At 33.2% G+C, this 72,089-nt stretch overlaps 1 protein-coding gene across 1 annotated transcript; it reads right to left on the bottom strand.

The window, feature by feature from the left end:
* Positions 1-38,139: 38,139 nt before the first annotated feature.
* LOC137398441 (uncharacterized) lies at positions 38,140-71,192 on the bottom strand. The gene is made up of 10 exons (XM_068084550.1): positions 71,155-71,192; positions 69,685-69,803; positions 67,437-67,499; positions 65,071-65,283; positions 52,929-53,306; positions 45,930-46,307; positions 45,410-45,457; positions 44,095-44,454; positions 43,473-43,850; positions 38,140-38,261 (listed from the first exon to the last, which is right to left on the bottom strand). Exons 1-10 carry the CDS (start codon positions 71,190-71,192, stop codon positions 38,140-38,142), a joined length of 2,097 nt encoding a protein of 698 aa, XP_067940651.1.
* Positions 71,193-72,089: the final 897 nt, after the last annotated feature.

Raw genomic sequence — 72,089 nt, 5'->3', positions numbered from 1 at the left:
TTTTATTACCCGAGCAACGCCGGACTTTGATCTAGTAATAAATGAAAACAAAGATATGTATGACAGTTAGTGAGAGTCAAAGACAGCAAACAGTTAATGTTAAAGAGTTATGTTTTCTATAACTTCTATTTATCATTTCTAATGAAAACTGATTATTTGAATATTGAATTGTTAACCTAGATATATTGTTAATAGAGAACTGCATTCAACACCACAGTTGGGAAGCATCACCTTTCAAACCAATATAACCAGAACCACTAATTGATGATTTCACTAGACCATGGCTAGGCCACTGAGGTAGACTTCATTCTCTAACACAGTTATATGTTACAAGTACCTAAAAAAATACTGCATAATACAGCTTTTTCAAGTCCATTATAAATTTAAGTTTTTCGTTTTTAAATCCAATCGGGATTAGCTTTTGCATTTGTCCAAATCAAATCCAATCAAACTTGAAATCGAACCAAGACTAATGAGATTGATTCCTAATAAGCCAATTACTAGCTCTAGTTATAATAGTTACAATGAATATTCACCGAAAGATAGACACCGGGTTTTATCACTGTAAAAAGAACATTAAAAAGGTTTAATCGCTTCGTCTATTAGACAAACTCAAAAACGTGATAAAAGTGTTTTCATTCAGCCTCACTGTTTATGTTTTCTACTTGAACTAACTTGCTCTGTTTCTCTACTAGTTATTATACAATGCAAAGGTCAAAGTCGCAAGCGTTTTGAGAAACAAACAACGCTAATGGGTTCTGAACATTGGAATTCCACTTTGACAGTTCTTCTCATTAAAACCTTCTGACTGAGTCAACTTGTTTTCAAATGATTTATTACATTCTTATGACAATTGCATGAGTTATCACTAAACATTCATACAACTTAACCTCTACTTACAACTACAGTCAAACCTCTACTTATGAGTACAGTCAAACCTCTACTCACAACTCTTTCAACACACTTGTTAAAGTTTGAGCAAGATTTTGCTTTGACATAAGGAAGTAATTTTCAACATGGGAAGCCTCAACTTTTTTCAGAACATTACAGTTCTGCATATAGAAATTAAAACACAAAAATTATGAATAAAATGCAACAACAATAGACAATATATAGTCATTTTTTAGCTATATATACTGTAAGATAAAGTAAGGTAGAGCAAGTCACACTAAATATTGATATCACTGGCCCTACTATTCCTTCTACACATTACTTAGTTTACACTTCCAAACTTTGATGTATTTTTGCATAGTATATTCTAATATATTATACTAAATATAGCCTAGTATGATCTATTTATTTAATGCTGCATGAAATTAATTAAAGTATACCTTGAATTTCTTCAGATCGTGAATGAATTAAAACAACCATAACACATTCTTATAATACTATGTTCCAATATCTTTAGTTCAAGGTATGACAACTCTAACGAATGAAGCAAATGGCTGAACAATTTATCTTAATGTCCATATTTGACAAAACTCAGCTGGAATTTGAAACAACTCACTTTCTATGGGGCGTGGCTCAACTTCTGGTGGTGGGTTAACCTCGGGTAATGCAACAGCCATAGCCTGGGAGGCTGACCTTCAAGTAGAGACAGCAGAAGTTATAATGTTGTTATATGATTGCTACTCACTGCTGTAGCAGTGAGTAGCAATCATATATGCAATCATTATGCAGATATTTCTACAGGTACTTACTGAGCAGATTCTCTTTTATACTTTGCTAGAAAAAACGTATGCATGTACATATGTGCTGTATATTAGTTTGCATACAGTACATACAGTACATACAGTATATATGTGTGAGCTGTATGCACATGCAGTACTTAATATATATGTACATGCATTGTACTATATATATTTATATACACAGTACTATGCAGTATACATATATATATAGAAAAAACATATATATGTACATATGTTTTCTATATATACATATTTATTTACATACATGTATATAATGTATTATGTAATACATTGTATTATATACGTAATGTATATATACATACATGTATATTTATGGCCTACACACATATATATATATATATATATATATATATATATATATATATATATATATATATATATATACTAGCTGTGCCACCCGGCGTTGCCCGTGTAATAGAAGAGTATTTGGACAGAAAATTGATTTGTATTTAACATATAATAACATTTGCCATTCTAAATGTCAAACTACATATTGTGAGAAAGGTTTTTTGTCTTATAAACGTTGAAAAGTAGTGAGAGTTTTGCTATTCGGGCCATTAGGCGATTTAATAATGTTAGCGAACAGTTTCTCGTGACGTTATGCTATGACCCGCGTCATACGTAAAGCAGTTAGGTATAGCTCTGATATAATGCCTTTTATTGGTTGGTCAGAAACTTCAACTTCCATAGTCCAGTGGGCTAGATGTAAGACCTGAGAACGGCTTTGTGCAAGTTCAAATCCTCATCGGTAGGTAATATTTATTTCAAGATTTTAAGATCTACATGTATGGCCGGATTTCCGACGAACGACACACGGACTTTGAGAAATATACATGTATATATATATATATACATATAGTCAAACATGGATAACTCGCCCACGGATAGCTCGAACACATGGTTAATTCTAACATTTTCTTTGGTCCGTTCCCACGTAATGATAAATTGCTATATATAACTCGAACTCAACACTGTTAACTCGAACGGTTTTTTGCCCAACGGCTACCGAAACGGTTGTTATCGCTTTAGAAAATCACTTTATTCCAAGCCATAGAGGTAAACCTCATATTTTCGTAATTCATAGGCATCGTTATTACCACTATCAGCAAAATATTTAGTCAACGACTTTTCTAAAGGTTTGGTGAAATTTGATTTATACCAAACATCCGCTTAGCTATCGCCATTCGGAAGCAAGGAAAGTGGTATTCGTTAAGAGCAACACTCCGAGGCAGTTCAATTAGAAGTTTTACGAGGTTTTACGAGGTTTTACGGTACATTGTATATCATTCATGCTTTTTGAATGGATACTCATTGAACATACATGTATTCTGTGTTTAGGTCAAACGATGAATAGTTTTCCGACGGTGATTTCGTGTTGAATCAACGTCGAAATGTTGAATGTTGAAAACATCTTAAAAATTGTTGCTATTAAACGTATATGTTGTCTTAGCTAAAAAAACTATTCATCGTTTGACTTAAACACAGAATACATGTACGTTCAATAAGTATCCATTCAAAAAGCGTGAATGATACACAATGTACCGTAAAACCTCCTAAAACTTCTAATTGACCTGCCTCGGAGTGTTGCTCTTAATGAATACCACTTTCCTTGTTTCCGAAGGGCGATAGCTAAGCGGATGTTTGGTATAAATCAAATTTCACCCAAATCTTTAGAAAAGTCATTGACAAAAAAATTTTGCCGATAGTGGTACTAACGACGCCTATAAATTACAAAAAGATGAGGTTCACCTCTATGGCTTGGAATAAAGTGATTTTTTAAAGCAATAACAACCGTTTCGGTAGCCGTTGGGCAAAAAAAAGTTCGAGTTAACAGTGTTGAGTTTGAGTTATCTATAGCAATTTATCATTACATGGGAACGGACCAAAGAAACCGTTCGAATTAACCATGTGTTCGAGCTATCCGTGGGCGAGTTATCCATGTTTGACTGTATATATATATATATATATATATAAAGTTTATTAAAATTTACAGGTTAAAATCATTACTACTATTAGTTTCATGCAATCGTGTTGCAATCTTCAGGTAGACGATTCTAGCTGAAGATTGCAACACGATTGCATGAAACTAATAGTAGTAATGATTTTAACCTGTAGTTTTTAATACACTTCATACACAGCTCTAATTGACTCGATTATTGAGCGCTTTACAGTGTAAACCACATATACTATATATATATATATATATATATATATATATATATATATATATATATACATATATATATATATATACATTGATATATGTTTATATTTATATATACACATATATATATGTTTATATATAACTATATATATATACATATATATATATATATATATATATATATATATATATATACATATATATATATATAAATATATATGTTTATATATAGTCAAATTGTAGTGAATAGGAGGCCACTTTGGAAAATATATCCACGATATAGGGCTTTTGGATAATAGGAGGCTTCTGATTGGAGGCTTCGCTAAAAACATGCTAAAACAACTCTACTCGTCATGCTGATCGCATACATATCTATTTTGCATTTTGCAAAAACTTTGCCGGAGAATGCAACATTTTGGAAAATTTTGCAGGTTGGGAGGCTCTGTAGTATGAATTGGAGGGCCTCCCATTAGCGCACAAATTGAATTTTTTTATATAAAATTTGGAGTTTTCTTCTCTTTTGCACAAGCAATTATCTTCTCTTTAATTTCATGGACTCCTTTTAGGTTTTTGATGTCTAGCATTAGATAGTCTTAGTGTCAAGGTCTTCATTACTTCTTTTTATATGAATTTAGCTAAATTCCATATGATATTTAATTTTAAGGATTTTAGTTGCAATGATCCTTGATTGTAAGATAAAATGTTTTAATAATAGGTTGCAAAAGCCAACTAATTCGGTTTTCAGGACTTTGGTCAACTAATGCTAAAAAAAGACTTATTTGCAAATATTTTTGTGCTTTGATCAAATGTTTGTCATATTGTTTATCCACATGAAAATTTTGTTTCACCCTTTATAGCTTGTTCGTGTTAAGCAACACAACAACTAGCATTTTGTTAGTTTTAAACAAGTAGCAATAATGATTGGATTGGTATCGAGATCATCATAGTTTTCACATAGAAACAAATACACTTTGTGATCATATATTAAAGCATCGCATATATTCAAGCATGCTGCAAATATGCCGGTTACATTCACAGAGCTAAAATGTTCAAAACATAAATTTCAAACATGAACTGTGACCACTTTCGTTACTAAAACATGTTCATCAAATCCAATCATTGTTACTAGCAGACAAAACTGGAAAAGATAGCATGTGGTGGCCTTTGAATTATAAAAAAATTTACGATAGGAGCATTCGATGAAACCAAGGAGTAACTTTGAACACACTGTGAAGATTACATAGATACTCATCTCGCATTTATCAACATTGGTCAACACTTTCATTTCAAAATATCATTCTTAGTCGAAAGAAAAACATGAATTCATAAGCGGCCCCTTTAGGGAGTGGAGTTTAGAGATGTTATAAGCTTAATATAGGCGTGTCAAACAAATAGTTTAATTGAGTGCAACGATGACAAAGACAATATTATTACAAACAATGAGTTTGTATGAACCTAAAGGTCTTTTGTGAAAATGGAGCCAACCATCAAAAGCAGCCCAAACAGTTGTTGAAATACCAAAATATTGAAAATTGAAAGATTTACAAAGCATAGCATCAAACCTTCTGTCAACAAAAGTGGATTATCTGATTTATTTCTGTCAAATAAAGTTTTAGAGCTTCAAAACACTGCTGCTACAATAATTGTCCTGCGATTTGTGTGAGCAGTCCCTTGCATGTTGAGTATAGTGCAATATGTTATGGTTAGTGTAACCAATGGCTAGGCACAATTTTTTACAATAATATTCTAGCAAGACATCTCTAAAGTAATTGGCAAGGGAACTTTGCTGATTGCAGACACGCCCAGTTGCAGAAAGAACTTCAAGCTTGGATGTCTTTCCTGTCACTGGAGGCCTTTTTGGAAATTGAACAACAACCTGTCATTTGAAGGTCAGGCATTCTAGACCACTATGCTTCAACGGGTAGAGTTGCTGCTCTTCCTGCAAAGAAACCATTTAGTAACCCGCTTGTATAGTTGAAAATTAGGAGAATTTTGAACACTACCCATTTTACAGACTTCCCCAAAATATCAAGGAGGTTTTCTAACATTAATTACTAAAAAGTGTGTTCCATCACGTTGTTTCAAAATACTTAGGAAATTGACCCGAACTTTAAAAGGAAGCTCTTGCAGCGGGTTACTTTGGCAGCACTACTACATGTAGGTGTGGCACAGAGAATGTCTTCCTACTGAAACTGCATAATTACATTTCTCCTAAAGATATTGCAATTCTCAGTATGCTGATGCTCCGCCTAACAATAAAACTTTAATCAATAAGCCTTTCTTTGAAAAAGTTTGTTTAATGTTGTGGTTAACACAAATCATTTCGCTCCGTAAAATTAAAAACAATGATTATCATCAGTGATTTATTTCAAGCTAATGCTTGTTTGTCCAAATCTTAGTTAAGAATGGTATCATTGAAATATAATATGTAATAAATAGTTGGATTAAGAAAAGCTCTATTTTACAAACCAACAATTACAGCGGTACTGTTACTTTCCCTTCTAAGCAAAATGCACAAAAATCAACAACATTGTACACATTCAGCCTGTACTATTATGAGAACAGTATATGTCCATCTAAAGCCACAGTTGAAAATCAGAAAAAAAATTGTGTCACATAGGATTTAAACTTGCAAGATTCAACGCGTTAGACTGACACAATAACAATTGTGCTAATTGACCTTCTTGCAATAGTTTGCAATAATTGAATGTTTAATTATTGCAACTGACAATATTTTACCGTACTCTAGACTGCCATGGTATTTTTGGTACAAACCAAGTTTAGTCCAACTCTTGAGCTGATTAAATTATTAATTGTCTAACAATCAATGTTTTTTCATGCACAGATTGACTATTTAATTGTATAAAAATCCCTTATTATTCAGTTGGCCTTTAACACTCTAAGGTTGGTGTGTTTAGATATGCCTATTGCTGCCATCCATGTACCAATTAAGCATCGGCTTACTGTCAGTCATTTTACTGAAAGATCGTGATTTTACTTCATGGTATGTTCGCGGGTTTTTTAAACTTCAAACTCTAAAACATTTTTGTATCATTTTATTTTGCAAACGTGTTACCAGAGCTATGCACCAAATCGACATGTTTATGCTTTGTGCATTACTAAACCTATGTAAAGCTGCGATCGCAATGAAACTAAAATGATCATCTCCAATGTTACTTACACTTACAAAACTATTATTTCCGTCAGAACTTAGCAGATTACCGTCAGAGTTAGTGCTGCGTCTTTCATTATCTTTCTAATTACTAAGCCAGATTTTGAATTGGCTGCAATTTCATCAACATACGTAATTCTTTGTTTTTTACGTCGCGAGGTACTTGCGAAGGCCATAATAACGCTAAATAGTTCAAATTTTGAAAAAAAGATGAGCGTTTCCGAGTTGAAATTTTCCAAACAAAGACTTAAAACAGACTTGCGAATTGATGCAACTTTCATAGAAAAATATTTAGACAACACTGTCAATACTATAAAAGTACTAAAGGTCGTTGGTTATGTTATCAACAAGTAATAAAATTAAGTTACTATGCGACTGCTTGAAAATTTGCTATAGTGTGCATATGACAGTTGGCCATACACTTTGCATAAATGCGCATATGGCAGCAAAAGGGATATCTTGCTATGAACAGTTTCTCTAGTTACATGTTTTCCATGCGCTTCTGCCTTGCCAGTATTTAGGTATTTTATATAATAAAGACATTTAGCTTTAGCTGCTACTTACCACACTCCTAACTGGCAATAGTTTGAAACACCAGAATAGGGTTGTAGTCTATAGCACTAAGCTATCGTACAATACTGTTTTGAATGCATCTTGGGGTGTATCATCTAAGTACTTTTACTATCGCAAAATTCTGCTTGCGACCTGAAACACGGAGGTAAAAAGAACTGACTGAAACACGACCACACAGTGGGATGCCAATTTAAAAGCCAAGCAAAACTTCATTGAGACAGCTGATCTAAAAAAGAAACAACATTTACTTGCAACAGGCTGAAACAACATATACATACAACAGGCAGTGCAGCTCGGCACAACATACGCGTATAGCCAAGATCAATGTTCTATGGCTCTTACAAATATGTTTGTACAAAACACATTTTTATTGAGTAGCTGATTAATTAGCCTGTCATATGTGTACCTATTTGAAAGAAAAGAACCATCTGCCTGCATTGAACCAATAGAAAACATGTTAACAACCCTCACCGACCTGGGATTTTACGTTTTTTGGGAGCACATATTTTTGTTCTCGCAATTTTGTTTTTTACTACAAGTGTAGTAAAAAAACCTTGGTAACTTTAAAGGTCTGACACGGCTGGTTACTTAACCAGCCGTTTCAGACCTTTAAAGTTACCAAGGTTTCAGAAATGGGTAATCAATAGACTTTTGAAAATGGATTACTGATTGCTTCCTATGTTATTAGCGGAAAAAGCTGAGAACACGACCCGAGCTCCCACTGCAACACACTTTTAGCTTTTTCTTTGCATAATTAGATGTAAAAAGTTCTGTTGATTGATATGTTTATAAAAATCTCATAGGCGGTGTGGTTCAAAAATAGGGGCCATTCTAACCTGAGGGCACACTTCATTCATTGGTGAAAGTTAGGTCTTTAACAAAAGCCATTACATTTATGAGAATAGCGATTTGTATACCAAAATATGTTGTATTCTAATAAAAAGTGTATTACGTTGATCTATATAGATTGATATGGTAATGATGCTACCACTACCAGGCACACTGGCTTTTTAGCTATAACTAAAAAACAATTTGTATTAACCGTTTTAGGCAACACTCTAAATTCTTGAGTTGTCTGCTCCTGTAATAATATTATGTTTTCTAAACTATGATACAATTAAAAGTGCTCTTGTGAATCCTGGTCATCAATTGTTTTAGCACTTTTTTATAACATCAAATGGCAATTCAAATTTCCTCTCTTCCAACAAGATCAATAATTTTTTCAATCCGTCTTAGCATGTTCAACTTATTGAAGAGTGAAGTAATAAATTGTTCAAAAATCATGAACTTGTGGTATGACTCTTACTCTATTTCTTACATCTATCGCAAAAAATTATCGTCGACTCTTACGGACCTCAATTGCAATTTAAGAAAGCTTAAGATGAAGAGCTAAATATATAAAATAAGTACATTGAGTCAGTGCAAATTTACCAATTTTTGATGAACTGAAATAGAAATAACATAAGTTGAGTCAGTGCTTTTATTGAATAACAACAGGTTTTATGTAAACTAAAATCATTTATTGTAGGCAGGTGACACTGGAGCCAAACATAAACAGACGAGATCTTCACGCACGCTTTTCGAGCAATGTGGATTTTATTTGTATTATTAATACTGATTACACTAAAACTATTTAGTTCTTCTCAAAGGGCTAGTAATCAAATTTTGAAATCTCACATTGCAGATGCCTAGGAACCGACTTAGCGTTGGAAGGCATTTGACACCACAACTATCGTTTTCCCTATATATTCTAAGTATATTAAAAATCTAAAAAGCTTACATCACTTCTATCATTTGAATTATTTTTATTCTGTTCAGACAAAAAGTCACTAACGATTGCAAAATCAAATAATATTTTATTTTACTGTTTTGAGAATTGAGCTGATGTTGACTGGTTTTTCCAACTTTTATTCTTTTCCAAGGAGGCGTGATTTGTTTAGCTTTTAACACAAAGCAATGCTTTTCAGATAATCGTTTCATATTGCTAATCATGAACTGATATCTTGTTGATGATATTCAAATGTTACCAGTGTTCATATTATTTGTTTAACATTACTAGGCAACAGTTTTATAAATGTCTACCAAAAGCGACATGAAGTTTGTTTCCCCACGCAACCGGTAAACGACATTTTGGTCGTTTCCCTGCCAAAGGGTTAACACTAAAATAGTACGTCCATCAAGTCCAGCAAAATTAAGCAAAGTTCAAACTAACAAATTTTGTAAGCAAACAATTTTTTAACAAATATTCTTCAAGATATCATTTCTTACAGAAATAATTTTTTCAGTTGTCTAAGCTAGGATCATTAAAAATAAGTAAGCTTTTTTATAACTCGCATGTTTTTTAGACCATTTTTAATTACTCTTTCTAGGTTTAATGTTTTCTTCCAAAATATGCATGATACAACTAAAACACAATTAACATTAAAATAGTATGCCCTAAGCTCAAAAGAACAACATAAGCCTTCAATTGCTGTGCAGACGGCTTTTCTCCAAAAAATTGTAATCTATGTGAAAAAGGTTCAATGCTTGGACAAAAAATATGAAGTTGCCCTCTCGAGCACTTTAAACAAATTTCCAAAAATCTGACATTCTTAAAGTCCTTTAAATAGCTCAGAAGTTTCTAGTGGAACAGATTTTCAGCCTTGATTTACACGATTATGGCCTGTGCTTCTATAATAAAGCTACTCTGCCATTGGCACGCAAGTGCCACTGCGCCTGTTTGTTACAGTTCGTCTTTGTAACACTATTCAAGAAAACTGAAATAATTACTAGCTCAGCTAAAATTTCAACTTTAATGCTCATATCAACCAATTAAACAATTGAAAAAATTTCCGGTTAAAAGGCAGTAGACATGAATTTGGAGACAAAAAAGAAGGTGAAGTAAATTAAAGCAACAAAAGACTGATTGATACTTGTTGTTGCTAACTAACAAGGTGAAAGCAGTGTCTGTCTGAGTTTTCATTTATCCATCGTCGGGATAAAGTTAGGACCAATATATCTTTTGATGAGACTAGAGCTCATAACATTCAGCTGAGTATATCAATACTCCAATGCTTGCACCAATAGGTAGCTTTCAAATTTTTGTGAATTTATGAGAGGCTAGTCATTTTTTCTATTTTTTGACACAACTGACATCTTCTAATGGCAAACTAGTTTAACTCTTTTGCTACTGCATAAAATTCTGACCGAACGATTAACCTACCCAAATTAATTCAAACGGTTTTTCGAAAAAAAAGCGATATACCGCTAGTATTTAAGCAATAACTCAAGAATGAAAACAGATATTATTCTACTGTAAAATGTATCATATTTAAAAAAATGTTCTCTACAAGGTAAGCTTAGAATTGTTTGGTGAATCTCACTCTCACAATTTTTCTGACGCTTTATTTGCGATAACGATCTGGTTTTGCCGTTTTGAAAAAAATGATTGGAAATTGAATAGTTGAACCAAAATAATGTATATTGGTTGCATGTGACTAGCAACAAGGTGGTTTCGTGCGAGACCAGATTTTATTAGTCTAGCTAATGTGTAGGTTTCGTAATGAAAAGCAAAGTGAAACCCTATTGAAACGTCAATACACTGGCTTACTGTCTGTACTTAAATTACTGCGAAATGTTAGAATGGTTGAACTGCAAACGAATTATATTGGTTGCACCTGCTTGGAAACAAAGTTGTTTCATTGGAGGCATAATTTGATGTGTCTAGCTAATGTGTGGGCTTCCTAATAAAAAGAAATGTGAAACCCTATTGATAAGCTGATACATAGGCTTGCGGTGGCAAAATAGTTAACAATGTACTAAAATCTGTAATAGCGAACCCTATACATACTCTTATTGCTCCAGTTCGGCAAAAATGTAAACTATATTTTTAAGGCCAGCTATAAAATTCTCGTCATTGAATTTGAGAATTTGCACCAACTTGAGACTTTACTTCATGTGAAAGTATTTATGTTGCATCAAACAAAAGCTTTACATAAATTATTAATGTTAGATGGAGTTCCCGTTATAAGAGGTATGCATTATAAGAGCATTTACTGGACAGATATTCCAACCAGATAAAGTCCAAACTATGCCCATACACTTGAAGTTCATTCTTTGAATTACTATACTGGGATTGAAATTGAAATATGACATAACAGTCAATCAAGAGAACTTCAATTTATTTATCATACAGGAAACAAATACATTATGTTTAGAGAAAAATGCAAGTGTTTTGACAAAAAAGTTTTGAGCCATGTATATATATTGTTTGAAAAAAAACTGCTTTTTATTTTGCAATTTCACTTTTCACAAAGAACCAATGTCCCTGTGTATCACGAAAAATGAAGGATAACTGCAAAAGATAGCTATGACAAGCAGAACGGGATTTTGAGCAAAAATTGGATTTCTCACAAATAGATTGTAAGTAATACTAATATGCGAGTCAATCTATTAACCAACATGAATGCCATTGAAAGTTAAAAAAGGTATAGCATGGGGCAAATTATTAACTCTTTCGCTACCATAAGCTGATGTTACGGCTTCCGAGGTAAAATAAGTACAGACCATAAGCCAATGTATCGGCTTATCAATAGGGTTTCACTTTTCTTTTCATTACGGAGCACACACATTAGCTAGACACATCAAACTCTGTCTCTACCAAAACAATTTGGTTGCCAATAACACGCAACCAATAGAATAATTTTTGGCCTATCAGTTTCATTTCTACTTATTATCAAAACAGGAAAACCAGATCATTATCGTCATGGCAAAAAGAAACACACAGCGTTCATTCAATGCAAAGAAAGCGTCAGAACATTTGTGAGATTGGGACTCACTAAACAGTTTCATAGTTACTTTGTAGAATTTTTTTGAAAAAGATGCATTTTACAGTGAAGCGGTAGGTTTTGATTTTAGGGATATTACTTAAATACTAGCTGTATATCAGTTTTTTGAAAATTTGTTTGAATTAATTTCGTTTGGTCAGAAATTAATGCGATAGCAAGAGTGTTAAATGTATTTGCCAAAAATAACATAATTGAATTTTTAAGACTAGAAGTGATTTTTTATCTCTATAATTGTAAAATACATCTAAAAAAAATTGTTTTTTTCACTAAGGCTCATTCTACGTTTCTCAATATTTTGGTCTATAAACACCGTGATTTACCTTCACTAAGTTCTTGTGTCCACTCTCTTCTGACCAGAAACATCCCAAAGATGTATGTAAGCTGTTGGAACCTTAAATCGCCAGTTTTGTAGATAACTTGGCTAGCATCAAGGTGGATGCAGGACATGTTATGGCAACACTCTGCAATGATTCATAACAAAATAGAAATAACAAGTTTTTTTTAATAGAACCTTTTCCGATTTTTATTAAACGTTTACATCATACGTTTACAGCTAATCATTTGCAAGTTCATTGATTGCTGCAGAAAAAATAAAAACTGAGCAAGTAGAACTGTATTTGGTATTCTAGCCCTGACATTCAATCACAGCTTTTAGATTCCTCACCGATGTAGTCTTTAAGCATTAGAAGAGCATGACTTAAACAATGTGAACAAAATTTCAAAAGCGATCACCAAGTCATGAAATTGATTGTCAGTTGTCTGACCTTGATTTGGACTTGGCTTCTAAATATTATTTTAAGGTAAAGTTTAGAGCTCGTCACCATGGGTGTTAACTGCAAGTTTCTGTTCCTGTCCCAGACGCTATGCTAACCTACAGTTTGTACAAGTGCTATCGCCGGTGAACAGGTAACAGGAATGCAAGAACACGACAACTATAAACATGCAAGGGCGAATAGGAGCTGTGTACATAATTGAAATTAGGCAGTTATTCACAGGGCATAGTCCAATTTGTAAAACATAATAACCAGAACCTGACGTTCAACCAAATTACTGTTAACCTTTTCCACACCGTTCCCGTAAATCTCATGGGCTGATAGCGCAGCCTCAGCGCACCAAACCCGTAATTGCCCATCAGATCTGAGTCTTCTATAGGTATTTTTTAAATTCCTTTATTTATTTTAAAAACGGCACTAAAATTTTTCATTAATATTTTAAAGAGTTTTAAAAGATATCATACTACTGTTTTGAGGCTATAATTACTCCCTTCTACGCATGTGCAAAAAGAACACTTTGTTAGAAGTTGAACGGTCTTTATGGAAAGCTGATCATCATGAACGGATGTGATATTTGAAGCGCTGCTAAAAAGATTAGTTTACAGGAAGATAACGACTGGTTTGAAAGTGAAGCAGGGAATTTTAGACCGGAAAAATGTAAGGAAGACGATAAAAGTAAAAAAGAAAATCAACAGAATGAATTGGATTGCGAAAGTGAGACTGAAACGGCCGGTGTTGAAACGGCTAATAATGACGGATATCAAAGAGGAGCTGATTTAAAACCAAAATAATTACATTTTGCTGACAGTCTGGCAGGAGTATAAGTTTGAATTCTTAAACAGGTAGGTGTTTTTTATTATTCAAAGCTTTTTAAACATCGGCCATTATAAATATTATTTTGAACGGAACAAATAAATATGGCCTTCAAAAACATTGCGGATGCTTCGGAGCCTGTTGATGATAAAGATTTGGCGAGTTGTTTGTTTAGTTTTGCATTTAGGTATTCTCAAAAAGCCTACTATGCTGCCTTACTGGTCCACTGTGACATTCCTTTATTATCTACGCTGATTTTTAATCAATTTAAAAATTGAAAGAAAATTAGAAGCAAGCTTACACTTTATTGACAATTTTGAAGACCCTACTGGCAATAAATTGTTCAAGTTAGAAAATGTTTTTGCCATGACATGCAACTGGTTCTATCCTGTTTTTCTCTCTGATAAATTTGTATCTGTAGATGAAAGCTTGCTGGCATGGGAAGGATGGCTCAACTTCAGACAGTATATTCCATCTAACAGATCTAAATTTGGAATTAAGTTATTTGCTTTCCGTTGCTGTCTCTGGCTATGTGCACCAGTTGTCTGTATACATCGTCGATGAGCAAGCTGAATGCACTGGCAGTGAAGTCACATGTAGAATATATTTGTGCAAGTCATTTTTGATCTTTACCATGCTAACTAAATTTATTTACAAATGGTATTTTATTGTTTCTGCAAATGCTCCACTGCTTTGTATTGCTAGTTTTTGTACATAAATTTGCTAATCTATTGTATTAGTTGCGCATTGGTGTGCTGTATTTGATGCACACTGCCATCTTCAGAGCAGCAGTCTAATCAAAGAGTTCAGTTCTCATATTGTTTTGCAATCTAGCAATCCATGATTTGCTGCTTCTGCTCATAATAAATGTTGCTTCCTGTCTTTTGCTGCTTCACCAAATGTGTGAATATAGGCTCACCACTTAATTCTTCTTGCACACAACCAGTTAATCTTTTGCTGCAGCACGCATGAACCGGTGCAATGACTTTATATGCAAAATTTTTACATAGATCTAGTCTCAAGAAATGCATAAAAACTCAGAGCAAAAAATCGTAGCTGCATATATATATATATGTCAAGCTGCAAAGTTTTTGCAAGCTGTGTGGAGGAAAAAATCTCATTCTGCAGGAAAATGTCTCAGCTTCCAGATGCATATTTATTCGCAGTTTTGTGCCAATTTGCACAAAAGTTGGAGCAACCTTGTCGGGTGACTGTCTTGCGCTGCTTATGGACAAGGCGTCTCGAGCATTTCTAGTGGCGCTCCTGCTATACATTGGAGCTCATAACTCCACTTTCAATGCTCTTGGACGACTAATTTTTTTTGAAAATTGTTGTGAACATATAAATCCATGCAGGAATTATTTATACAACATTGCAAATTGCTTTTAGCAAATAGAAAAAATAATTGAAAATGACCAACAAAAATAAAAAGACTCGTCGCTTCAACGAATTGAGACTTTTGCAGGAAAGCAAATGCAAGCTAGCTACATAAAAAAATAATCAGCTTGTAGAGAAATTTCTCAGCATTCCTATGCATGTTAATTTATGTATCTACCTCAATTTTGATGAAAGTTGATGCGGTTTTTACGCAGTGGTATCGAAGGCTCAAATCGCCATAGTGACTGCTCTGGTGCGCTGGGGAATTTCCAGCCATAAGCCCGCGGTCGCTAAAGGGTTAGTAAGAACTCTGCACCAGCTTCATGAAGCTAAAAGGTCATACATAATAGTTACATATATATGGAAAAAGAGACAAACCAAAAAGCAGCAACACTTATTCAATACTAAGAATGATTAACAACGCTGAGAATATTAACCAGCATAATGCACAGTAGCACTGACATACATTTGCTGCTTGAATTGTATGTTTCCAAAAGAAAAGCGGGTTCATTTTTTTTAAAAGATTACTCCCTAACAAGCAAAATGATAACAAGCCACGGAACTACGAGTTAGCAACCTAGGCAGCTAAGTTGTACATGTAATCCAGATGAGTCTATTACGGTTTTTAGCAAGGCAAATAATTAACCAATATTTGAGTATTCACCAAACTAAATTTTCTTCAATGAGCCATTTTTAGCGGCACAGAAAAATCTAATTTTTGATGATCATTTGCACCGACTTGAGGCAGGTGGTAAGAGTGAAACAAACTAGATTTGTTCGACTTAGTCATAAGCGTATAAAAGTATTAGGCACAATTAGCCACATGAATACTTGTTACAGAAATATCTATCATACTAAGATAGAGTTTAAAATCATTTCTATGAAAAGCCTGTTGCAGTTGCTTCATTTTGTCCTGGGAACATTTAAAATCCTTTAATAAAAACTGTGAAACTTATATAAAATATATAATATAAAATTAAGACTGGTAGCAAATTTATGTTAGTGATGACATATTTTTATTGTAGTTTTACATTAGCACCATCTGTTCTAAACAGTGTGGTAACTACATGATGTATTTAACAAAAAAATGTCAACTCCTTTACTACTAAAGGAATTTCTTTACTGCGACATAAGTAATCAGTGACACCTAACTTCTAAAATGAGTCTGTATAAATGGTTATAACTTTAAACCACATGATTTATTAACAGTATTTTTATAGCAAGTTAATCAGTATAATAATATGTTAGTTGATGCCGCGAAAACTATCAAAAATGCGTTGCAGAATGAGAGGGAACACTTTTCGTTCATTTTGAAATTACCGTGAGGTGAGCATAAAACTCGAGTCAGATGATTCATGAATATTATTAGTTTACAATATATTATTACTGATAAAAATAATTACTCTCATCAGCACTATTACTCAATAAAATTACCCAGTCCATAGAACTAAAACTAGTAAAAATTTGTGGCTGTTATGCTTCCGACATGACTGTCATTTCTAGGAAAAAAATTTCATAAAACAAGTATTCGCAAAGCGAAACTACGCTTGGGTTGTAAACATATTTTTATTGGTTCAACATATACAAACAATTGCTTCTTTCATTCAGGTATATATACAATAAAGTAATTTGTCAATTACTCACTAATAATTAACAATTTGGGTCATGATCTCAGAAACCATGGTTAAATCTGTGGTTTGAGATTGTGAGTTATCTACACTACTAGCAAAAGGAGTAAGTTCTCTGTTATTTTGCAAAAAAATTTTTTGATTTTAGCTTAATTACAGCAGGTTTTATGGTTAATAAACTGAATGCATGTTCACCATTAATGCGAAAACATAGTTCCGAGAAAACAAGTGTTGAAGTTTGAGAAACAAAAACTAATGCACAATTGTGTTTACATTTCAAAATGTCATAGCAACCAATATCAATCAAGATGTTGTGATATTTATCTAGATTTCTGAATTTATATCCAGAAAATTATGCTGAAGTTAAAAATCTAAACAGATTGTAGCTGGTTGTCATAGAAATAGCTGTATATTTAAAAGAAAATGTATTACTTCTTCAGTTAGTGCAGCTTTATAGTCGGATAACTCAACTTCATGGTTTGCGACTTGACCATGGTTTCTGAGATTGCGACCCATTCATACAAAAGCTTGACAAAGCCACATCATGCAGCACTTGGTTATGCGAAAACACTTTGACTATCTTTACTGTACTACTAGGTTCACAGTAGCTCAGGAGTTGAACAATTTGATTCGCACTGAAACAGCTTGGTCAAAAGAAAACAGAAGCAATCAGTGTAAAATCTGCTTTGTATTACTTTTACGTCATGCTTTGCTGTATTTGAGAATCATATTGCATACGCGTATAATTCAGAAAAAATCAGGACCAGAGGTTTCCAAGTTTTTAATAATAATCGAGCTAATTATTATTATAGCTAATTTAATTCTTAAATGATTAAAAAAATATCTGAGACAATTTATGTGTAAATTATTGGTGAGCTTGCAACAAAACTTACATTACAGTTATTTAGTCTCAAACCACTTACCATATCTTACTCTGCTGTGTTGTAAGTGCAAAATATGTGGAAAAGTGATCACAAGATCTTAAAAGATCAAAAGCAAACAGTTAATCGCAGCCATCGCAAAAACGTCATAGGTTGGAATCCCTTTACGAAACGGCTCAAGTGGGATGTAAGTTGCGCAATGATGGCTTCTGTTTAAACTTTTGTGCAACCTCATTCGTCGAAATATTTTTAAAAATTTACCTCATGTATTCAATAAATCATGTCTATTGTCCTTAGGTGACTATTTCCTGATCATTGTAATGCTGCCACTTCGAGCACTGATATCTCAAAACCTAGTCTAAAAAATTATTTTATTTTTTAACTTTAGTTCGAAGGAATGTATACCATCCTCTGATGACATGAGGAGCCTGTTGGTCACCTGCGATAGTCAAAAGATTCTGCAGAAATTGCTCATGCTTTTTGACAGGAATTATGGGTCACATGATCAGATTACGACAAAAAAACTACACCAAGCTGACAAAAATTGTAAAGTAGCGAGCATTTATAATTGAGCGTGTATATTTGATGAGAGCTTCCCGGTAGAACCCGAAGTGTTTGTCATAAACTAGTGCTACGAGATGCTTTATACCGAGGCTATGATTGGCTTTTAATTTCACGTGATAACACTGCATGTCAGAACAATAACTACATTGAGTTGAGTACGTAATCAAAATAAAGGAATTCTAACCTACGATGTTTTCCTGATGGCTGCGATTAACTGTTCATTTTTTAACTTTTAAGAGCTTGTAATCACTTTTCTACACATTTTGCACCTACAACCCAGCAGAGTAAGACATGGTGAATTTTTTGATACCAAATAACTGTAATGTAAATTTTGTTGCGAGTCGACCTTTAAATGCAACTGCATTTTGACAGCATGTTTATAAGCAGGCTTGATGTAAGAAACAGAGTAAGAGTCATACCACAAGTTCATGATTTTTGAACAAATTATTACTTCACTCTTCAATATGTTGAAAATGCTAAGATGGGTTAAAAGATTATTGATCTTGCTGGAAAATAGGAAATTTGAATTGCCACTTGATGTTATAAAAAATTGCTAAAACTATTTGATGACCAGGATTCACAATATCACTTTTAATTGTATCATAGTTTGGAAAACACAATAAACTATTATTATTAAATAGGAAAATTTAATTGCCACTTGATGTTGCAAAAAAATGCTAAAAACATTTGATGACCAGGATTCACAAAAGCACTTTTAATTGTATCATAGTTTGGAAAACATAATATTATTACATGAACAGAAAACTCCAGAATTTAGGTGAGCAAAAGTGTTGCCTAAAACGGTTAATACAAGTTGTTTTTTAGTTATAGCTAAAAAGCCAGTGAGACTGGTAGTGATATGGTAGCATCATTACCATATCATTCTATATAGAATAACGTAATACACTATTTATTAGAATACAACATATTTTGGTATACAAATCGCTATTCTCATAAATGTAATGGCTTTTGTTAAAGACCTAACTTTCACCAATGAATGAAGTGTGCCCTCAGGTTAGCATGGCCCCTATTTATGAACCACGCAGCCTATGAGATTTTTTATATACACATTAATCAACAGAAAATTTTACATCTAATGATGCGAACAAAAAGCTAAAAGTGTGTTGCAGTGTGAGCTCGGCCGTGTTCTCGGCCTCTTTTGCTAATAAAATAGGAAGCAATCAGTAATCCATTAATCAATTGGTCAATTAATCAGCTACTCACTAAAAAAAAGTTTTTTGTACAGAAAATTTTGTAAAAGCCATAGAACATTGATCTTGGCTAAACACGTACGTTGTGCCGAGCTGCACTGCACAGCCTGTTGTATGCACTCAGTTAATGGACTACGTACAAACCTGCTTGTGTTTTAAAACGTTTCAATTCTGAGAACCAAATTCTAAGAGTTTCAAATTAAACTCATTAAAAAATTCAGTCAAACTTTGCAAAAATGGTTAATATTTTTATATTAACATTGAAATATTAATATTAAAAAATAATATTTTAATAAACTTTATACTAAATTTATACATAGTTGAAATACTGTACATAAATATAAAAAACTGATAATTTGTACATACAACTCCATACATTAATATTTTGCATCCTAACTATTGTTTTAGTTATTTTTTTGATTGCCAGTGCTATGGTATTTTGGTTTAGCCAACTGCCCAATGTAATCAATGACTGCAGTCTCCAGAGCCAACTATAATCATCAGAAGATCAAGACTAAAAAACAAGGGCTCATCAACTCACCCTTTAGCTTTTTTAAAAACTTGTAGACCGATATGATTGTTTCTATGAGGAAATGATCGAGGGACTATAGTTCGGTGTGGAGAGCTCATCTTCATTCTCCAGATCAAACAACTTCTACAAAAGTAAAATGTTAGTAACGTAACATTAAGTAAGAAAGTTGATGACCACTTTATGCATTGGGCCTCTGACCACCTTTTATTTGGTATTTGCAGACATGTTGAAAGTGGGCTACCGTTAAACCTATATTTGAATGCTAACTCTATTTTAATGGTACTGCTATTTGAGACCACTTAAGGCAATTGTTTGAAAAATTGAGGGCCATTTTTTTATTGAAGGATGGGAGTAGGACTGAAAGATAGAGTGTTGTTGCATCAAAATAGATGCGTTATGGTATTTTTTTGAGGTATTATTATCGCGTTTATCAAAAGTTAAAAAAAAAGTTTGGGGTATTGATCGAGTCTAAAATAAATTAAAATTATACCGCAAAAATGTTCACTTTATGCAAAGAAATTCAAAGCAACAGACAAATGGCAACAAGTGTTGAAACTAATGTGTTGAAAGGTCTATGCGAGGTCATTGAGTAAAAAGCTTATTAAGTGAACTAGTTAAGGATGACCTACCAGCCCTTGAAAATCAGGTTGGGTACGCATCCAATGACGGGCATTTGAGATCTGTTCATCATTGTAATATCTCTCAGGAAAGAGGACTTTAATGACTACGTAGGCCTAAACAGATAACAAACTGTTGATCCACGACCAGTTGATATGTTGGTGGACATGCCGATAAATTGGATATAGGCATACTTAAAGTGCTTGCCAAATGGAAAGCAATACACGAGCTGTTATGGATGAGCAGCTTTCAATGCAAGCAGCTGGACAAATGGCTTTGTACTAGCCTTTGTTATGAAATATTACCCAAGCCTGTGTCAGTAGACAGCTCGCACCTCTGGTAGTTAAAGTGCTAAAATTTTCAAATAAATTAAGTAATTCCATGTCAATAAGATAATACCATAGTCGTTAAATATAAATATAAACTTGTAAAAATTCATGAATTGATGATATGTCGTGTTTTATCGCTTTGATCCTTGCCGATCTTATCAATGTGTGTCAGTAAACCTGGGCAATATTTTCAGCGATCCGAAGAATAGTATAATGATATTTGATCAAACACCAGTAAAAAACCTACCACCGATGTCATCAAACAGAAAAAAACGGTATTTCACCATTGTTCGGGCTGAAACTATAAACTTTTGTACAATTTTAAAAACTCGTAAAAAAAATCTACAGATCATATCCATCCAGCACACGCTCATCATCATTTCATGACTCAAAATATACTGGAAAAATATAGTTAGTAAAATATTTTCCACCTACAACACAACAAAGTAAGACATGGTTAATCTTTCCATACTAAATAACTGTAATGTAAATTTTGATGCAAGTAAACCTTTAACTCTTTCACTACCACATTAAAATCTTACCGAATGAATATTCAGCCCAAATTAATGAAACAATTTTTTGAAAAGCTGATATACTGCTGGTAATTATGCAATATCTCGAGAATAAAAGCAGATATAATTTTACTGTAAAATGCATCCTACTCAAAACAAAGTTTTCTACAAGATAATTACAAGGTGATTTTTACTCTTGTACAATATCCAACGTTTTATTTGTGTTGAACGAACGCAGTGTGTTTTTCCTTGCCATGACGATAACGATCTGGTTTCGCCGTTTTGAAAAAATAATTAGAAATGGAATAGTGGAAACAAAGATTTTTTAGGTGCAAGTGATTGGCAACACAATTGTTTCACTGGAGACAAATTTTGATTGGTCTAGCTAATGTGTAGGCTTTGTAATGAAAAGAAAAGTGAAACTCTATTGATAAGCCGATATATCGTTTTACGGTCAGTACATTTATCACCGCGATTTGTTGACAATATTTAGCTAAAAGATTTACATTGATAGCAAGTGATTGGCAACAAGGTTGTTTCACTGGGGACAAAATTTGATTGGTCTAGCTATTATATAGGCTTCGAATTAAAAGAAAAGTGAAACCATATTGAAACGCCGATATATAGGCTTACGGCCTGTACTTGAATTACCACTAAAGCCGATATATCGGCTTACGGTAGCGAAAGAGTTAAAGACAGGGTTTATTTTCATTGGAGGGTGAGTGAATGTCTCAATAGCTTAACCCTTTTACAGGTGGTGAGACATTAATGTCGTTTTGCGATATCGATCCTAGTGGGTGGTGCGACATTAATGTCGATATCGCACGCACTACGTATTAAAACTTACTACTGGTCTGTCTTCATTTTTCTAATCATTTAAATACGTTATAAAGTAAAAGAACACATGTGGCGACTTGAACAACTAAATTTTAGCCATGTATCTTTTCATTTGAACTTGTTTTGGGGCGATCGTTATCAAACGTGGTTCAATGTTTTTTTATTCAGTAAGATACTAAGCCTTTTCCACCGAATCGAATTTTATGCTTTTATGTGAACAAAAGAACTCGCGTGTCTTGGTCTGTGTTCGTTATTCTATCAAATTAAATAGTTTTAAAGTAAAAGAACACATGTGAGGACTTGAATAACTACATTTTAGACATGTATATTTTCATTTCAACTCGTTTTGGGCGATCGTTATTAATATCGATGTGTTTTTTTACTCGGTAAGATACTAAGCCTTTCAAAGTGTGGTTCTACTTGTAAAATGCTTTATTTGTAATATAAATACAGAATATGTTTTATTCAACAATATAACATTATCGCAAAAACAATCAATTTTTTCAATTTTCTTAAAAATTTACATGTGTAAGGGTAGTTTAAATAGCTCATATAGGCACAAAGGGTGTAAAACTGTTTGTACAGTGCCTTGTTATATGATACAAACATATCATACAACCATAGTGTAGCAAAAAAATATCATTTCAATAAAGTTTCAGAATTTTCATTTTTTTGAAAAATTAATTCACCCATGACGAGCTGATATAGGCTCAAAAACTCACCTGCGAAAGGGTTAAAATCTTCCAGTTAGGAAAACCAGAATACATTGAAATCAAGGCTCAGAGGCTAACCATGACACTAAACCATAAAAATACTCATTTTAATATTATCACCAGAACTATATTTAATGCGAATTTTGATTTTTTGTAATAACAGAGAAAAACCATTCTAAGTAGTAACTCTATGTTGTTATTATTGTTATATGAAACAATACCATTTTAAAGTTCTTGTTGGCATAAGTAACAGTAAAAAAACAACAAGAAAGGCGCACAGCTAATGACTAAGTCTTGGCAGTTGTTGTCTAAATTAGAGACCATATGAATGAAAACTTGGAAAGAAAATATGGAAAAAAGTTAGATTGTTTTATCTGGTCAGTATGTACCTGCAATCAAGAGCAAGCCAGGCATTGTAGCATTATTATGAAACTCAATATCAGACTCTACAAGAAAAAACGGTAATTTCTGATTAGCATCCATTTATGTTGGCCAAGGCAAGTTAGACAGTACATCACAAGTTAGACAAAGACATGAGTAATGAGTGTAACCAGTGCCAGCATGTGGTTTACAGTGATTGATGAGATTAGCTCTTTCTCTGAACTAAACAGCCAACAGGTATGAGATTACATAATGCCATACACTCAGCTATATACAAAGGGGTGTTTAAATAATGCTTCTTACTAGTTCAAGACCTTTATTTCATGAACGGGTTCTATGTTTGGCTCTGAAAGCTAAAGCTAGCTCGAGACAAAACATGTCCTGCAAGACACTGGAGAACTATCCTGCAAATTTTTGTCACTGAATTTTCTGATTCTACCTGCAAATTCGTTGCAAACTAGCATATTAATGTGTATACGAAAAGCTTCACGATTTTGCATGTACCTGTATCATGGTGGGTTAGCCAATCTTCAACAAAATGTTTACAAACAAAAGCAAGGCTAAGTCAAAATAGTCATTTTATCTCAAATAATATCTGATACTGTGAATGTTTACATAACCAGATAAACTTATTCGCACCCATGCGCGAGTTAACGCAAGTTAACATGCGTATTTATAACCTTGCTAGGCACTCAACCCGTGTTAACTCACGTCTGAAATTTACCAACTCCTTGCATCATTATTTTTGAGTTATAAAATAATACTTTTGATTCTTTATAAAGAAAGATTTCTGGCCAATCAGACAAACTTTAAAATATGCTTATGTGACGTCTCCGGCAAAAATTATAACCAGATTAGTACGTCTATCTCAATATCTACCAAAACCGGAAATCATAATGCTGACTTGAAATTTTATCGTTTGTGATAATCTTTTTTCAACTCCAGCAGTAAATATGCAGATTAAAAAGTGGTAAGACACTGAAAGACTGCATAAATCAAATTAAAACATTATTTTTAATGTTTCAAAGTTTCTATGAACTTTCAATTTTGCCAATTTGAATCGTTATGCTCGAATAAAAATGCATTCTTCACGCTGCCATCTGTAGTCAGACTAACGTTATCTTTCAGTTTCAATAGGATCAGATTGGTTCTGAGAACTGTCTATAATACCTGAAAAGTCAAAAACAGAGTTATTGAACATATTTTTATTATTTGAAACATTTTCATGAAGTTTTATTCGTGTTATATTGGCATATAGATTTGCTATGCATTTGTTTGAAGAAAAAATTCAAAGTTTCTCGATGGGAAAAATTCAAAGTTTCATGATTTTCGTGTTCGTGACTAACTACATCTGTAAAAATAATCTTTATAACTATGTATTGTCTGTAATAAATAACTAATTTCAGTCAAACTTAGTATATTTTGCAATTTCTATGGTGCAAATCTAACTTTGTTTCAGCAAATGACAATTTTTTGAAGATTGGAAATTTCCTAAAACTACCTTCTTTAATGCATGAATCTACATAAAAGGAATACGAGTTGTTTGTATGAATATAATATAATTTGAAAACGGAGATTTAGCTGGTTCTTGTGAAATTTGAATGAGTAAATTATCTCAAGTTTGTTTTTTGTAGTAGTAATTTGAATTACGGCAACTTTCCGAAAATCAGCAGTATATGGGGCTAATCGCCTAAAAATTAAAAATTAGACGGGTGCGAATGAATTAATATCATTCAATAAAATCAATAATATGAAAATTCGCGACAAAGAGTTTTTCTCATGTCATGCATATCTAATACACTTCACAAAGCCCTGCAATTATCAGTTCCTGCAAATCACTTGACATTTCTACCGCTTGCTTCAGCTTTTATGACTACGGAGCTATTATTGGCTTGCGCGCTCTGGTGGGTTCTTGTCCCAGCTTAGTGCTTTATGTATGTATGAAGATGTTGGTTCTAGTAAGAGTTTCCGATCAAGTTTTATTATTCACATGTGTGTTTTGCCACTTTCTAGCTAGCTCTGCCCTACAAGCCTGACTCTTATTAGCGCTGAGAGCCATATAATGCGTGCATAATGAGTCTGTGATAATATTGCAAAATACTAGATAAACCGCAGTGAAAACATTGGCCTTGCCTTGAATGTGGCATCAGTGAATAACAACCCTGTCATATCTAGCCATACCATGACAATTACCTTTTTTGGTCGCTATAACTTTATCTCTATCTCTTTCTTCAAGTGTATGGAACAATTCAAGTACTGTTCCATATACTTAAATTGTAATTACAGGTGAAAATCATTTTCTATCATTTTGTAGGTACAACTACAAAAACATTGAATCTTAAATCCGAAGAATAGAGAGTAAACTTTTAAAAACACTACCCTGCTCATACTAAATTTAGCAAGTAGCATTGACTGAAACATGTTAGATATCCAGTGTTATATTTCAGCAGCCTAATTTAATCCATAACACCAGAATAGTAATTGTGATATTAAAATACCATTATAATTATTTCCATAGATGCATTAGTCCATAGCAGGCATAGTTGTTGAGTATTGCTCATCTTTCAAGTGACTAATCCCAGCATTTATTCATTGTGCTTCAAGAACTCATGTGCCAAACTCGATCACAGAAGTCAAAATTCTAGCAAACATGATAAAAATACTCAAATTTTCTAATGCCATAAATTGAGAGAAGATAAACTCGCATTTCCAGTGAGTATAATTACTCAGGACAAATATTAGGGGAGAAGTAGGATATATGGAAACAGGGGATACATAGGTAACCCCATTATTAGAAATTGTTTACTTTATTTTAGTTTTCTATTGCTTGTATAATTTTGTCCAATCCAAAAATAGGTCACTGCTGCCATCTTAGTTTCTGTCAAAGTGAAACTGTCAAGCATGGAGGTAAGTTACCTTTCATCAGTACTGTTTCGTAAATTCACTTAATATTCTAGCAGGTTTAACATGCAGCAAATAAATGACGTTTACTCAAATTTTTGTTTTCAACATAAATAAACATCTTTTAACCAATTTGAGACAAAATTTAAAACTAATCTGTAAATAACTTGAGAGTTATGGCACTTTACAAAAGTTATAAGCTGGGTATACATGGGCCATTAAGGATGAGGATAGTTGGACCAGTTGGCCAAACTAATCTACTGCAATGCAAGCGCAAAAACGGATAGATGGGTCAAGCGGCCAAGTATAATTCTATCATAACCCATTCAATTTACGCTTTTAGCCAATACCATAGTTTTATAAAAAGAAAGCAGCAAAAATCTATACGTCAAATAATGTTATGGGTAGTGCTGTAATATGATATTAAATGAAAAGCTTTCAGTTATATGTATAGCCAAAGATCATGAAATTTGCCCTTATGCCTAAGTTTCCTCAAGTGGTGGCCTCTGAATCCTCCATACTGACCCATGCATCTTTCTTCAAGGACAGATGGCCCATTGACTCTACTATATGAAATTATTTGAATGCAGTTGAGAGAGCAAAAGTAAAACCATGTTCACGGATGCACTTAACCAAGCTTTAAGAGCATGCAAAATTATAAATACAACGCAAAAAAACCTTGGTTATTTCACATTAAAAATGTAACTCTTTTATTGGCTCAAGTATCCTACTTCTCACCTACTCTGCACTAACAAAAACCAACCACAATACAAGGACAGCACAGCGCAGGATGGGTAAGGTCTGTTGGTTAGGTTATCGAAAGCTGGCTGAAATCATCATTGTTAAAGACAGGGTTTATCTCTATAGGGGGGTCAGTGTATGTCTCAATAGCTCGAAAATTTTAAATTAGACAAAAACAGAATACATTTAACTCAAGGTTCAGAGGCTAACCAGGATACTACACCATGCAAATATTGATTTCAATGTTATGACTAGAACTATATTGGTCGCTAAATATGATTTTTGGTAATTACAGAGAAAAACTATTTTAAATTGTACTGTTTTTGCTATTATTATTACTATATAAAACAATGTGAATATTAAATTTTTTTTTGGCATAAGTAACGGTAACAAAACAACAAGAAAAGCGCACATCTAAAGGCTAAGTCGTCGCAGTTGTTGTCTAAATTAGAGACCATATAAATGAAAGCCTGGAAAAAAATGGAAAAAAGTCTGATTGTTTTATCTTGTCAGTGCATACCTGCAACCAAGAGCAAGCCAGGCATTATAGCATTATTACGAAACACATTGTCACACTCTACAAGAAAAAAAGACATTTGATTATTAGCATGCATTTATGTGGACCAAGTTAGAGAGTACATCACAAGTTACACAAAGACACATGAGTAATGGATGTAGCCAGTGCCAGCCAACAGAGACAGTGATTGTTGACACCCTGTTGACAGTGATTGATGAGATTAGCTCTTTCTCTGAGCTAAACAGCCAACAGGTATGAGATTACATAATGCCATACACTAAGCTATATACAAAGGGATGTTTAATTAATGCTTGTTACTAGTTTATGACCTTTATTGCTTGAACTGGGTTCTATGCCTGGCTCTGAAAGCTAAAGCAAGCTGGAGGCAATACATGTCCCGCAAGATACTGGAGAAATATCAAGCAAATTTTGGTCGTTGAGTTTTCTGATGCTACACGCAAATTCGTTGCGAACTAGCATAATAATGGGTATACGAAAAGCTTAATTATTTTTAATGTACCTGTTTCATGTTTGGTTAGTCAATCTTCAAAAAATGTTTCAAAAGAAAATCAAAGCTTATGGCAAAATATACATTTTCCCTTAAAGAATATATGCTACAGTCAATGTTTACATAACCACATTAATTATATCAATCAATAATATAAACATCTGCAGCAACAGATTTTCCTCATGCCATGTGTATTTAATACGCTTCACAAAGCTTTGCTAGCAAAGCTGATGCTACACTTAGTTCTAGGCTTCTAGCATTATAAAACGTATATTTTACATGAATTTTTTTCGTCTTGAATCTCTATACCGAAAAGTTAACTACTGCTAACCTTTGCCTTGAAACGGTAGCTTTGATTAGCATATAGTACGGAACTAATTTTTGTATGAGTATTACAATATAGATTATATATTCTTTCAGAATTCAATTAAGAACTCTTTCTGTAAACCATTTTTAATTAAACTTTTGTTATAGATCTTTGAATCACTTGAATTTTTGAGAAGTTGGAAAAATTTGGGATTTTAAGGATATAACGTAAAGCATGCATCCGACATCCAGCTAGCAATGGAAAATTATTCAGTGATGCATATCTACCAATGTCTACCAATGATCGCAACACTCGATTCCTGAAAATCGGTTGACATATGAGCTTGACTTGACTTGAGTATGAAGCAAATGTTAGGCTACAGTCATCCAAGCTTTCATTGAAAGTCGTATATTTTGGTTACTTTGGATGAGCAACAACAACAAATCCTGTAGCCCAATGTAGTCCCCAAAGTTCAAGGTAAAGTAAAATCTAAAGCAAAAGCACACATACCTGCTGCTTTCATTATCTGTTTCATTTCTTAAATACAGTATTATCTACTCACGTTGGTCTAAATCAGAAACTTGCAGTCTCATAGATCTTCTGCCAGTTCAGTTGTCCTCCATTGATAATACTTGCACTAAAAAGCGTTGCTGACATAAGACGAGTTAAATGAGTTAGATTTGAATGGTGAATGGTGACAATACAATGGTGACTTACAATGGTGACCTTTACCCGTACAGTGCATTTCGGGAAGGTTTTGCCTGCGGCCGTTTGCGAAATTTGAACAGCGCTAAACTATTGCGATCCGCCGGCAAATACCGGCGATCCTCGGTGGTACTCGGCGCATACGTTTCCATTTCATCGCTAATAGCCTGCAGTGTGTCGCCGGTGCTTTGCGACGTATATGAAAACCCGGCTTTAGGTTTGATATCTACAACATGAATCTCGGCACCTGCTTTGCTAGCGATCCCGAGTGCACTCCGAGTTCACGCAAACGATATTAATCCTACAGAAAGAAATGTGGTTATCAGCGCAATTAAATTAGGTTGATGCCCATACGCAGCTAGACAATTTGTTTAATTTTTTGGCTGTTGTAATAATGAAAACTCAGAGTTTACACAGCTGTCTGCAGGTCTGAAGCAGGCCTTACCTCAGCCTGTGCAGAAAAAGTATTGTAACTCTTTGATGATTTCAATATTACAGAGAGAGTTTACTATCAGGCATGTACATTTTTGATGGTTTTAATTTATACGCTACAGCATGTACACTAATATGTATAGACAATATACATACTGTATATGTTTAAACCAATAGCTGGGAGAGACTTGCCAAATGATTGGTTTAAAAGGCAATGATGAAAGCCTGCATTATTATGAGCACAATTTTTAAAAAACAGTATTTTTGTATTGTATAACATGTTCTAGGACATACAAGTTTGAACCATACCAGTGATTTTAATGCCTTGCCAACCCCTTCTTGTAATCTCTGCTATCTGGTATGCCTATGGGATTTATTTGAAGATCTTAGGGCTTTCTGCAATGCTTAAAAACAGCACACAATTCACAAGCTATCGGCATGCGAAATGCATCATGACTAATCGCTTGTCAAGGAGAGAAGTTTAAAAAACACTGTAACATTAAGCGTCAATGAAATTTTTTTTCAAATCAGTCAATTTGAAGTTAATTACGTGATTGCAGCAACATGCCCTATCTAGGGCAACAAGCCATAATGGAGAGCTAGATTTAATGATGAGAAGTTGTGGTTCATGTGACTCTATTTAACCCAACTGGCTCAATGTGAAGTCTGCATTGTGAACTACATGACATGTAAATAAATATAAAACAGTTGCAAATACTTCTAACAGATTAAAATATACATATTGGTGCAAATGTTTTAGAGGCAGCTCAAGTGAATAGAATTAGTCATAAATTGTAAAATAAACATGAAATCAGAAATAGGCAGTGAGTGTAACAAATATTAATGTGTGTAAAAGTTCAACAGTTTGCTAAAATGAAATACACAAAATATTTGAGAAAAAATTGCCTTGTTGCCTTCTGTGGCTCGTCTTGGTAGAATAAAATTGAAAATATTGTGGACTTTGAAACTTAAAAAAAAAACTTTATAAACTTAGAAACTTTATCACCAATAGGGTAAGCTTGTTAAGCCATATTGCTCAGGACAACAACTGCTGCTTTACTGACCAGATCTAGAGAAGACAGTAGACCAAGATGAGCCGAGAATGCCAAAAACTAAACAGAATTAGTGCACATATCGGTGCCTAAAATAGTCCTAGTCTCAGCCACACCAATCGCCGCAGGAGCAGCAGCAGCTCTCCAGCTTATTCATCCCAGCATTCAAAGACTGGAAAGATCATTAGAATTTAATAAAAATGTACCCGTTATATAGTCATGACACATCTGTTGAAGTAATTATCTATTACACCTGGAAAACAAAGAAGTCTGGGGCTGATTTTTACTAGAAATATGTTTAAGAAATGGCTAAAAATAATATAAGTATTTAAATTTATTACATATATGGTAAAGCCTATAAAGTAAAAGCCTACTCATATTAAAAGATTTGATTGCACTGAAATATCACTTGGTACTGCGCTATGATGACACAGTGTAGTGGCAAATTATCACTGCCATTGATACAAGGTAAAAGATTTGGTAAAATGTTATCTCAGCATTACAGCATCTACTAAAATGTCAGTATCTAGGTCGTTTCCAAATGACATCCACTGCTTTCATTTAGCTACCAATTATGAAGCCTGGTTATGTAATGTTAAACCAATTACTCATAACACAGAAAATCCCTCTCGCTACCCCTTTTATCTAGCTAGTCTGTAAATCATAGGCCAATCATGAGAACATATCATGTCCTATGCATATATAACAAAGTTATTCACTGCAACTGCTTGCTGTTTCATTTAATTTTTTTTCATATTTATTAGATAGAGCTATGGAAAAGCTAGAATCACTACACAAGTTTCTTTTCAGATTGATGATGTTTGATAGGTATAGAATTGGGCTCGATGTACCTCGGGTTTTTTTAATCTCTGTTGTCTAAAGCACGTCAACAGACTATCCTGCATACTATGCCGCAACTTTGATGCCACAAAATATCCTGATCTAACAAAAGGTTTGCTATTAAAAGTTGTTAAGTTTTTGAGTCATTATAATTGCTCTTTTCTTTCATTTCCACACAACATCACTTGCTTTTACCAATTCTTCCATCAGCCAGTAAAATAAACTTCATACCAACATGTCAATATCATGTAACTGCAAGGTTTAAAGACAAGGTCACAAAGCATTTTTATGTTATTCTAATCACTTAGCTTTGGTAGGGGATTACGTTATTCTTGCAGATTAAGCGGATTAACAGTTGACATAAAACCATGGTCAGGGTTGTCACCATTATGAGAAAACATCATTACTCATTAAGGAGCACTGCCCTCACTTGTGCTTGTATATAAAACTCATTGCAATTTCAACAATTGCCAGTCTAGACATCTATATATTTGCATTAGCCGTGCAGTAGCACTAGTAAGTGTGTCACAGTCATGATGCTGTCAGGATAATTGCATTACAAACTTTTACTATGGGTAGTATGCACTATACATGTTGTACAAGTATTTTATAATGCATACTAATGATTATTGATTCAGTGACAGTATTACCTTCTGCACAGTGTGCAATGCTAGATACAGTGGAAGTGTTTCTAAGGTACATTTCGTAGTGTTACAAGCAATAAAAACCTCTGCATTACGGTTGATTGTACATACATGCACAGTACATTTTCATGAAATATCATTCCAAAATCAAGTATAGTGTTGAAAATTGCAACACAATTGCAAGATGTGGATGGTATTAAAATTTGAATGTACATGTAATTAGGCAAACAAGTTGATCACCACTAGCATATTGTAGCTTATATGATTGGAATCTGGAATATGATATGGGACTTACTAGACAAGTTCAGTAGTGCTAACAATAGTATTGAACGATCTTGTACAATGCAGTACAGATGCTTAGAAAGTCAGTAGTGTCAGCTGGTTCACAGTATCATTTTCATACTAATTCACAATTGCAGTACGCATGCAGTTTCAAGTTTTTAAGAATGTGCATTAGTACTATGTATGAATTGCTGGGTTTTAGGTAATGAGTCATGAAAGTAAATAGGCAGTGGATGAAAGTAGGAAATTTACAGTAGGAGCACGGTTTAAGTAACAGAAAATGTCCATTTTACCTTGTAAAGTTGTAATGCGGTGGGAAATTACTGCTTACTGAGCTGCAATTACACAATACAGATTTAACGCGTCACAACTCTGAACCATTCACACAAATCAGCAGTCTGATTGCATTACAATTGTTTAGCGGAGTTTAATCAGCAAGAGCTCGGTTTGAATGGGTCTAGTGTTATATCTAAAAGTACAAGTATACACCACAAAAAGTTGCATTGTTTCAATAGACATTATTAAAACTGCAAATTAATAAAATGTTGCAAATAATCAACATTTCACTGTAAGTTTAAAGTCTGTTGTTAGAAAATTCTGAACAATGTTCATACTCCTTGAGATAATTTAATCTTTAGTTTTGCGCAATGAGAATGCCTAGGCAAGTAAATGCATTCAGCTAGTTTATAAACAATGCTTACATTAGTAGTGCTGCGGCTCACTGAGATTTTTTATTTTGATAAACAATCATGAAAACAATGTAGCATAGTAACAAACTTGTGTTGGTAAACTAAAAATTTTCTTTCCGAACTCAGAGTCACGAAAAACTTCAACGGCTGAAAAGAAATTAACTTCTAAAAGCTTTCCTTGAAGCAAAGCAGTTGCTACTGCTCAAGTATGTAAATGTGATGTAGCTTGTCATGTTTTCACTTTTCAGACCCCAACTATATATCTTACAAAGGCTTTAAAGATGTGATTGCGTCAAAAAATTTGATTTAATTAAATTAAGACCCATAAAAGGCTGAAACATCAGCTACAATTTGATGCCATTTTCGTTTTTGTAGACCAACCCTGTTCAGAGATATATGCATTTAAGTGGGGCCCGCTTTTAAAAAGCTCACGTTCCAGCAGGTGCTTCTTTCGTGATGTCACAAGCAATATATCTGAAAAGAAACCACGAGCGATAAATATGAGGTAGCTTCCTTAGTCAATCATCAGCGCAAAATTTTTATATAGGCCGTAACAAATGTTGTCACTCGTAAGACGCGTTGGCTGTGATCTCAAATTTAGGAATTTTACTCTATTATTAAATCGCATGGACATGGATATTTACTAAATTAATTAACATCATTACTTTGATGAATTACTCGATCGACACGTTTTATTGGCGAACAACATGATTGTAAAAATTGCTGCGAAGGTGACTGTGAGTTTTCTTGGCATCAGGTAGTAAAAGTTCTACGGAGGAAGATTGGAAAATGGAGATAAATTTATCTTTTACTATGATTCTCCTATAGAGTTTCTTGTTGAGTTTACATTTAGATTATATTTCCCTGTTTGAGGCTGAAATGTAATTTTTTGCGCGTGCGAGATACGTATGTGCAGTGAATTTTTGATGGCTTCTTTTTAATCTTTAGCATCTAGCAATACAATGGCTTAGATTGATGAATATACTAAAGGTAATATTTTAGTACTCAATAATACATGTACTAATTAATAAAATTACACATTTTTGCTATCACTAATTATCTTTTTATGTTTTTTTATTGGTTCTCCTAGCTGCATTTGCTTCAAATTTTCTGTGGCAGTTTTATGTAGTAAATTAGATTTATGATTTGACTTTAGATGTTCACTTTTCACTTGTAGAAAGTGAAGAAAATTGATTGATCAATGCAAATCTTTAATTTCCAGAACCGAAGCTCCGAATCGTTGGCTTGGCGTACTTGTGCCTTTGTTAAACGTTTATTCGTTTTTAAAATTACACTCACAGTCTATCAAACTCCGAATTTGAAAGCTTTCAGTAGATACGCTTTAGAATGACATATTTATGAATGACATATATTTATTACCTTTGTGTTACTGATTACAGGATGTTTATGTCGTCCCACCATCCAAAGCAGCTTTGTCAGTATGGAAACTGCCATAAAGGGAAAAGAGAGACTTGAATGTGTGCTGTATAAACCATGTTTTGTTTAAGTTTCTTGCAGTAGATGAATTTGTCTTATTGTAACAGCTAAAACTATGTGAGTGGCCACGAATTGATGAATATTTTTAATAAAAGCTTTATGCCGGGATGAAAATATTTTGCTTGTAAAAATTATATAATAGAATTATATTGTTGACGATAATGCAAAACATGATTTACAGAATATTGTATTGAATTGGATACGGTATATGGATGTTCGCAGAACTGGAGAATGTGAGTTCAAATCCAGTTTGCAGCAGACTTCTCATCCTTAAAACTCTATCCCTATGTATATTATTTTCGAAGGTAGTAAGAAACTAGTTTTCAGTGTTGGCAATGATATACGGCCGCGCCCCAAGGATAGGCGACGGACATAATGTGGGCGGGGCTTTTGGGAGGCTGTATACAGTGTCGTATAGGGATATGTCCCTATACGACACGGGCTGTATATCGTTAGTGTGGGTAGCGGCGGAAGTGTGCTGATACAAAGACCTTATTATACAGTTAACTTGACAAAATTACCGTAGACCGGTAGAATTGGTAGTCGGTACTCAAATGTTTACACAGCATTTAGAGAAAGTGAGCAAGACAAATTTTCAATTTTTGTTGTTTGAGGCCTTTGAAACATTCATAATAATGTATCTCTAGTAGGGTTTAAAATTTTATTCTAACCAGCATGAGCAAATACAAAATAAAGTATATGCCGATAGAGCCGCGTAGGACTAGACTTTTATCACAAATAGCCGATGTGAATACGAGATATATTGACAGATAAATACACTTGTGACATCATTTTGGGCAAGTCTGGGCATGTTTTTTTGGCCTGAGCGTTTTTACGGCGACCATATTTTTCCGATTTTAATCTTCAAATATCTTGGCAATGAGATTGCCTAACACAACAAACAACATATCAACTGATAGAGAAAAAAATGCTTTCTTTTAAGATCAACTCAAATTTGACACAACCACATCTTTAACAGTAAAAGCCCTACCAACAGAAAACAGTATAAGCCTACAAGCGTTGCGAGGTAGCATCATATCCTAAAAAACAAATGAGCTAACAACGACTTTTTTTTATATATGTTGGGTAATATGTGATGTGCTCTCATGTGTGACACAACAGTTGTGATGTAGTCCACCAAAAAAATTCACAGACGTTAAAAATAATCACTTTTTGTCAGATTTAGCTTTCTGTAGCAGAGTTTAATGTATGACATGAGCTAATTAAAGTTATCAAAGCGTTTTTCATGAAAATATTAAAATGTTGATATCATCTACATGTAAATTGTTGCAACTTTTACCTACTATTTATTGAGTATAACGCATAACTAATCTTGATGTCATTATTTGGCAAATAATTTCCATAAATTTTTTGAAACAAATATTTTGAAAGGGTCCATTACATAAAATTTTAAAAAGTGTTTTAAAAAACTATTGGCATTTTTCAATTTGTGGAATTTCTGCATGTGGTTTTATGTGATTTGGTTGCTGGGATGTTTCAAAATAAAATTGTTAACATTTAAGTGCAATTATAAGGCTCAGAAGAAAAAGATTTCTCCAAAAATTATGTCAATCGTTGCACTTCCTGTTTTTTCCTCCCGTGATGCCATCGGCTATTGCAGCCAAGTTGCAGTGTTATGCATCTTTATTGACATACATCTTATTTTGTGTTTGCTTATGGTTGTTTAAATTAAAATTAAAATATAGGCCTATACTTAGATACATTGCTATAGCTGTTTCAAACTTTTTAAATATAGGTTGATTAGAATTAGTCCCATTGTTTTCCATTAACTACTGTATGAACACATGAGGAATCATTGATAATGAGACAGTATATCTATTTTGATAAACAACAAGCATGACTATTGATGTAATTTTTGAGGTCTGGGCACATTTCTTTTCTTGTGAGCATTGTAACTGGAATTGAGTTTCGCAAACTTTAATCTTAAAATATCCTACTTGTCCGAACTCCGAAAACCACCAGCAAAATTCCATATGATAAAAAAACTTCAATACTTTTTGATTAACTCTTCAAATACTTGACAGGTAAAATTGCCTTAAAGGTATTAAAGCAAATGAACTATGTATAAAAATTGAGACTAAAATGTCACAAGCATCTTAATTACTGTTTAAACCATATAAGAATTGCTGACATTTCGGGAAACACAGCGAGAGTTATATTAACATGTAATAGACAGCAAGGAGAACCACACGTTTTTAAAAAGCGTGCGAAAAATCATGGCAGCTTTGACCATCGAATCATAAGTGGCCTCTGAGCACAAGTTTTCTCATCCTGCATATATGCAAAAGCTGCAAACAAGATGCCTGGATGCTTGTATAGGCAGTTCATTAGCTCAGCCTTTTCATTAGCCTTTTCATCACCCAATACAAATTCCAACCAGTTCTATTTGTAGATGGATGAGAGTGCAAACTAATCAGTGGTAGTGTTTTTTTAAATAGTCTTTACAAATTTTTGTTGCTCCTTGCTGATTTACTAGCCATAGTACAAGATTGCTAGGATTGTTCTTGGTCAGTGTGACGACCTAATCTTCTAAGCTCTCATTATCCATGTGTTTTTCTTTTAACTGTCTCTGGCAGTAATGTTTCATGAATGGGTCAAATTCTAAAAACTATATCTCAGCAAATTATCACAACAGGAATTTATTTTTCAAAAATAATTTTTTCGTTGCAACTTTTCAGTCTTAACCTATTACAGAAAATTTTATTAAATACTGCATGTTGTCACACAAACTAAGCAAACAGCCCATTTATTCAGTAGTATCATTTTTTAAGCGACACAGATAATTGCTTGAGAATAGCAAAGCACATCTGCCCTTTATCTTTGGTAAACGATATTGTTATGAAAGTAATGTGCAAGCTATCTTTACAACTAACTGTCAACCATGGTAATGTTATGCAGATGTAAGTGTGTCATGATTAGATTATCAACAAACAATTTTTTCAAAACTGTTTATATATACCAGTACAGCCTACACTAACATATGTGTCAATAAAGTATAGTGAGTATGCCTAGGCAAACAATTTAAACCAATTGAAGCTGAATGGTCGAGCTGGTAGCGGCATTCTTGGGAATCAGTTTGCATGTTGTAGGTTTGACTTCCCTATTACGCAATGTTTATCCCAAACCTCCAACCATGGCTTGGAACCAAGGAGGTCCAGGGCTCTTATTACCAGAAAACTAGTAGCCTACCCTGTCAGTCTGGCATGCTGAATTTGCAAAATTATTACACATAGCTGCAAGGTGGTTAAGCTGAGCGATCGTTAGGGTGCACAGCTGCTCAGCCAAATATTTTGAGTTCAATTCTCCGTGCAATGTTTTTCCTAAACTTTATATTTAGCTTTAGACAGATGGACAGACACGGCTTTTATTAATATTTTTAGTATCATTCTAAAAACTGTCTTCACAACCGAGTGGCTGGTAGTAGGTGAGCCAAGGCCTTAGCTTGAGGAATTTGACTTTAACGAGTCCTTCTACTGAGGAGTCTTCCTTAAAATCTGACATAAATATTCCTATAAAGTATACCTATATGAGTATAGTCACTGATATGGACCATTACACAAAGAGGGCTCCTGTTTGTAAACTAAGGAAAGAGAAGATAATTCTGACAACTTATGGAGAAGTGCTTTCTGCAAATCCTACTACTTTAACTGATTTTAGATTCATCAGTATTCATAAGAATACTAGCTCCTAGCAGCACTGTTTGCTAAGTTGTTTGAAAAACTGTTGAGCACTGCCCTCAGAGAGATATGAGAGAAGCTAGGTGATTAATGTCTCAATCACTCCAAATACTACAGATAACACTTTCGCTTGGACATTCTCCAGCCTTCAAAGCTCAAATCTTGCCCTTTGTACATCTTCTTAATATCTTTTTTTTAGTCTTGCATCACCTGGGATGGTTATATAACTAATCTAAACCCATGTTGTTTCTTTTATGATTAGTTCTAAACCTTTCATTTTGTCATTTTCAGACACTGGCTCTACCCTATTGTTATACCAATATGCTGTGTGTGGCATGTGATGCTTCTGACAGAAAGTCCAGCAACCTGCTGCAGTCACTTGATCATGTCGATGGTTGTATTATGTTTGTGCAATTTTTGAGCACTCATTTACAATATGGCTGGTACATCCTTTGTCTTACACAATCTGAATTTAACATCATTCATACTCTTCTCAATCCATGCTTTCCTGGCATTGGTTTGCAGTGCTTAGTCTTGTGCTGCTGTTATTAGACTATCTACCTCTTTCTAAAGGCTTCTTCTTGTCATCCACTTTTGTGTCCCCGTACTCTCTGATTACTTGTTTTTATTTGTTATTTTTCATTCATCAGTTTCGGTGTATATTATCTAGCATAGCAAATTTCCGTTTTTCTCTAAATTCTATATTTGTATGTCTTCTTCATTGTTAGTTATCAGTTCATTTAAAATATGTATAATTTCTTCACTCTGGTCATTGTGTATTTCTTCAGAATGCGGCCTTCATACTTTACAGTTATTATTGTTATTATTATTACTAGTCCCATGGCAGTCCGCTGTATCTTGAGGAATGGTCATGTGTGTCGATAATGTGCAGAGAATAAGTATATTTACGATTATTCTATCCTTAAAGAAGGCAGCTCATTATTGCATGCGTTAAGGTAGTCGACTCTTAAGCTGTATACCACACATTTGAAACCAATAAAAACAACGATTCCTAAATCTTTAACCCTGGCTTCAGAGGCCCAGACAAAAATTCCATATACTATAGAAATGATTGACCAGTGTCTGTTCCGTTTGATGTGCTGTTATTAAAACAGGTAGAAAAATAATGCCTGAACTGGTTCTTCATTAAATGAAGTAATGCGCTTAAACACTCTCTGCTTGATAAGGTAGCATTTTATTGGCAAAAGGCAATGTTTTATTATTTACAATTATATAAATATAAAATGCTAGTAGAAGCAAGGAAATATCTTCTTTGTAACTATTGATGCATCATTGTAGTAGTAGCCAATGAACTAAGACAAAATAACTGTCGTTTTGCTGCCTTCATCGCAAAACTAGCTGCATGCGATTCTCACAGTATGTTTGTTCAATTGTAGACAGAACAGTGTAAGCTTGTTAATTGGTGGCTTGCTTAATGGCCTGTTCATGGTTTTCTGAACACCTGTTAAGAAGTCGATTAACACTTTCAAGCAGTATAGGCCGTGCGCCAAGGCAGTTTATCTTGCATTTCCATTGGCACAGTTTTTCAGTGAAAATTTATGCAGTGATTTAGACTAGTTGTTGTATGGATAATTCAAAGCTGAAGAAGTGCCGTAGCTGTCATTTCCACTTCTATGAGAGATTTGATAAAAATGATTTTTTAGGATTTATCTCCCCTGTAAAAACGATTCCTTCCATAGAAGCATCAGATTAGCAACTTTTTCATCAAAATTATTTTTCAGTGATTTAGAATGTCAGGGTAAAATCAAAATTTACCTTCTATCTATTGTTGAACATTCCATATCTTATGATTATTACATGCGCACTTAAATTATATACATGTACATACGTATATGTACATGGGTATATAACTGTTCATTTTGTCTTTGGTTATTAATTAACATTGTGTATTTGGTCTTTGGTGTTATACTCAACACCAAAGACCAAATACACAATTTTTTAGCGTAGTTCTGCATGATCTTACTATGTTTGCATAAATTTATTGATGTGTGCTATTTATTTTTGGCACCCTTGGGAGGTAATAAAATACAAACTAATTTAGTTGGTTTTAATACATTTACAACTTTTTGGATAAAAATGTTAGGTAAACCAGCTGTTCTAGTACCTACCATTCAGTCACTTTTTACCGTGACCATAACCAGTCAGCCAACATCCACATTTGCAAACTATATTTGTTGTGCAATAAATAAAATGCTATGAATTTTTGTACTTTGTGGAAAAGTAGCCAATTTACAGACAAGTTCGAAAGATAGACTACCATCATCGAAATCAAACCATCAGTTTTGCGGTTTTATATTCACAAACCACTTCTTGGTAATTCAATTCATAATTGGTTTGTTTTTCTTTTACACCCCAAAACACTTTGATTTCATGCCTGATAAAAACCTGCCTATAAAAGCTCTGCTGGCAGCCATCAGTTGTGCATTTTATGGCAAACTTTGGTGTAAGGAGACTTAACTTTTATAGTGTGAACAAATTTTACCAAAGAATTCATTAATTTTAGACACAAATCAACGAGGAGACAACTCCAAGTTCAAAACAACCTCTAACGAAATTAAAAATATATCCACGATAGGAGGCAAAATTGTTCCGCCTCCTATTATCAATTTGCTATACACATTTTGAATAATTTTTATATATACGAAGGCCTCTTATTAGGGGGCCTCCCATCCTACATATTTTGAGTATATATATACATATATATATGCTTATATATAAGTATATATATACATATATATAAATATATATGTACATCTTTATATATATATATATATACATATATATAATTATATATGTACATCTTTATATATATGTACATCTTTATATATATATATATCTATATATATATTTTTTTTTTGCTTAGATATGTGAAACTGCTCTATGTTATTACATGCAGCTGTACAAATAGCGCTTTTGAACACAAGCTTGTTGTTGATAAAGCTTTAGTCTGTTAAATAGTACAGGAGTCGTTCAAGGTTCCTTTACAACATTGCTAGCTTCTAGCACTAATTTATACAAAACTACACAAGCGTGACAAAAATGAAGGTTTTACGTGATAAATTGAGATGTTTTCGCTTCACCTACTAATCTCTTCTTGGAAAAGTGTTAACGGTTCTATATTTGTCAGATGATGATCTCAGGCCCGGTGAACGTTAAACAGTAAATGGTAGGTCGGTACTTACAGAGCAGCTTTTCTTTTGTATTTCACCAGAATGACAACCAGTACAATGATGCTAATTACGAGAGTGCAGAAAAATGCAATGAAAACAGCTGTTGTTGTCTCTAAAAAGATTGCTGATGCCATTGGATCATTGGATACACGGGGAGATGACTCAAAAGTGACCATTGTTGCGCTCATTAGCTTTGTAGTGTCGGATTGTGGAATCACTACAACAGTGATGTATATAGCTTAAATGTATAGCTTAAAAATATGCAGCTTACAAATCAAGCTAGACTGTGATCAATAAAACCATATCTACATGCAAAGTTGATTCAACACACTCCCTGATCTATTGTACACTCTCCATGAGTTATTTGACACTCCTACCGGAACATTTTGTTGTGATGTCTTTTTCACACCATCATAACCCGCTACTGTCTATTTCAAAGGTAAGAACTCCAAACAGCACTGTACATAATAATGTCACATTTTATTGCAGATCATAAGTACTAGATAGGTATTTATTAATTTTTGGGTTTGGGTGATATTGAGGGTTCTCCCATAGTTTGTGACGATTTTGACCACCCGATGACAAGGATATTTGAAAAGTGACAGACGAGATGACCATTTATCACTGCAGGTGGCATTGATGAGGCGACGATGATTGTGTAAGTAGGCTTACTGAAAAAAGATACAGCTAAACGAAACAAATTTTTCGTTGGTTCCGAGTTCTGACCAAAACACACAATTATTTGGTTGAAATTTACCAAATTATCTGAGCTGTACATGCCCACCGAACTCGTCGACAAAACGCTTTTAACTAGCTTAACAAATTATTTTGGAGAACGATTATAGCAGCTTTAGCAATTAGTCAAAGACACGCATTACAACACACAACAAAATCACCGATTCAATTCAACATAGTACACAAAATGAAACTGTTTAGGTTGTGCTATTGTTGGTTAGCGAGCACGATTCTAGCAACTTTTAAAGTTTATGTAGTTCGACGCGCATAACGCGACACGCAAGAAAACTCTCACGGCAATTATTTTTGTCTTGACATACAAGGAACAGTTGAGATATGAGAGTATACGAGCTTGTAATACATAGCCAAGCATACGAGAGGTCATTTTCAATAACAGTATCAATTAGTCTGAGATCAGAACAGTCTAAAATTTTTACAAAGGTTAAAAATTGGTTGGTTAAAATTTATATTGAAAGTGAGACAAACAGTGCCAAACCGGAAACAGAAAATACAAATTGCAATGAAGACATAATCAATGTTAAGTTTAGTAAATGATTAAAACTGATCTTTGATTGTTTGTCTAAATAAATTTATTCAAGTTGACTTCAACGCTGCTGCTATCTCAGGCAGCGTCTCATATCACCGTTAGCAACTGTGCCTGTTTAAAAGTTAGAGCTCTGTGCCGTATTGTACATTGTAATGCTATATTTTATTGCAGATCATAACTACTAAATTGGTATTTGCTACTCTAGAGCATAGGTACTGAATTACAACCCTTAAAAAAATGTTATCCTCATGTAATAACGTAGTACCCTGTTTCAGCTTGTTCTTTGATAGTATGGGAACGAATTACCTTGTATTTAGTTAATTTATATAAAAATGATGCATTGAGATACAAGAACATTAAAATACAAACTTATTCCTAGAACATATAAAACTCACATGTCAAACTATATATTTTTATGCTACTTGCTAAGTTTAGTAACTCCAACAAGGTCATAAGGTCAAAAAGCACATATAATTCTTTAAAACTTTTTGTATTACCTAAATGCATCACATCCACTAGTAAGAAACACACACTCTGTTAATCTCTCTCTTTACAGGTAGTTTCTCTTACCGGAATATTCTATGATGAAGCCACGGTAGCTGTCTCTGTAATCGGTAAAAAATATGAAGGTCAAACTTTGGTCTATCGGGCTGAGGTAGAGCGATGACTGAGGAGCCTCAGTACCACAGATCTGTATTGTGTTATTCTCATACCCGCTCACTCCAGTTATGTTTACATGGTCGAGGCACCTAGACTCTAAGGCTATGTTGGCTTGAGCTGTGAAATCTAGTCTGATTTGAGACTGTGGTGGGATGTCAGTTATGGTCAAAGCGGAGTTGATGTCATCACTGTACCGGCCTGGGTAGCTTTTGTGAGTCGCGATGTAATTGAGACCTTGTGATGAGACTCTACGGTTTAAATGCTTATCCAAATATATGGGGAGCACCGCTGGAAAAGTAAGATCAGCTGAAGAATGAAGAAAAGCGGCTAGCAAGTGGCAGGTCTGTGGTTCGATATGATTTATCAGTTTAGATTTTGCAATTTTCACATTGTCATTTTCATTTGGTGCCTCTTTTAGGCTTTTGTATATTGCCGGCTTTCTCTTTTTGTATAAATCACATTTTCAAAAAGGTATATGCATTTGCAATGGAAATTATTTTGTGTGCTTGTTGACAGTAATTCTTATACCTACCTGAGTAAACAAGCATAACTCCTTGATAGGCTTGTTCTTGGCTTGTAACAAACCAGAAAGACATACTGTCTGTACTGGGAGTTAAGGAGTATGTCAAATCTTCAAAATCACTTCCACAGATTCTGATGTTACCTGACACCTCAAGATAGTTGCTGCAATTGCTGTCCAACTCAATACCTGACCTTGCTGTCAAGTCAATTCTGTAGAGAGGGTAAGCTGACACACCAGTCAGCGTGAGGGAACAATTGATGTTGCTGCTATAAGGTAATGTTGGGTAGCCTTTGTGGGTAACAATGTGCATGAGGTGTCTCGTTGGAGCTGTACTTTGGCAGTTGCCTCCTCTTTGTATGGGAATCACCTCTGCATAACAAAAACTTGTTTATTATTTTCAAACTGCTTTTCAGTGTTACAGTTAACATGTGTATTGTTAACACATACATTATTTACATATATTTAGTTAACATATATCTTGTTAACATATATAGTAGTAACATATGTATTGTTAACATGTGTGAATACTACATGTTTTTTGGTAGCATGTGTATTGTTAACATATACAATTAACATATATATTGTCAAGTGAATATTGTCAATATTGTCGACACATAGTTTGTGTTACTCCGAAGCATATTAAATAAAGTAAAAAATATTTGCTCCCTTTTTATTGCAGCTGCTGTCATCCTGTAACCAGAATTGTTACTATCGAATGATTTGCCACAATGTAACCAGAAAATCTGCACTTTAAACTGCAAGTTACTTCTGCCAATGATCACAGGTCATTTTCTTCTTGATTACATAAAGCACCAGTCGGTGGTTGTCAAAATTTTAGAAGACGGCACTATGAGGTACCATCTCACATTGCAACAATAGCTCAATATCACCCTTCTGATTAGGTTGAATTTTAATCGGGAATCACGATAAAAACTTTGTAACTAGCTGTTCTGACAATGACCAACTACAGTAGATGCTGACTTTTACTCTAGTGAATAAACCTCATTTTTCACAAAGTTCGATCTATTCTTGTACACTTCTTAGGCATAAGGCTATAATCAGAAGGTAAGAAGATTTACAACAATTGCTCAACATCACTCTCCTGACTATGTTGAAATTTAATCGTAATATCTTCATAAAAAACTAGCTGTTCTGACAATGACCAACTACAGTAGATGCTGACTTTAAACAGAGTATTCCTTTAAACATCAGTGTTTAGGTTCTCTACACTCTAGTTTAGGGACTTCATTCTTTACAAAGTTCAATCTATTCATGTATAGTTCATAGGCATAAGGCCCTTATCAGAAGGTGAGAAAGCACATACCAACTTCAGAAGCAGTATTGTACCCATCACTTGGTATCCCTTCGACTTCTGAAATCAGTGAAAGTGTAAAATTGTATAAATAACCCAAATGGCATGTTGAAGCAGTAATTCAAATGTAAAAAGCAGTAATTCAATGCTTTCATGGTAATATATAGTTATATATAATAACATTTTATATATATAACTATAATATGTGTTATATATGTATAATCAATTTTATTAATACATAGTAAGTCAATATCGTTAATATATAGTAGCTCAATATTATTATATATAGTAAATCATTATTATTGATATATCGTAAATCAATATTATTGATATATAATAAATTGCTATTATTATATAGTAGATGAATATTATTAATATATAGTTCATCAATATTATTGATATATCTTAAATCAATATTCTGAATATAGAGTATATCAATAATATTAATATATGGCGTATTAATAATTATTATTGTCTTGAACTTCAGAGTTGATACAAATTTTTGCGAAGTTAATTGAAGACTGAAACTTACCGGAATATTCCATGACAAACCCTGCATAACCCTTACTGTAGTCTGTGACAAATGTAAATGTTAGATTTTCTCTTATTGGCTGAATGTAGAGCGTTGGTTGGGAAGCCTCAGTACCACAGATCTGAACTGTTTGTCTGTCATATCCCCTCACTCCAGTGATGTTCAAGTAATCATGACAGCTCTTCTCTATGGCAATACCACTTCTAGCAACAAATCTCAATCTGATGAGGCTGTCTCGGGAAATGTTAGTCAAGGTAAGCGCTGAGTTCAGGTTGTCACTGTACTTTAGTGGATAGTTTTCATGGGTTGAGATGTACAAAGGAGTTATAGCTAAAGCCTTTCTATCATAGATTCCACCGACGTCTATAGAGAGAACCGCTGCAGAAAGAGATATAAATTAACGTGGAGTGCCTCATTTAAATTATAAATAGAGATTTTTGAACTGATCAACCACCAGTACTGTCACCAGTTGATGCTGCTCTAAAAAAATTAGAGATTGATGCAAACTATAAAATAAAATAGTGAAATAAAATATAGGTATTAGAATTAAAAGCCGTTTTGCATAATGCTAGTATATAATGTGAAGGTGTTATTGTTTAATTTAAGATGTTGTGGATTTTATGGGAAAGTAACAATGTAATGGAAGGTCAGGTAGTTTGGAGATACGATTTGAGTATTGTATGAAGCAAATATCTCATAACACAGTTAACTCATCAGCATTAGAGGATTTAGAATGTATGTATGCATATATGAAAAGTATTTAGAATGTACGGAGACTGTCTGCTTAAAATCTGAAATCTCAATTCCTTTAGCTCAGTCTTTGTTATAAAGTTATCAAATCTTATGTTGATATTATGTTGTAAATACCTCTAAATATACATGTATGCATATATAACATGTATATATTTTATGTTTTATGTATACATAATATTTCATTTATTACTGTCAGAAACTATTTTCAAACTTCACATATTATTTATTGAAGTATAAAATATTAAATTTATACAGAATAGTAATAAATAAGCAGTCGATGCTTTAATGCTAGAGGTAATTCCATGTTAAACTATATATGTAAAAAGCACTTAACTGTTAGTCAACCGCCGCAAATTTGTTCAAAATACATATAGACCTGTCTCATCTGGTGATAACTTGGAGATAGTAATAATGTAAAGTAGAAATAATATATTCTTTATATATTATATATCTTTCTGTAAAACAGCTATCCAAAAGATAATTAATTGAATAAAACTTATAAAAATTAGAGCAACTGTGTATTATTATGCTCGTTTCTCAGAATCAACTATAGAAAGTGTTATATTTCCCTGGTTCAACAAGCGCATTGCATGATCATTTCTAATACAGAGTAATCTTGAGTCATGGTGTGGTGCCATGCCAGGGTTTGGTGCGTAGCGTGTGCATCAGTTTACCGTTTGCTAGGCCTTCAGTGTTGTTCTGGCATGACTGGCTGGTGCAAATGGACCTTACGTGTTAGCCTGTGGTTGGTGATTTATGAGCTGGTCGTTGATCCGCGAACTCTGTTTTAGCAGACAACAAGCAGTCAGCTTGCACATTCAAAATGAGCCAGCTATGCTAATTTTTGTTACGCTAAGTCCCAAAGTTATTTATCAGGAGGCAATCAGTATTAGTTATGAACTTTTATAATATGTTTCTCATATGTGTGTTAAACAAATTCTTGCTCTTCCATTTGAAAATACTTGTACTCTGTAAATCTGGTATGTTGCTAATCATTTAACTAGTCCTAGTTTAAAACTTTTGTATTGCTTACTTACACTTGTGTTTAGAATTCACGGTTGCGTTGCAGTTGAAAGTCAAGGTTCAATGAAAATAAACACTTTTACCTACACACATCAGTGAAGTTATAACCTCTAGGACATTACATTTTATTTTACATTGCTAAAAAGAGCACTCAACTTGATTCCACTAAAAAGAGTATACACCAGATCCATGAAACTGACAGTAGCTGAAAGCTATATACTTACTATTTCTAAAACTAATTAACTAGATATGTGTATAAAACATATGTATTCATATAGATACATTGTTTTAGATACATTTACAAGTATATAACTATGTAACACATATACATGTACATCTTTCTACATGTACATATGTATAGGCATATTCATTGATATATGTATATACCTATATACCCCTACATATACATGTAAATATACCTGCAAATAGATGTATGGACATGAATAAACATATATAAGTATGCATGATAAATGTATATTACATATGCAAAAAATTGCATATTACACATGAACCAGACAGTCAGCTTCGTGTACTTACCTGACAATCGTGTAGAGACTGTCAGGTAAGCTAAACAAGGACTGCAGTGTAAAAATAAAGTATCAAAAGTAACACTGCAGTGGTGTTCCTCAATTCAACTGACTGGCAGACTTATTTGGAAAATAATTGATTTACCAAACTACAAGTTGCAGGTTCGAAATTTATTGAAAGCAGTTTTTTGTAGCTTTTGGAGCTAGTATAAAATACTAAACAGACTTCAGTATTAACATTTCTGCCAGTATACTGCAAATGTATACGACTACATAGACATGAATAATCATATTTCTACCAGTAAACTGATAGTGTAGAGAACTACATAGACATCAGTATTTATATTTCTTCCAGTATACTGCTAGTGTAGAAAACTACATAGACATCAGTATTTATATTTCTACCAGTGTACTGCTAGTATAGAGGCCTACATATAGACATTAATATTTACTTTTATTTTTCTACCAGTGTACTGCTAGTGTAGAGGACTACATAGACATCAGTATTTGTATTTCTACCAGTATACTGCTAGTATTGAGGCTGACATAGACATCAATATTTATATTTCTACCAATGTACTGCTAGTGTTGAGGCTGACATAGACATCGGTATTTATATTTCTACCAGTGCAATGCTAGTGTAGAGGACTGCATAGACATCAGCATTTTTATTTCCACAATTTACTGCTAGTGTAGAGGACTACATAGACATCCGTATTTCTACCAATATACGAATAGTGTGCCTATATAAACACGTGAGCAGAATGAAAGAGTTGAACGTTTTGTAATATTAATCTCAAATCAAAAGTTTGCTGCAAGTCCCGTTTATAGACTGCATTTGTACAAAGATAAGACATCTTCTCTTTGCCACTTTTAGGTAGGGTACTCTCGATAGTCTCTAAGGATACTAAAAGTTAATTCACTCATACATTTCTATAAATTTATCAGCTTTGCACCAAAATTGGTTTCTTCACTTTTTATGATTACTCTACCGGCTTCACTAGGCAACCTCTAAAGTTGGTCATAAAAATGGCAACTATTAACGATAGGAGATAAATAGCAGTTTGCAGAAAACTGTGTAAAGATATTAAAATGGTTAAAGCATGCAGTTAACATCACCGAATATTCTAAAGATCTTATGACAATTATTTTCTTCCTTACCGACAGAAGGAATGTTTGCACTTTATCGCTGCTACAGCACTCGCTAATGACGAGTGCTGCCTACCAGTGCTACCTACCAGTGTCTATTGTTACTATCTCTTGCTAAAGTCACCTGCTAATGTTACCTGCTAATGTCTCCTGGTCGTGTCGCCTGCTGGTGCCACCTGCTAGTTTCACCTGATAGTGTCTCCTGCTAGTGTCACTTGCTAGTGTCACCTGATAGTGTTGCCTGCTAATGACACCTGTGAGTGTCACTCGCTAGTGCCATATGCTAAAGACTTTTGGTAGTGTCCTTTGCTAGTGTCACCTGCTAATGTCACCTGCTAGTGTTGCTTGTTTATATTATTTGCTTATCTCACTCATGTCATCCATCTTTACAATTCTATTTTTCCACAGACACAACTGCAATGAAATATTGAAGTGGCTTGTCCTTTTTGCGCAGGGAACAAGACTAATTACAGCCAGGTTCTCAGTAACTTTGCCAACAAATGAGAAATTCACAGTGTTTGACCAGCAAAAAACTTTGTACAGATTGTCAGGTTCTTTTTACAAAATGTGCACTAAATAATTACTAGAGTGTGTCCTGGTCATACACATGGATGTCTCTACTGTGTAGACTCTATAGCTAGACATACTAACAGTTCTGATAGACCAAATAATCTGCACGAATACAGCGGGGATGAGCCATACATCAGGAAAACATCATGTGTGCGGCACATACCTGACACACTCAGAATGATGATTCATTTTATATCCTACAAAGTCAGGCAATGAAAGAGCTCAAAAAGATACCCGACAACTATGGACAGGTTAAACATATTGATGAGCTAAAAAGATGCGCATGTAAAAGTTATCCAATGCAAAAAGACAAAGTTCAAAAGATTGAATTCTAAATCGAGACCAGTTTTAGAGTTTCTGGCAAAACTATCATTAGGTTTCACCTAGTAAAGGCAGAATTAAAGATATGGTTGCGTCAAAAGTTTTGATCAAATGAAACTAAGGTCAATAAAAGGTTAAAACATCAGCTAAATGTTAATGTCATTTTTGTTTTTTAGACCCTGTCCAGAGATATTAGCGTTTAAATGAAGTCAACTTTTAAATTGCTCACATTCGATGGAGTGCTCCATTTGTGACATATATAGTGATACATGTGAAAAGAGTTTGGATATTAGATATCTTCTTTTGTCAAGTATACATGATAAATATTTATATAGGTCATATTTAATGTTATCATTCATAAAATTCATTGTCTGTCATCTCGAAGTTAGGGATTTTACTCAATCGCTAGATTGCGCATCGACATCAATATTTACTGAATTCATTGACATAGTTAGTTTACATAATTACTGGATCGACACGTTTTATTGACAAACAACATAATTGTAACACTGCTTCCAGTTCCTGCTAGAGTGACTCTGTGTTTTTTGAGCATCAAGTTGTTAAAACATAAGGCAAGTCAGCTTATAGCTAGACCTGACGATCATCAGCAGTGTTATGATGCTTAGGAAGATAGGATATTGGAAATAAACTTATCTTTAACTTTGAATTATATATATATATATATATATATATATATATATATATATATATATTCTGTTGTGTTCACTTTCATATTCTACATCCTTGGTTGAGACTATGATGTAATTTCCTATGCACGAGTGCAAGATACGAATGCCCAGTGAGGTCTTGCTACAAATTAGTGGTTGGTGATTGTTAAATTGACAGCTTTTTAATTAATCTATAGCATCTAGCAATATTATAGCTTAGACTGATGAACAGGGTCAAATATACTAAAGGTAATAATTTTAGTACTCATGAATACATCTACAACTTAATAAAATTATAACTTTTTGCTGTCACCAATCATCATTTCATAACTTTTTATTGCTTCACTTGGCTATAATATTTGCTTCAAATTTTTTCGGGAGTTTTAGCTAGTAAATTAGGTTTCTGATTAAACTTTACGGTCACTTTTCACTTGTAAAAGTAAAGGAAAACAGTTGATCAATGCTTATTTTCAACTACTAGATACAAAGCTTTGAATTGTTGGCTTGGCACCCTCACGCCTCTGTTAAACATGTACTCGTTTTTTAAACTATACTAGCAATTTATCTAACTCCCAATTAAACATCTTTCAGTAAATATGCGCTAGAATGTCATATCTAGCTCTTATATAGAATATATCTGATGAGATTTGCAGTTTAATTATATTTTGTTTTGAATAGAAACAGTTGCAATATTAGAACTTTTCGTTATAACTTTTTAATTCTTCATGCCTTGATTTAAATCTATGTAAGTATCATATGATATGACATCACATGATAGAATATGATACAAAATAATATGATACAACAGGATGTGTTACAATATAATATGATACAATATAATATGATACAATATGATATGATACAATATGATATGATACAATATGATATGATACAATATGATATGATACAATATGATATGATACAATATGATATGATACAATAGGATATGATACAATATGATATGACACACTATGATATGATACAATACAATATGATACAATATGATATTATACAATATGATATGATACAATATGATATGATGCAATATGATATGATACAATATGATACGATACAATATGATATGATACAATATGATATGACCCACTATGATATGATACAATACAATATGATACAAAATGATATTATACAATATGATATGATACAATATGATATGATGCAATATGATATGATACAATATGATATGATACAAAATGATATCATGCAATATGATATGATACAATATGATATGATACAATATAATATGATACGATATGATACAATATGATACGATATAATATGATATGATACAATATGATATGATACAATATGATATGATACAATATGATATGATATAATATAAAATGATACAGTATGATATGATACAATATAATACGATACAAATTGATATGATACATTAGGATATGATACAATATGAAACTACTAGTGGAAAGCCTAGCATTTGCATGGGGATTAAAACAGCTTATAAACAGTGGCAGGTAATGTAGTTGCCAATCCCTTGCCATTAGCCTGGCACATTGCCAATGGCTAATTTGATCAAGTATGTACGTAAGTGCAGCATTTGCATTGATAAACTTATTAACAAGAGCCATGGGATCAAGCTTTAAGGGCATTACACCGTAATGTAATGTAATGCAGTGTATCTATGCTATATTAACTAAGGTGATCTCTCGTATCATCCAATGAGTTCAGGGCTTTTTGTGTAGCTCATTTGGTTAGTTTATAGCCTGGCAAAAGAAAGGTTCCAAGATCAAATTCTGGGATATGAATTCTTCATTCCATTATTTTAATAGCTATAGCTGAACAGACTGAACCTTAATTCACAGACAGACGCTGTGATTTATGTATATACATGTAGCTACAAAATAAATTGACACAATAAGGTTGTAGCCTCAGTTTTTGTAGTATTTCCATCTCGCATAACTTTGAATAGTGCCAGCTAAGAGAGAAATTATTAAATGTATACTCACTATGAAGTTTGATGAGCACTCCATGGAAGGTTCCGCTTCTATCAGATACGAATCTGAAGGTTATACTGTCAGCAACTGGGTGAAGATACAGGATCAATCGATCACTTTGGTTCCCGCAAACTTTCTTTGTGTAATTGTGAGACCTGATGCCGATTATGTCCAGGTAGTCAAAACAGTTATGTTCAAGGTCAATCGCAGATCTGATGACCATATCTAGTCTGAGAATAGAGTCTTTGGATACACCAGTGAGCATTAGGGATGAATCAATGCTATTTCTGTAAGGATAAGTTGGGTAACCTGAATGGGTGGTGATGTACAATGGCGTATCTGAATGTATTGTTCTATTATTGTTATAGCCCTCATCTATTGGAACTGAATCTGCAAAAAACAACAAACCTAAGTTAGTGTGCAACAAGTTACAGCGGTATATATATATATATATATATATATATATATATATATATTTATATATATATATATATATATGTTTATCCAAAGACATAGGAATATATGTTTTTAGATATACACATCTAAAATTAGTTCTCTATATTTAAACCTGGTCCTTATAGCGATGCTCTATTAGAGGTGATGTTCAAATAAAGGATAGTGTTGCATTATTCAAGCTTCTCGTCAGAATATTGAGAAAATAAATTTAACCCTTTCATGCGCGAATTGAGGGTCACCTATAATATGAACTCTCCATTGGGTGATGCAACATTAACCCTTTTGGAAACAAGAAACTCGCAAACTTTTCTCCAAATTGTTGCAGATTTTTAAATAAATATGCCAGAGGAAACTGCTACATGTCTTTAACAGTTTATATTTATTGGTTGTAGTCAACCCTTTCTCTGCCACCCATGTACAAATTTAGCTATCATCTTTATCAAACTGCATATAGCATAGATACATTGAATTCTTTGCATAGCTTCGTTTGCCGATATGTTGGCATAATGAAATACATAACAAAAATGTTCTAGTTAGAGTTTGAGATTGGAAATTTTTTATACACAACGTTGCAGCCAACTTGGCAATATTCTGTGAAATGGCTGGCAGTAGACCAATAGCCAAGTTTGTACAAGGATAGCAGTGAAAAGGTTGAGGAAACATTGGTCATTCAATTGACCAACAATCCTTGTAACATTATGTTTGACAGGTGCCGTTTGGTTTGAATTATTAGTTTCTTTTATATGAAAACAAGCTATAAACTATGAAGTTAGGTTGATTTCAATAATAAGGGCATAATGATGGAGCACAGGCTATAAACACAACTGCTTTTAACAGTTTTGCGCATATTGTGTTATGTATTCGACAAGTTGAAGGAAATAAAAAATTTTAACTATGTATAAATAACAGAACTGATGCAGGCTTGTGTGCATGATTGATTATATCGGTTGTCAAAGGTTGTCAGAAAGACTGAGCAAAACAAAATAGGTTGATGTAATGAATCGGTGCATTCCTTTTTAAGCCTCCAGAGACTTGCTATATTATCTCTCTATCATATTCTTAGTCAACATTGTAATCATTGTGTTTGCTAAACTATAAGCAGACTATTGAGCTTAGACTAAGTTCAATTATCTTTGTTAAAGATCGGCAAGCACCGTCTCTGTTTCTGTCTAGAAAAACAGAGACGGTGAGATATCAATGGCTGGTTGGAGTCATATGGTTGAGCTGAATTGAAGCCGGTTAACATAACAACATCAAACCGGTTTAATTTTGCTATTGTAACTGTCTGGTGACACATTCATTTGTAATACTTTTCGTTATATCAGTTGAAACAATATTTTTAAAAATGGAAGCTATATTTCAATAATAGGATTATTTAAACACCAAAATGATCACCTCTGATGATAATATTGGAAACTGACAGTTTTAAATGTGTGGTTGCATCATTAAAGTCATTCAAATAAATTTATGAATAATATAAGGCCAAAACTGCTACAATTTGATGTCACAATTGTCTTTATAGATTAGCCCTAATATGGAACTAATGTGACAAAATTTAATTTTCATCATTTGAGATGGTTAGAAAATCTTCAGCAACATATATGTAGCTCAATTTAAAACTTTATTTTGAAATTTTTTAGCCAATATAAATTAAAATGTACACTACAAGAGCCACATAGTACTCAACTTTGATAACAATCACCAATGCAATACAAACGAGAGACAGGCAGCCCTGCAGCTATATATATATATATATATCATTTTTTGCAAGTTTGAGGACATATTTTTCTTCTGAGCGCTTCAGCAGTTGATAAAGTTTTGTCTATTATATTATTTAAACATCCTAGTAGTCAGGCTCAAGCATCAAACATAGTACCAACTGGTAAAATAATACAAATACATTCTGATAGTATTAATTAAGATTTGGTGCAACTATATTTTTATTAGCTACCTATATCTTTCATCTATATATATATTGTTTTTTTTATGTTTTTTTATCTATATATAACGTTTTCAAAGTTTGTCTGTATGGGTATTTGTTGTGATTGTCCAGCTATAGCTATCAAAATCTTGGAATTTAAAATTTTGCATTATGTTTAATTAGAACTTGTGGAGATTGCCACGGTGATACGGTGAGATTTCAATTCATGCGCTTTAACACCAAGCTAGATAAGGCATAACGATTAAAGACGTTATTGTATATAGATTAGCGTATGCACACGCTAAATGGTGTATTATTTTAGCATTGCCCCCACGTAGTACAATGCCCTGTTACGAAATATTATTTGCCTATCTATAGGAAACACGATTATTTTTGTTAAAGGAATTTTTCGCTGCCCAACGATATCAACAATATCTTCTCTCAAATTAAAATTTTGGGATTAGTTTGCTGATCATATGCGTTATTCGAAGATATACATTGCTTGCTATTGAGAGTTTAGGGTTATCTGCTATGGTATACAGTATGGTATATGCACATGCTAAATGACGTTCTATTTTAAACTCTATGAATTCCATAAGCTCTATGAAACGTAATGCTTGTTTGTGTTTTTTTTAACTTCGATTTTTAGTTTTTCGTGCAGTTCAAATACGATACTTGATGTCAATGCCAATTCTTTTTATGCCGATAGTTATATTACCTTCGTGGCAAGAGCCTCAAATTTCACTCTCTGTTTGGTCAGACAGAGACAGTACATTATCTAACTTTTACATTTGTACTTCTATCGAGAGCTACCAGTATTGTTGTATTCAATGTTTTGATAGATACCTTCAGCTGCAACAGTAATTTTTTTATACACACACATTTCTATGCATGAATTGTTATTATCCATTCAACATATTCATTATTTTTATTTTGTTTTCTCAATTTTTATTTATGGTATCATCACCGAATCATATTTTATTGTAATTGTAGCAAAACAGAATTACTTTAGCTATTACTTTTTTGATTTATTTGACCTGCACAAAATATTTTAATCATGATATAAAGTTTGACAGTTACAGTTGTTTGACAAACTTCGAAAACCTTGACAGTTGATTATATTTTCTCTTAAATTATTTCAACTACACAAAACACTGATTGTCTCTCTATATATGTAGTTTTAAAGTTAAAATGGCAAATGTTGTTATATGTTAAATACAAATCAATTTTTTGTCGACACTTTTTGTTACCGGGACAATGGCGGGTAGTACAGCTAGTTTGGGATATATAGAGGACACAATACCAAATACACAGAAGGGATCTTTTTAAAAATAATTTTTTTTTTCAGTAAAATAATCATTCTCTTTTATCAAACATCTGAATATAGTAGATACTAACTCGGTTAGTGTCTCTTTCTAAAGAATTATGACTATATATTTAAACCAAAGTTGAGAAATGTATGAATCTAAATATATCCTACAAATAGGTATTTGTATATATAATATTATTTGGAGAATATAAAGAGGAAGAGGCTATATGTACATTTGTTTTAACCAAGATATTTTAACTTACTCTGTTTGCCACTATGGCATGAAATAATTTTTGTATCTCAGGGTGCCAGAGCAATTTATGACCAGATGCTCTTCCTGAAATCCAGTACATTAATTTAACTACTGACCTACAACAGCTGCAGTTACTGGTTAACACCACAAAACCGCAGTTTCTTTTGCTTATATATACATACTAGCTCACTGACCAGTAATAAAAAAGTATTTGGACAAAAAATTTGTTTGCATTTATCATATGTGAACATTTGCCATTCTAATTTTCTAACTTCATATGATGACAAATATAAGCTGTGTAGTTAAATTAAGTTAAAAATGAAAATGAAATAAAGTTGTGAAGGTTTCTAAACTTTGTCAAACAACTGTAACTTTCAAATTTCATATCATGAGAAAAAATTTGGTGAAGTTCTACAAAATTTTTAAAAAGGCAAAGCAATTATAAAAGGGTTTTGTGTAAGTGTGAAATAATTAATTGGCAAGTAATAGCTAAATTAAGTTGATTTTGCTATGATTACAATAAAAGACGATTTGGTAATGACACAAAAAGAACTGAGAAAACCAAATAAAAAACCTAAATATGCTGAATTAATAAGAAAAAATTTTATACATTATATAGTAAGAGAGATGAATTGTAAGAGCTTATATAGTCCCGTTGTTAGAGAGTTGGATTGCAAACCTGCGGTGGAAAAACCGAAAATGAAAGTTGTGAAAGCACGAAAAAGCATGTTTAAAAGCATAGTGTTTCATAGAGTTAACAGAATTCATAAAGTTTCAAATAATAGGTCATTTACCGTGTGTTTACACTATACGGTATATGATAACACCTTGTATCAATATCTATTGCATAGCTTAGTGGTAGAGCGTGTGGATTTAAACATGCAGTTGCAGTCTCCGTGAGTCTGAATCTATCATAATGCCTAATTGTAGTTTCTAGATTTTATTATCTATAGTTAGACATACACAGAACCACAAACTTTGATAACTATATAGATAGTTTATAGTTACAAACATGTTATAATGCTTTACTATTGATACAACATCATGGACATTCACACATACAATTAGTCTACTGATGAAGCACCTGGGGTATTTTCTGTGTATAAATCACTCACCTGGAAATGATGCCAAGATGACACTAAAGTACAGACAACTAACTAGGAATAAGCGAAACATCTTTAGAAATTTCAGTAGTGGCCAGGCTTGCCTTCCCAACTATAGTTCCTCTAAATTGAAGTTTAACTTGTATGTTGCTCAACTGTTCTGTGATTGGTTGGATTTATTTGTTGGTTCTTTAATCTCTGATAAAGTTTCAAAACTAGTCTGGAGGTGAATTAACTTTATTGTGACCACCCAAATAAAGAACAGAAAGCAAAGTAAATGATTATCATAATCAGGGTTGGTTTGCTATATATCGCTTAATATATATAATCAATATATATATCGCTGATCGGTGTGATATTTTTGGGTCAAAAGAAATTGATTTTATTGAAAAATATCCATTTCATCATTCTGTTCTATCTTAAAGCTGTTAATAACAGTCTAAAAATGCTAAATAATATCTAAAATCATCAAATACTTGCATAGGGCCTATTAGGCTTGCCCACCACAGACAAACAAAGACAGCCAGACCAAGAAGGTGACATTAGCTAGACCAATTTATTTGTGATTGAGTTGAGAAGAGTTTCTCAGATCTAAATTGTACCTCTTCATCCCGTAGTACTGTATCATTCATCATGTGATATTATCTCTCCAACCTAATTATCTCATGTTAAACTGTTATATTGTATTGCCTTATTGGAAGACCAGCTTGCTGAAAATTCTTTGAACTTCATAATCCATGATTTTGAATTGAACAATCTGACACCCAGAAACAGAGTTGTAAGCATATTACACTGACTCACTGAAATTACAGAGTATCTCATCATCATTTCCTGTAAAAATACTTCAATGAATAGCTTCCAAAGCTTCTGGCTCAGTATAAAATCTATAAATATGATGATATAACTATAACTGTTAGTGTTGAGTGTGTGTTTTCATCATGTGGACTGGTTGACAGCAAGTTGAGAAATTGTCTCGGTGTGGTGAAGGCTGGCAAGCTGGTGTTTGTTTACAAATACCTAAACTAAACAAGAATAGGACATTGGAACATGCTCAGACTATCATAGTGTGTATTTAATAACACCCAAACTAGACAAGAGTAGGACATTAAAGCATCCTTGGATTATCATAGTGTGTATTTACTATTTGTATTATTTTGTTTGCACTTTGCATTAATGTCATTATTTTCAATCCAACGTTTGAAGAAAATTTTCATATTTCTAAATATTATTAATATACTAGGCCTACAATAAATCAAGTGTTTGGTATTAAACATTGCCTACTAGTCCCATACAACCTATAAAATACATCAATCATGATGTAAACACCATACAAGTTCAACCTAGCTTCAGTTTTTTTCAAAAATGTCATAAATATCAATAAATATCAAAAATATCAATAAATATCACGATATATATCACATATATAATATTTTTATAAATATTGATACTGTTGCCAACCCTGAATTACTTATAACTTGTGATAAGTCACTAACCTATGATTGGCTAACAAAAATACAAGTGACATTAGCAAACAGCTGTCTGAAAAGTAGGTCAAAGACGGAATACCAATAATTAAGGGAGAACGCAACTCCTAAATGCTAGAAATCTATTTGTGATCTATAAAGTTACAAACAAGTCTTATAACAAAAATCCCACAAATGTTAACGATTTGAAAAAACCAGCAATTAATAGTTCATTAGATCATGCTGAAGACAACCGACTTAAATGTCATGCTGGTGGGTTACTTCATCATATCAAACTGTCAAAAACATCATTATTCTAGACTATGGCATAATACCATATGATAGCCTTGATATTACAGGGTGACAGAAAGCTTCACTGGTTATTAATTTAATTACTCATTTTCTATTATAATCTATTTTACTTGCATTTTATTTCTATTATTATAAATATATTATTAATGCATATGGTTGTCAGAAACAAAAGGAAAAGTTATTTGTTTCAATACAAAGCCAGTTATCTGATTCATTATAATAAGGAATATTATCATTACGGTTGACTATAGCAAAGTCCATAATAACTACGGTGGACTACAGCAAAGTTTATTATAATGTTTACTATATGTTTGCAGGTTACCGTACAATGAATATCTATACTTGATATATAAAGAGGAGACAATACCAAATACATAGAAAAGATTACATTTAAAACTACTCCATTATATTAAGTAAAAGAATCACTTTATTATATCAAACATCTGAATATAGGAGATATTAACACTGTAAGTCTTTCTTTCTAAGGAAATATGACTCTATATTCAAAAAGAAGTAGAGAAAAATGTAAATCCAAGAGGGTCATATCGTATACAGTGCACCTTCAGGATCTGAGTATAATTTATATATATAGGATTGATATAGGAATTTTTCATCCTAAGAAGTAGAACATGATGATTTTCTTATGTCACCATGCTAATATTTGTTCACCATAAAAATTCAACAAATTTGGCAGTCGGTGTCATGCGCTTGTTACATATGTCAAAATAATAAAGACATCAAAGATTTCTCTCAGCAGAGCAATTGCTATCTGAAAAACAGTGATATTTTTCCTTTAAACCAGTAGCAAGATTAAAGTTATGATCTCTTCAAACAGAAGGTCAGACAACTTCTCCTAACCTGCTAACAAAACCCCACTTCACGAAAACAGCATCGTTCCGGCTTGTTTGCCAGTTTAGGTTGAACAGTTTTTTAAAGGGGCTTAATAAACTTTATAGTGAAAGCGAAGACTGAAGCTGATAAGTGACAAAATTCTAGTGGTAAAAAGTTGAAATTCACTAAAATAGTTGAGAATATACACTGAAGCTTAGTTTTATGTGTTTTGGTTTAGGAAGCTAAACCTATTTGAAGTGAATTCAAAGTTTATGTTATACCTATTTCTGTTTTGAAGGTAAGAACTCTCTACGGTACATTATAATGTTACATGTTATTGCAGATCATACCCACTAAATGCATAAAGTTACTGTAGGTAATTATAGTTACCAAGATTAAAATATAATCTTGGTAATAGTTTTAAATATGTTCCACACTTAAATAAAATTTTGACAATTCTTACCACGGTACAGAATGTTTGCATTATATAATTTCTATGGTTTCTATATCCCTACATACAATTGTCACCATACGATGCCAACCCTGGAACGAATCAAAATCCTATCTTGAGGGTGCACTGTACTATAGTAATGCTGAATATTGTCTACTAGCAGGCATTTTGGGTCACGTCTTCGCCAATGGACTTAGTATTCAAACATTTATCAAACTTATTTAATCGCAAATAAGCATAAACTGGATGTTTTAAGTATTGTCTAATCTATTAGAAATAGAGAAATGAGTGGATCCAAAATAACCGTATTATATGATGCAGTATAGTAATATAGTAGTAATTCTCACTCTATCTGCTAGTTTTATACAAGATTGTACTATCTGCTACCTTATTTGTTACTGGAGCTATTGTATTCAAGTTACAACTCAATAAACTTAGTCAAAAAACAGATACCCAACTTAATCAACTGCAAAAAACAGAATATCTAGAAAAAAACTGGGCATACCATTTCATTAAACATATGTTTATATATTAATTTTTATATACATAATCTTCTATGATAAAAGTATTATAGTTGAAACCAAAAGTATTTAAGCAGATAATTTAATATATAGAGTTATTTGTGTAGTTGTGCGCTGACACTCGCTGTCATCTAGTTTTGCTGATATTTTAGGTTCTGGTCACTTTCATTATAGCTGATTCAACTGTATTTGATGACCCGTGCGCTTCAGCCTCACCACCTGATGGTACACCGCATCGGTTGTACCACCATCCACCTTCAGCAAATAATCAATGTTTGCATCATTGTACAAGTTTTCAAGAAATTATATTTTTATAGATGGAACCCTCCAATTACATATATTCTTGTGATAGCAGCAAGTATTATACATGTATGTAGACACTGGACATGCAAACAAATGGATTGAACATTTTAAATATATTACTATAGCTGCTAATATTACTCCTACTGATACTACTGTTACTACTAATGCTGCTGTTACTACATGTACAGTTACTGTTACTGCTACTACCACTTCTGCTTCTGTTATTACTAATACTGCTGCTGCAGGAACTGTGAGTGACAGAGCGAACCAAATCGAAAACCATGTGCTAGCTACATGGCCAGCAGTTATACATCTATTAGCCAAAGGACCAGCATTGCGTAAGTAATAAAATAATCACCCACTGAATTTGAGTAACCTACTTTGTAATCTAGCTAGTAAAATTAATTTTACTAAAACAATTCCTTTGTTTGCATACGACTAATAATCATTTCATTACGCGTACAGATCTACAGTGCTAGCTTATAACCCCAAGAACTTTTAGTATTTTGAACTCTGAGTATTTTAACTTATGTAATAAATATGTTGATTATTTTAGATCATGTTATTCTCGTCTCTGGGTACAGTTATAGCTATTAAAATCCAGCAATGAAAAATACACATTGCAAAGGATTTGATCTCGAAACCTCCGGTTCATAAGCCGACAACCTAACTCATAAAGTTACATGAAATACAAAAGATAATCAGGTAGATAGTCATTATTACTAGCTTTTTCATGTTAGCCAATTCAGTCTACTTACATTAACTTCCATTGTTGATGAGCGGTTTTTTAATCAAAGCCAGGAATTTGTCCAGCAATATATGTACATATTTATACTTGAGCATAGCTGTTTGTTCTAGATGGAGCAGTAAAGGATTAATGGCGGATTCTTTAAATTGCTACTATTACTACAACTACTACTACTATTACTACTACTACTAGTACTACTACTAATACTACTACTATTACTGCTACTAGTACTACTACTAGTACTACTACTACTACTAATACTACTACTACTACTACTATTACTACTATTACTACTACTACTAGTACTACTACTAATACTCCTAATACTACTACTACTACTGCTACAACTACTAGCATTGCTACTACCACTAATACTACAGATACTAAGTTTACTACTATTATTAAAATATTTACAACTATTACTTACTACTATTGCTACTAATATTACATCATTGTTTCAAGTGATACTATTAAAATAAGTTAAAATAAACTGTTTACGACATAATCCAATTGCCACTATTGTAGTCCCCATAGCAAGTTAGCAAACCCAGGCAAAGATTCCATGAAATTGTCTTATCATGAAAGCACAATCTCTACAACTTTTATTACCTTTGTACAGATGTGCACAGTTTTTATCATCCATATCGTTATCTCTGTCAAAAGTGCTAAATTTCTGGTTGTCCAACTCATCAATGAAGGATTCATGTAGCTGTCCATTGTAGCTACTGTTTCCTACCTGTAATAATAGTGAGTCAGTTTAATAACTTTTTACTTTACCTACCTTCATATATACCTAATCAAATGCTGTAGATTTAGGAACTTTTTAAAGGCAAAATAATTCTTTAGTAAGTACTACAGACAAATTACTATTTAGTCATGCACGGTAAGCATTATTTTAAGAAAGATTTAGGAACTTTTTAATTAACCCAATCTTCCTTAAGATATTACATCTAAGTAGATTGTAGTCTAAGGCAGCAATAAGATGTGCCTATTCTAACCCACATAAGACAGACAGCTAGTTTTTGTCATACTTGGAGTATATACTCACTTCCTCATATATAGGTGTGTACTTACTTTAGGTATGTAGTATTTTAGACAAACATATGTACTTACATTAAGTCTATACTGAGCAGATTCATCATTGATAAAGAAATTAGACCAGGTTCCACTTATGGTTCTCCCATAACCGAAGTGAAATACAACCATCAATCTTTTATTAAATTTGGTTAGAGTGTGTATCGCTTCATTTCCTGTTGATTAAAAATAATTTGTATACTGTGCTGATAAAATTCCTATTGCCTAATAGTAAAAAAGATCAAATAATAAGTTTATAATGAGGTATCTTGTCAGTTTAAATAGCTGTATTTTAGACAACCAAATAAAGAGTAGTAGTTCTATATCTGCATGCTGCTAACCGCATTAAGACAAAACACTAAACTGAGAATAACTATATTCTTTAACTATATATTCTCTCTACAAGGTTGTAATGTAATATTCTGAAAATAATATGTAATATATATTATATATAAGAGTATCGTTATCAGAAACTACATGTTTTTTTTGTATAACACTATAAATAACAAAGTATATGTGGCAATATAACTTGATTATTAATTGATAGTTTGTTTACTATGTAACTGAAAATCACTTCTCAAATCATTTTGACTTTCTTAGCTGATCATTTTGAGAAATACAATACGATACTAGCTTACTTACACATATTTGAACACATACTTGACGCTAAGTTTTAGTATGTATTTTAGTAAACTGAACTTTGACTTTGCCAGAAGCTAGAATTTTATCACTTATCTGTTTTCGACTTGGCTTTCATTACAACTTATACGGAATAATGCTGAACTGACAATAAACGTAGTATAATTCTTTTGGAAGTAGTGAGAGGGATTTTGGCAAACAGCATATCAGCATTTTTATTATTTTGTCTTAATCAGTACACTGACAGCCAAATCTTAATTTCGAGATAAATTTTGGTTGATATCGCACGACAGTGAAATAATTCTCTTTAGTATAGCAAGTACAAAAAACATCATGCTCTATAGGTAAGACAAAAATATCTCCTAGCGAGGAGATCATAACTCATTGGCGCACTGTATTAAACAATACTATGGCTTGTGCAATTGTGAAATGGATATACAGTATGTAGTAAGAGCAATGGATGTGATAAGAGTGACTTAACTTTGTAGTAATGCGCTTTTGTTAGTAGAGTTGTGATTTGAATGTTGGGAGTTCAAATCCAGTTGAAGGTGAATTGTCGTTGCTAAAACTTTCTTGTTATAACTAGACAAGAGAACCACAGATGACAGAATAACTTTTAGATTTATATATATATATATAAAATGTTGACTGCAACATATGTAAGGTTTTACCAGTATATATGATTCAAAGTTATACCTATATATCATATCTAAAGTGCTAACTTATCATAATAAAAGTGCTAACATTTATCAAAACTATTTCTAACACACCTATCCAGTATTCGCTGGTGGCATTACCAAATCCATTTCTATATTCAGACCAGTTTTTGTTGTAGTCTAGAAGACCAACGGTTCTTCTCTGTAGAACAGTCCAGCCTCTTTTCATATCAAAATCACACCAAACCTCATAAGAGAGATTTTTACCTGGAAATATCTTGTATACACCGGAAGTAGTGAGACCGTCGATAAAGTAATCATGGCAGTCTGCAAAGTGGACACAACTCCAGTATGAAATGAGTTATTTTTTCAACAGGTAGTTGTAAACTATACATAATAATGCATAGACAAACTACATGCATACATGAAATGGGAAAAGGTTAAATTATGTATAGACTTCTTCTGAATGCTCAGCCTGTGTAAAGATGCAATTACTCATAACAGGAAAGAAACCAACTAAACAAAACCAACTAAAGTTCATCTTCTTACTAACTGGTATTACTCTATTCATATCAAATTACTTTAACTAACTTGGACAGATGTTTGGTATATAGCTGATCTTACCACATGTAATTCATCATAACTAAACTCTATATAATGCGGTGAATTATAGGTCTCTGCTATAAAAATTGGTGAACGTACTTACCTCTGTGAAGGTTAATAAAATCTAAAAACATTAAAACTAGGTGAGTTTTGGCGATAACAAAACCCTAGCTTTTGTTCCATAGATATTCAGGTTAGGCTGAATAATATGAAACAACAATCGTAGTTTCTAGATATGCAAATTGGTTGATTAGTCTAAAAGCAGGGCAGTCAAAATAGATGAAATACTGATGCAATCTTGTCAATTATTAGACAGAAAGTGAGATATTAACAATACACTTCTACAAGTTGTTTTCGTAAGTAGATAACTTTTAGACAAGTCCTTCCTACCAGTTATTATCATGAGTAGCCAACTTCCATACAAGTCATTCCTACCAGTTATTATCATGAGTAAACAACTTCCAGACAAGTCATTCCTACGTCCAAATCAGTCATAAGGACTTACGGTATTAATTTATTTGTAATAAAATCACATCAGCAAGAGAATAATAGTTTCTAATATAATGTTAAAGTCATGTGATTAGAATCAAGTGACTGACTACTGAACTGCTAGTAACTACTAGATGTATTTAATGTTAGTTTGAGTCACTCTTTAAACAATCAAACAGTGTCAGTCAGTATATTAATCTTGAAGTTGACTCCTTTGACAGCAGGAAAGGCTTAAAGCATTAAGGTTTACCTTGAAAAGAGTTTAGTGCAGCTCTTTGTTCTACCAAATATAAGCACATATCAGAGTTATGAGATTCAAGGAATATAGTGCTAACTAACAATTGTAAACTCCACAGACATTTACATCTTAATAAACTAACTCTTCTGAAGAAACAAATATTTACAAATAACTAGCATGCAAATTAAAGCGCACATTTCCAGAATTCTTTTCATGTATTCTTTGTACGATATATCTGGTCACAATAGCACTCAGGTTATACGAACACCACATTTACAGTTGCTAGTGATCGGTTTTCAGCAAGTCAACAAAAGTCTCATGAATTAAATTGATTTTTAGCTCAATTTCATCTTTTTACACTAGTTGACCTTTTGACCTTTTTACACTAGTTGACCTTTAAGAGTAAACAATTATTTAAAATCACAAATGAGTAGTTAGACTTAAAACTCGGAGACGCTTTGCTATATTGCTTTGTATCACTTGGCTATTTATTATTCTATTATCACTGTGTATTTTTACAATATTTTTGATCACGATAAGACTCAATCTATAAGAATTTTTCATTTACATTTGATGATTACATATTAGATGTCCAACTACTTTAATGTAAAGCTCAAGAAGAGTGAACATTTAGTTGTAGTGAGATTAAGGAAAGGTAATTCTGTTTGATATTTATCATAATGTCTTCTTTTTCAGAACAACTAAAAATTGCACCTTGAACAGTCTTATGAATAGAATGTAATTATGTATGAAATACTTTTAATATAATTACATAGAGTTAATCGAATAGCAAAAACGTGTAATGTCATACAAAGGGATATTACTATACTATACTAGTATATATATACTATACTAGTAGTAGACATTATCATATTATACTGTATGATTTAACATTATATTGTGCTACACTATATTATTGTAGGTTGCACTGTATCAAATATCACATTATAATAATTACATCATGCCATTTATCATATTACATCATATTACCTAAAATTACATAATATACATATAAGATATACTATATATCATAGGTAATTCATTACACGCCATATGTAATACATCATTCATCACATGTCATAAAATGTTACAATCTAAAATAGCTATTTCCAGTATCTAACAATCTATATAAAATATGTGAACCACAGACCTGCTAAAAGATCGTTGATTTCTGTGTTAGTTTTTCTCATCACAGTCAGCTGCTCCGTGTATTCTGAAGGATAAAGAAGTCAAGTAAATACGTAGCAATATCCAATAGGATTGATAAAAATTTGAGTCTGATAATCTTTCCTATTTATTAAACTCAATAAGTATATGATCTTCTGGCATGAATTAGTAATTTTATATCTAGTATAAAATTTAAAAGTATTGAGTAATTCTTGTAAATTAAGATTTACATGAAAACTGTTTTAAACAATCTAAGTTTCTGTTAAGTACGGTGAGGTCTTTATTACTTAGTGTTGTTGATTGTATTTAATTAAATATCTCTTATCGTACAAAATTATAGTATATCATCGTGTATCAGCTAAAAAGTTTGATGAAGCTGCAAACTTTGCCACTATTAATCTCTCTGGTTTGAAGAACTGTAATAGAAGATTATGTTTAGTAACTTTCATGTCGGAGTTATCATCTTTTTATGGTCACATAATTTCTTGAACAAACTAATTTTTAAAAATGTATTATATTGTAACAGTTTGTTTTTCGATGCCAAACAACATGCAAAGATAAAACGGAATTACCTCATTATCAATAAATTACACAAAATCAGACCACAAGACATTGATGACTTTCCGTGCTGCCCTTAACCACCTCATACATCACATTCCTACTGAACTAAACCATCACAATAGTATAACATAGTGTTGGCCAATCAGGAGGCAAGGATGAAGCTAGAGAAAATAGCCAACAATGAGGTGAACGACGCCACAACCAAACTGACTTTCGACTCAGTGGAAGAAACGTCTTTCAATAACACTTCAAATAAGTGACCAAGAACGGAGCACTTGTAAGTCTCTCACTGCGCGGTGATTTATATGTTTATTGTATAATTGACTGTATCCTTGTATAATAGCTGCAAAATACAGTATACACTGTACTTGTTTGTCTTGCACTTGAGCAGTTTGATTCTTGATAATCAAATAGGGGAACTTGGTCAGGTTCGTTAGACTGGTGGCAGCAATGGAGCCAAAAAATCTGACTTGACATGAATCAGGGGAACCATGCATGCTTTCACCCTTTTACTGCTATTTGGTGCATTTGTGCGTCTTTTATGGTCGACTGCTGTGGACACATTTTTTCGACTTTTAAGCAATTGCGTAGTAACTTAATTTTACTATTAGTTGACAACATAACCAACGAACTTTAGAGTTTTTATAGCATTGATGGTGTTGTCCATAGACTTCTCTATAAAATTAACCTAAAAAAATGAAACAATTCCTAATTTTGTTTGGGAATTTCCAATTTGAAAACGAGCATTTTTTTCTTTTTGATGTTCAAACTATGTAGTGTTATTATGGCTTTATTAAGTACCTACCGAGTTAGAAAACATATAATTACTTGCTGATTACATTATAGCCAACTTAGATTTTTGTGATTACACAGATAATTAAAGTAGCAGCACTGACTCTGATGGTGATGATAGTAATAGTTTTGTAAAAGCATGGAATATTTTAGAATATCGTTTTAGTTTCATAGCGATCGTAGCTTCATATACCTTTAGCAATGCACAAAGAATAGATATATTTAATTTTCTGCATAGCACTCTTTGTTAACATGTTGGCAAAAATATAATATGTAACAAAAATGTTCTAGAGTGAGTTTGGAGTTTAAAATAATTGTATACATAACCTGAAGCGACATCGGAAATTTTTGGGAAAATTGCTGGCAGTAGGCTGATAGCTAAATTTGTACATGTGTGGCTGTGAAAGGGTTAATTAAAGCTATTTTAGTGAAAGTAATAAAAGATCCTCAAAGGAGACACGTCTTCAAGGTGAGACCATCTCTTGATCGGGGAGGGCCTAAGCTGCTCTAAGGGCAGCTTTTTTCTGAGGGTCTGAGAGGTTCCCCTGTAAAGGTTGGCATCAGGATGGACACCTGGCACACTTGAACGCAGATTTACACAACTTCTTACTAGAGTACTGTAAAGCATGATGTATGTTTGCCCTCCATTTCCAACCCACAAACTCATATCACCACAGTATTCTAGCTTGAAATACTTGGAGTACTTCATCAACAATTTTCAGAAAGTGGCTGAGGCCAATGAATTGATGGATGTAGCCGGCTTACCTTATTTTTAGGAGGCTTCACTGGAGGAGGCAGAGAACTGTAAACTGATTTATCCTTTTCCCTAAACAGGGTTGGTTTGAACTAAATACTCTAAGGCGAGTCACAGCAATTACCTTTCAAAGCATGCATGCCAAGTAGAATGCCAGGCCTAAGTGGCGTACGAGAGTTTGTCAGCGCCCTACCAAGTGAACATGGCCAAGCGGAGTTCTGTGGCACCCTGAACAACTCCTGTCTACAACATCATCTGTTGAAAGTGCCTACTTTCACGATGACCGATGCAATCCAAGCTGGCACAGAGATTCTCCAAGTCAAGGCTAAGTCCGTTGCCTACCAAAAAATGGCTAGGCGGGATTGTAAAGTGCCTCTTTTGGGTTAAACCAACACACCATAAACCTGTTCTAGGAGTGTTTCTTTTGAGTTCACACTCACGATTGAGTCCGAAATACCTCGGCCTCTGCGTAGTCGGAAGCCTCTTTTAAAAGTGGCAGTGGCGACTTATATTGTGCCCCATTTCAAACTCAACAGACGCACCAGAAAAACTGCCATGGTAGATTCATAAGTGTGCGGCTTTAGAGATACTGCTTCTCAAAACAAGGGTAGCATCAAGTCAAATAGGTTGCCAATCACCAATTGCAATGACTCTCCTGGTCAATTGCTGGGACCTGGGCCGATGTCAACAAGTTAGCCGACGAGAAGGTGGTTGATGCTTCAACAGGGCCAAGCCTCAACTCGGCAGATGACCCTACCCTTGGCAACATTTCTCGTTTGGTGAGGGTTGGCTAGAGAGCAGGCTATTACAACTACTCAGCGGAGCCAAGCCACATCTAAGAGCTATGTGTATAAAAAGTCACAGGAGCAACTTAAAATCAAAGCACCTAAAAGTATCTCATTCTGTATTTAATTATATGTTTATTGCATATTTGACTCACCCCAAACCATATTTGATTCAATCATATTTGACCCAAACTCCAAACTCTAAATCCTAATTTATTTGGAGTGAAATATATATATGTTCATTTGCTTTGTACTTGAGTAGTTTAATTATTGGGGAACAAATAAAGAAATTTGGTCGGTTCCTTCACAATTTACTCAAGAGAAAACGATCATCTCAAAAGCTTAGAAATCACAGTCCATACTTATGATTTCCAGAGTCAATATATAAATCATTGTGTTGCCACAATGATACTGATATATATCTTACTTCAGTTCAGGCGTAATTGCAGCTGGCAGCATATATCTCTACTATAATAATTATGTCTAGATTAGTCATTATATATGTTGTATTGTCATGCTTTAGCGTAAAAACAAATTAACTGGTTAGGTGTATGTTTAGCTCCTGAATAATTACTCAATCAAACTGTTTCATACAAACCTGAAATAACGACTAGTAATAAAACTAAGAAATCTGTTCACTAACCTCTCTGCATCTCTAAAACTTGTAACACCTGATTATGGACTTTGTAGTTGTTTCCTCTTATGTCTGTAGGTACAAAACATATTCTCATTCAGATGATAATAAAAGCAAGTATACAAATCCAATGTTCAAAAGGCAATAATAGAAATCTATCCATAGTTTAGCTCACCTGTACTGCTTAGCAAGTATGAAACTGTCTTCAATCATTTCTTCACTTTATCATACATTTTTGTGAAACATGACAACATGCATTACTTTATGTGTTTAGTATAAGTCATTTAAGACCAACATTTGTATTTCAACATAGCACAACCAATGTATAAGATGTTGTGTGCAGCCAGATAAATATGGTGTTAGGAACCAAAGCATTAGCTTATTATCTTAAATATAAAATATCTTTAAGATATTGTCATTATATTAACATAGTAGAGAGCTAGCTACACATTAAATATAAAGGAAATGTTGAACATTAAATATGTTAGCTCTCTTCAGATAGTGTGACTCAAATAACGTGTTAATGTCTTAAACTATGTAAGCATTCAGTAAATAATCTTATAATAAGGCTTCCTTAGAAATTATAAAATTCTGGCAGGAATAAAAATTATCAAGTTTTGAGTATTTGATAGCTTAACATCAGCAACAACTAACTAATTAATTAACAAACTAATTAACTATTTCCCATTACATAGTTTTGTTGATCGTAATTTTAGCTTTCCAAATAGCTACTCAGACTTACCATTATCAAAGTACTAAGAAAGGAAGATGCTAAAGATGAAAAGTGGAACTGCCAAAAGAACCACTAGAAGAATCATCATCTTAGCAGTTCTCAACTCTTCACTAAACTTACCTACAAGCAAAACAAAAGAAAGTTGTTATATTTCTATGCTAAATGTGTAAATGTTGTAACCATTGTTTATATAACATCTTTATTCTTGTAAGCCGTTGTTATTTGTGTAGAAAATCATGACACATTGTTCTAGTTTGGGTATTCAATTTAGGTTACAGCTGATGGTCAAGCATTCAGTTTTGACTCAATAATCTTATTCACTGCTTTTTATAGATCCCTAAATACTTATCTTAACATTAACATTGACAAGCAAACAT

The sequence above is a fragment of the Watersipora subatra genome, chromosome 6 (genome assembly GCF_963576615.1).
Source record: "Watersipora subatra chromosome 6, tzWatSuba1.1, whole genome shotgun sequence".
NCBI lineage: Eukaryota > Metazoa > Bryozoa > Gymnolaemata > Cheilostomatida > Watersiporidae > Watersipora > Watersipora subatra.
The sequence above is the reverse complement of the archived record's forward strand: the minus strand, read 5'-3'. Positions and strand labels throughout refer to the sequence as shown.

Excerpts from the sequence above, each read along its gene's own strand:
- LOC137398441 (XM_068084550.1), bottom strand. The coding sequence starts at position 71,192 with ATGATTGAAGACAGTTTCATACTTGCTAAGCAGTACAG. Across the intron at positions 67,500-69,684 it reads TGGCATGCATGCTTTGAAAG|AATACACGGAGCAGCTGACT; the intron begins GTAATTGCTGTG and ends TTTATCCTTCAG. Across the intron at positions 45,458-45,929 it reads GTTTGTCATGGAATATTCCG|AAGTCGAAGGGATACCAAGT; the intron begins GTAAGTTTCAGT and ends CACTGATTTCAG.